Consider the following 60,948-nt stretch of genomic DNA (forward strand, 5'->3'; position numbering starts at 1 on the left):
CATCATGTTCCCAAATGAAAAAGCGTACTTATGCCGTTGTTAGCCATGTAGATAAATGGGAAGAATTTCACACGTTTTAAGTCCACAAGCAATAGCTGTAGGGAAGAGGGAATACAGCACACACAATTCTACAGAAATTTCCTTCAAATGAGCCTAAATTATATGTGTGTTGACTAAAGCATCGTTTATATAGTGCTTCCTGTGATCATTTATTCCACTGATTAATTATCTTCATCATTAGGAAGCCATGCATTATTTCTTGTTTGTGCTTGTCTGGCTTTCAGCTCTTAACTGCTGCTTCATACTGCATCTTTCTCTGGTATATTAAATAGCCTGTTAGTACCCAGCAAAAGTAACTCTGCAGGAAGGAGTTTATATACTACAATCAAGTTACCTTTTGAGCTCTATTTTGATACACTACAGAGAATGACGCACTAAAGCTCTTCTATTATTTTTTAGTGTGTTCTCAGCATATTTTCTTTGTTTTTAACTCTCTCTTCAACAAATTTTAATTTATACAAACTGTGAGGAAACTAGGTCAAGTATTCATGCACTTGCCTGTTTACAAAGATAACCTCTCTAATTCACTTAGCCACGTGTTCAAGGCAGTTTAGGGTGAAGATCGTTGGGTCAGGACAGTAGGAAGATACTTGACTTACTTCCATATACCCCAAAATGTTCTTTATCTTCTTGTCCCTTTTTGTTCCTCTTATGTTGGCCGCCTGATCACCTTGAAGTTTTGAGTGAAAACATCCAGATAAAGAGCATTATACATCCTAAAATGCAATTACACTAAATAGCCTTTGCAATATATTTATCAGTAAGCACATTCCCAACCCTGTCCTTTCTTTTTAAATTATGTGTCCAAAAATTTATTTTTCTTCTTGACATCCCTTGCTAGTTGCACCTCATTTCATCCTTTTGGTTATCTGATTTTGGCCAGCATGCCTGATCTATACATTTGTACTCATCTTCAGCAATCTGATTTCATTTCCATTTCTAGTACAGTCCCTTCTTGTATCAGAGGGCAACAAAAGGTACTCATTATACCCAGCTGATTTTTTATTACTCTGCCTTTCTTCCCCCTGGAACAGTATCATTTACACTTTTATTCTAAATACTGCATCTCCAAGGAGCTGCCAGATTTCTTCAGCTTTTTTTTTTTAGATCAGTATCCTAGAAGAGTTCACCTACAAAACCTCTGATTTATGAAGTCTGCTTTTTGAAGCCTACTATTTTTATTTTGAACTGCACCACCTTTTCAAGCCAAAGCTTCCCTGCAGCTGTATTTTCTCCAAACATGTCAAAAGTTTCAGACTATTTTTGCTTTTGTTAAATTACATGCAGATGCTATAAAGAAGCGATAACCATCGAATACATGTAATAGGCATGCTGGGAATAATTACTGCCTAAAGATGGCAGCTTCTTTGTCAAAGTATTTTGTGATATTTTGTATTTCACCTCATGAGGCAATAAACAGGAGAGGAAAACTTGCCCCAAAGGAAAAACTGTGTTTCGTTGCAGGAGAGTTGCAACATTTAGAAAATGCATGCAGTAGTACACATGGCTAAAACCACATGAACTGAACTAAATGAGAATCTTATGCTGAAAGAAACACAAATTCATTTGAAGTGAAACAACAATTTATGTTAAAAAATTTTGAAGAATAACCTGTCCCACCTAGTGACTTTTCATGATACATCCATGAAGAAAAGCTCTGAGAAAAGTCTAGTGTCTTGAGTTCTTTTACTAAAAATTACTCGGACTTTTGTCTTGTTTGATGATGATATGTCCTAGAACAGATTTGACCTGTAGCACTTGACAATGAAAGGGATTCCACAGAAACAGAAAGACCAGATACCTCATGTAATACCTTGAACATTCAATGTTTGACAATCTAGTCCCTCAGTATTTTATAAAAATTCTGATGTTGTAATACTTAGTTTCCATTTTCCAAGATTAATATTGATAAAAATACTCTAATTTCCCAATCTAAGTGTATTTGCCTTTAAGATGTTTCAGTAACAGGAAAGTATTTGTAAAGTTCCATACTTAGGGGATAAGGAACTATTTCCAAATTAAAGACAAAAAGAAATTACAAGTGTGAGCCAGACAGTAACATGGGACTGACTGGTGTCCAATACCAGTGCATTTCTACCACAACACCACAGTGTCTTAGGCTGTTTCCTTTCAAAGTAATAAGCTTCATTAGGCTGCAGGATGAGTGCACTGAAGTCAAGTCACATCCCCAGCTTCAGGATGGAGGTATTATTATTAGCAGCAAAGACAATGCTATAACAATTTGTAGTTTATAGAGGGCCATTTCCAAGTGCTGCCTGCATTCCTAGAATCAGATAATAGATTAGCTTATCAGTGCAACAGTTGCAGATATCTCAGAAAAGGATTGCTCTATCTGTGCTGGAAAATAGAATCATTAATTCCTACTGGTCAGCTGCTTAAGATGGGGAGAGGAAATTCATTAAAGCTTCATCCATATTCTTACTACTTTCAGATTTTTTTGTGTAGCCCAGTCCATGCAATAATATTTTAATCAGTCGTTATGACCACTGGAAAAGGAGACCGAAGGATTAAACTAAATGCAGGCTAAAATGTAGGGAAAAAAATAATGAACTTTTGTTCAGAACTTGATAAAATATTATGTATTTCACATTATTCTGAAAATTAACTTCACCATTTAATAATTTCTTACTTGTTTGCTAACCTCTTCTGTCCTAAAAAGAAATAAAATAAAGGAAGGAATTTATAGTAAAGGTCAGGTAGGAATAAATTAAGCATTACACAATAACTACTTAAAAATCTTCCCTCAGAAATCTGTTTTTTGACCAGTGAAAAAAAGTGTTATTCCCTCCTCCTAGTTGTGTCTATATTGTTCTGAATTACAACTGTTCTTGGGGTAGGTGTATTTGTAATCAGAGGCCAGTACGAAGCACATTCTACAGCCTTCTTAGCCATGGAAGAGGAATCTCTTGATATTCAGGAGATGGTCTCATGCTTCTTAAACATGCTGTAATAACCATATTTAAAGAAAAGTGTTCATCTGGATCAGCAGTTACTAATAAGAAACTGATCTGCAGTTTGCTGATGCAGGTAAAAGAAAAATGAGTAAAGTCAGTGCAAACTTACTGTGCTGCTTATCTCAACCAATTAACCACTGACCTGGTACCTAGATGACATGTGTACTGCACACAGAAAAAAAAGAGATGGTATTTGGGCAGCAGAGAGGAGCGCAGTGTATTGTCCTTGTATTTCCCAACATCCAGAACTGCTGAACAAGGTGTGCGGGGGCATAAAACCCTGCCTAGACCTTCTGGAGACAACTCATGGCTTTGACTTTACCTAAATCCCCTTGAACTGCCAACACTATCAGGCTCCACAGCAAGTTAAGTTCCTGCTGGATAAAGTATTTGGGCTGAAAGCAAATGCCCAGGCCCCTGAACAGGCTGTGCTAACAGACCAGAACGTGTGAAACTGTGGGATATGAGATGAGAAATTGCTAATTGTGAGAGATTACACTGTAAGAAGCTGCTTAAAGGTCACAGATAGCCCCCTGAGGGATGGCTGGATTGGGGATCTCCATGCCAAGACCAATCTCAAGCCTGATGTCACCTTTTCAGCACTTTCTGATGTAAAGAAATACCTCCTTCTCTCTGACATAGAGATGCTGGTCTCAACGCCTCTGGTACTGCAGAATTTGCAAGACAGTGGGATTTAAGTTTTACTCTATTATGCCTTAGGGCAACACCCTGATCAGTGAGTGCTTAGAGAAACGCATGAAAACATATGTGCTTTTTGTTCAGTGGTGTTTCATGAGGAAACAGTTTGATGTGAGGAAAAACTATTGCAAGAGAGATTCAGGGCAGCAAGCACTGGTCGCTCCAGTCCTGGGGCAAGATGGTCAGTAAGGTTCTTCATTCTCCTCAGCATTGAATGCCTTCTGCTTAGGGTTTTGGATTTATACTCTGTATTATTCTAATTCAATTATTTATGCTAAAACTATTTCAGCACACGGTTATTGATTCATCTTTTATAATTAAAATTCAAATGCTTTATATATTGATAGAGAAATACAAATCTGGAGGAAGCCAACTACTATCAAGGCATTTAAATGATGCCTGGATAAAGCATGCATAGATCAGAAATACAATAATTGTTGTTTCTTAGAATTCTACCCATTGGTTCCTATTTGTTTGTTTTAACATTTTTGGCAATTGCAAAAGCAAAAAAAAAAAGGAATAATAACTGTTAATCTGTATTTCCTCAGAGGCCTGAAAATAGAAGCTGATGAATAGAAATGTAGGTAATCAAAAAATGTACATGAAGTTGTACAAGATCAAAACCTGTAGAAATGTATCACGTCTTTTAAGCAAGCAATAAGGGCTGAAGCTAAAAAAGGTATCAGATTGTTGAAAACACATAGCATCTATGTAAGTGAAATTAATTGCTAATTTGCTGCTTCCAGGCCACTGGAGACACAGTTTGTTATCTTCAGGTTAAAGCACCTGCAAGTTTTATTTCACTTTACTTCAACAGGATCCAGAAACTAGGTATTCATCTGCCTGAGCCCTCTAAAACTTAATTTCAGAGCGCACACATACACCAAAATAGAGTCAGCCTCCATACAAAGCATAATGATGGCTCCTGCTGTTTCCTTTAACATAAGTGTGTGTCAGCACCAACCAGTACAGATCACATTGCTTCCTTTCATGTCATAGCCCAAAGTTTAAAGCTTTTGAGCAGGATGTGGAAGATTTCATTCAATTCTCTCATATCTTAGAGGAGCACACAAGGGATCAAGGGGAAGAGAATGAACTGTTTCTTTTACTGAAACTACATTCCTGAACAAAAAATAATCCCAGACTGAGCCAGAAAGGGAGCACAAGATATGGCATGCCACTACAATGTTAGTTATTCAAGCACTTGTCTGGGATTTTTGTCTTACTATCCCTACCAGAAGGGTATTTTCTAGAATCAACATGGAAACCATCCTGGGATAAAATACAAAAACAGGCTAAATGCATTGTTTAAAGTTATCTCACTATCAGTTAAGATTATTCTTCATATTGTTAATGGTATTAGAACAGTTAAGTTAATTAGAAAAAAATATCAGCAAGGGAAAAAAAGATTTTTATAGTATTAGTCAGACAAATACTTAGGGAAATACAAATATTTTTATTTGAAATGTTGATTTTGTTAAACTATCACTCTGTTTTGCAAACCTAGCAGTTTCAGCTATATTTCAAAATAAAATCAGAAAACCTACAAGAAAAAAACTGGAGGTTGTAACTTCCTATGGCTTAACCATGTGTTCTGTATGGTTACTTTGAAAATGTTTTCCCCACTTCTATCACTCCCAGTGCTTTAGAACTGTATGATTAATATTGAAATCAATTCCTCATTTTGGCTCAAGCTGCTCATAAAAATATTGATTTTTTTTCATGCACAATTTAGTTGGAGGAAAGGAAGAAAAGCTCACCTAAATAAAAAAAAAAAATCTCTGCTAATATAATCTCCTTCACCACAGGCTATCAGCTGTTCCCCAAACCAACATCTTTCCTAGTTCTGTCAAGCAATTTTCGTTTTACGCTTCTGAAAAGCTACAGTATTAGATGCAGATAAATGCTATACTTTCTTTGCTGATTGCATCGAGTGTGTATCTGTGTAAAAGAGCACATCTAAATAGCACCCCAAACAATGAACTCAAAGCCCCAGTGATTTTAGGTCCTGGATATTTACTAACATTAGGCGAATGTTATTTTACTGGTCACTTGTAATTATACAGTGATGACCTTGGGATTTCTGAATTTCACAGCTCATTTCTGCACTTTCTGTTCTGTTTTCTGTAGGCTGTTGCAGAAATACAAAATTAGAATTGTAAATTAAAGTGTTACATAAAAGCCACTGGACTGGAAATCGTACCTACTTCACAAAAGACAGATTCATTTTACAGAGTTTATTTTCTTCACAACAGTGCAATGACAAGCTGCAGGTATGGATAGTCCTACAAATAATCTCTCAAATGCATTCTTCATTTCAATGGTTCCTGCATTTGATAATATCTTCTCATATCATGTATTTGCCCTTTAATAAGCCCTGCTTCCTCATACTGTAACTCTCCTCCTCTTCTCTTCTGAGTTTTGGGGGTTTTGGTTTTAATCTTTTTTTTTTTTTTTTCACTTTAGCATGTGTTTATCCTATGTGTCTAATTGGCTGTTCCTTTTCTTGAATCTCAGTTAAATATTTCCTCAATTCAGTTTATACCTTGCAGGGAATCTTTTGGGTTCACATATAAAGGCATAGATGAATAAGCAAGCAGGAGGCTCTTGAAGTGCATTGAGAATAGTTGCTTAATCCAAGCGATAAACAGCCCAACTGTATAACCATTCCAGTACCACACATCTATTTCTCTCTGACTTTGAAGTTGGCTTTGATAATTCTCTAACACAAAGGTTCTCATAGCTGAGTTATCAAAACACCTTGCCTCCTCAAAACTTTATAAACTGCATCTTTTTAGAGTTCGTTCTATCAAAGTATGACTTAATTGTCAATGGTCATATTGTCTCGTGTTAAAATACGCAAATATATTACTAGTGAACATTTTATGAACTTCACGTCTTCCAATATTGTATATTCAGCTATTCATATTTGGGAAGTTTGTATTTTCTTCTAGAAGCTTAGGTGCTGTAAAACAAAAATTGTAATCCCCTAAATATAACAGAGATAATGTGGAAAAAGAGTCATACTGAAAAAGCGGGATGTCATACACGATTCCTATAAATTTCCAAATGGTATAGTAGCTTACAAAAGCCATTAACATCATGCCTACAATCATACACAATCACAGAAATACTGTTGCAATCTTTAATTAATCAAAAGATGGAAAAAGGCTGATTATGAAAAGATATCATTGGCAAAGCATATGTTTGGGTATTTTGAAAGAAATGTACTTTCTACATTCCAGTGGCAGCTTTGAATCAGGCACGCTGATGAGCTTTTACTTCATTTAGTCAAAACACCCAGCTGGAATAGACATCTGGAGAAAACTGGGGGAAAAGAGGGAGGCAGTGAGTAAGTTTGCTTTGACTGAGCATGTTCCTCCACACCAGCTATGGAAGGACAGCTGACCAGGGCCACCAAACCACCCAGCAGCAGAAAGCACCTTTTGTAGAAGAAAGGAAAGCATTTCAGTGAGCTCAGAGCTTGCTAGATACTGCTGCTTGTACACCATTGTCTACAGTCAAACTAGCATCCCATTACAAACAACCAAAGATGTGTTAGGGACAAATAGTCATCCCTGAATCCTTCCTCCTCTTCTGTCTGCCTTTCTCCTATGGAAAAGTGAAACTCATTATACGTGTTCCCCTCTGTAGCTATAGCCACAGATCTAGAGAGGGAGTTAGGATCGTTCTGCAGCTGGGAGCTGGCACTAGAGCCAAACTTGGTACAATTGCTTTAGCTTAAAATAAGGTTGACAGAACTGGCGTCTGTTTTGAGATACTTGGTGGATATACATATGTACTGAAAAAAAATATTCTGTAATAAAGCCCTTCAGGAGAGAACATCTAGCTCAGGTAGTTTCTCCAGCAGAGAAAAGTCTCTCCCCTTTTTCCAGAAGCAAATGCCAGTAATCCCAGCTCAGCTGCGGCTGTGCTGATAAAGAGAATCTGGAGAGGGGAGTGAGAAGTCAGGAGGCCCTACAGCAAAGGTCCCTGTGTACTTAGTGTGGCCTGTTAGGCCAAGTGTCCCTGGCTCTTCAGGATTTAGAAGGTAAATCCTATAAATCTCTGCCATGGTAGAGTGGGGAACAGTAATCATTATGAAAAGATAACACTTTCTTACAATACTGGTTGAGTCACAGCTGTCTGAGATAGATAAAGGTACTGCAGTCCAACGTAGTGTTTGGAAAGAGCTGCTGTAGTTGAGGTCTTATCTTTCTGTCCTTAGGTATTCTTGAACTTTTCTTAAAAGGTCCTTTATTTTGTTTTGCTGCAAACTCAGGTAATATGGATGTAGGTGTTAAATAAGAAATATGTCCTCCAAAGGTAACGGTTGCCCTGAAAATATAAATGTCTTGTTCTCAATTGCACTGTCTGCAAAGCATACCAATGGAGCTTTGAAAGCAATGCAAATTAAATTGAACATAATTAAGCCAATTATGTTCATTTGCACAGTTAAATCTTTTGGATTGTAGGATTGACACACATAATGGAGGATTTACATTTTAAGTGCCATGTTCTGAAGCCTTATCTGCACATTAATTATTCACGTTGCTATAATACAAACCCTAAAGTTTGTCCATCAAATGGCTGAGAAAGCAAGAGGTTCCCTTCTTGGGGTATCGTTTCTAAAGATGAACTATACAGTCTTCATGACTGCAAGTGGCAACGTGGGCCCTGTTTTACTTGAAGTGCTTCACTTTGCACTGCTTGTGTTTCACAAGGGCAGCAAAACAGATGACAATCTAGCCAGTATTTTCAGCTGAAATTTCACTTTTCTTAATAAGTAACTCTTAGTTATAAAGTCACTATTACCATACCTATTGTCTTGTGGGTCTTTGATTTGATACATTACATAAAGCATCCTTGAAACTATTCTTAACTAAACCAAGGAAAATTCCCACATTAGGAAAATGAGAACCGGACTAATTAGTACTTGGAGCAATATGGTAACAGGTAGAGTTTGTATGCATCTGCCTGCCCCATGTAGACTAAAACTTAGAGGTATCTTCGCTTCCACCTGTACTGAATCTGCTTGAAGCTCACCAGCTGTAACTCTGAGTAGAGTCAGAGTGTTGAGTCGGAGTTTGAGGTAAAATATTTGTTAACCTCCAAGGGAGACTGCAGCCTGTGGGTAAGTAAACGTTTTTCTTCAGGCTGAAAAGAAATTCTAACTTTCTTCTGCAATGATTTACAGCATAGTGTATTTTTAATGGTGACACTTACAATGGTGATGCATACAACTATGATTTGTTTACCTGCAGGAATTTCCTTCTGCCATAGCATCTAATGTGAATTACAGAAAAAAAAAGATTACAAAGTACTAGAACTTTGCTAGCAATGTTTGTCTGCAAGTGCCTCATAATTACCATTATTTAATTCTAAGCCCTGTATTTAATTTCCAACACTTTGTAGTAGAAACATGAGGTGACTCTTCTCAGTAAAATAATAGCCATAATTTTTTTGATTTAGTGAAACAGTTCATTAATGTCTTCTGGTAGTTTGTGGTGCTGACAGCGCAATGACCGTGCATGTTTGGGGGCAGGAGGGGTGTCCCCCACTGATCTGACAGATAGGTTCCTACACTTTAAAAACTGCCATTTTAGAACTCTTTAGATGGGCACCAGATATCTGTAAAGACAGAGGTCAAACTACCAGAATTTGTCAGTAACTAGTAAAGAAGTCAAATGACACCTTTTTTTATTCCAGTGAATTTGATTGAACCTGCTTATTTCTTGTAACCCAGAGGTAAACATCTGCGTCACAACCTGTGCTATAGTTTTCTGTGGTGTCTTTGGGGTTTCAGTCATAGAGTTGCTGTAAGTAGAAATACAAGCAGGTACTGACCATCCTAATGAAACTGAATGTCTTCTCAAAGTTGTTTCAAACAAAGATGTAATTCTGATATGTTATTTCTTTGTTCCATAAGGAAATAGCACATAAAGTCTATTGTTTCCTTGAAAAGAGAGTTCTAAAACACCAGAATGTTGTATCTTTTTACGTTTTAGGCAGGAGAGAAGTACTTATTACCTTTCTAATGTACAGAAGTGCTTCTTCAAAGAAGAAGTAAAAATGCTTCCAAGTAAGGTAAAACTATTTTTCAGAAGCTAGTAATGCCCTGTTTAATGGTTTACTCTAATAATGAGCTTGCCTCTCCTCCTTCTTCTGCTCTGCATTCCAGAGTTCAGCAATGTGCATGTTTGCAACTCTAACTTATTGGTTTAAATATAATTATACTGAGAGAATTGGCTGGAAAGTGCTGTTGCTTCATGTATACTTATTATGAATGTATAAGTAATTTACAAGAAGGAAGATCTCAGTGGATTTTCCATAGAACAAGTGTTCGCAGCAAAATTAACTTTAATGAGTATCCCTGCTAAAGGTCCTTGAAAAAGAGGAAGGCTGGAAATTGACAACTCCCATTGGGACAGAACTTCAAAAAATGTATGTGGGTGGTATGTACCACATTTTGAGGTTTTTCCTGTTTAACCTGAGCTAGAAAATCTTGATCTTTTGTAATGGGTCAGACTGGTTTTTGAAGAAACAACTTGCTTGATTTATTGTATTATCAGGTAAAAATAGTATATTCCAAAAATGCATATGGTTCCTAAACATCTCAAATGGAGGTGACAAAATCAGAAGCAGAAAGCCACAGAGGAAACTATACTAGAAAAGAACTTTCTCTAGAACATCAGTTCTGTTTCATCCAGCAGTAAAGAAGTAGAGCTTTTATTTTAATTTTCCTTGAAAGTGTATTTCTTTTATTCTTAACATTCTTAGTTCAGTTTCTTCCTCTTATTTTCTCACCTTGGAAGCCCTTTTCAGCTCAGGCATTAGCCCTAGAGTGTCTAGGTGTTAGATTAGCTCTTCGATAATGGTTTGAGGCAACTGTGGGTTTACTTGATATGCTCCAAAACTAGTCCTCACCTTATAAAATAAATCTTTTATAGGTTCCTAATCCATTTAATCAATTTTTGCCTGTGTATAGCGTAGTACTGGTGTTGGTATGGTAGATACCAACAGACTTTTTGGGGCTTCCATAGACAAGAACCTTTTGTTTTAACCCCCTCTTTATTTTGTATTCTTTTATATTGGACATCAAGAAACTTTGCTTTTGACTATGATATAGATTCTTCTCATTCTCTGAATTCACCATTTCATATATGTGTACATGCATGTACATATTTCCTTTGTCTCAGAGGCTTTCTTCTTAAGTACCTGATGTAGCTGCTGACACGTTACCAGTGCTCCCTGACCCGTGTCACCCTGGCAAGCTATTTAAAAAAATAATAATAAAAGAATCTGAATCTCTTTGAGGGCAGATGAAATTTAGCTCCTCATCTCTAGTTCATCTCAAGTGACCAACTCATTTTGAAATATATCTTGCTGTGCTTATGGTTGTTAGCCTTCACATCATAAAAAAATATTTTTAACTGTGTGACTGTATATGTGATCGAGTATACCATGATCTACTGGTAACAGTAAAGCTGAGGGCCAGAGAGGGATGCCTCAAAGTATCTAAATAAGGAGTGAATCTGTGAAAAATCTTATTCCCATAAAGTATATATTTCTGAACATCCCTCTCTGCTCTTTCAGATTGTTTTCTTTATCATTAGTCATGAAGAGTGGTTAATGTGTAAAAATTGTGACATGCTGTTATTGGAAATAAACTACATTGTGCATTTTTCTGTACTTCAGTGAGCAATTGGATTGCTACAACGGGACTGTTTATAAATTCCATTTCCCCTTACTTGAGAAACCACCAGTTTTTATCTAAACTATAGCAAATGTTTCATTTCAAACAGATTTGCCTAAATAAAACTGTACTTTTCAGGCCTCTTGCAGTATTGCAACTTAAGAAAAAAAAAAATAATTGGAATATTAGTGACAACTCTCTGGACCCAGCTGCATTTTGTGCAGCAGCAGCAGCAGATTTCTTTGGGGCAGACTCATGCCCACATCCACAGCCCAGCCTTTGCCTACTGCAGAGCAGACCCCGTCCTGTAAGGGAGAGCCTGAAGAGCCGGTGTGCTCCCGGAAATTTTTGTGTGTATATGTGCCAGAGAGAGGGGAGAGAGGGAAACCTAATGCAAAGGAGAGCAAGGGAGGAAGGCAGGGGAGAGAAGGAGCTTACTTCATGCTCTGCTGAAGGCTGTCAGAAGCAGACCATACGAGCAGCGTGCTGGCTGGTGTGCAGTTTAAGAGACAACATTCATTGAGTTTATTCATTGAACTGCTGAAGGACAGATATGACATCTGACTCTTACTTCTATGTGTTCTTGCTCATTGGTACCAAGGGTAAGTGTATCTGGCTTTTTTTCTTGTTTTGAGCATGCAAAGCAGATAGCTGATAAACTTCAGTAGTGGATTTTTTTGAAACCTATGATATCTCAGCGTTATTTTACAGTTCTTCGTGGTAATGATTCTTTGATAGAAATGAGGTACAATGCAGTCTCTCAAGGTTACTAGCTGCATGTAAACATTAAATATTTTTGTACTTATTGCTTTGAGAGTTACTATTAATAGTTATGAACTGAAATTAAAAAATAAGAAATGGTTTAAATGTTGCATAAATTCTTGCTGTAAATATTTAATGAAGGTACATATAGAACTGACTCATTTCAGATGCCATGAAATCCACATTTTAGGCTCGATTCAGTAGTTTGTAGTGGTACTGTGCAGTGCTGCTAGAATTGGTAGCTCTCAAAGTAGATTGTGTTCAGGTAACAGGAATTTTTACTGTCTGATTCAGCATGATAGGCAGCATAGCATGCAAGATGGAGACTCAGTTAAATTTAAGTTTTCCTGCAGATACAAATCTTTTCAATGTGGTGGGAGTTACACCTTACTTTCCGCTTACTTTAGTAATGTTTTCTTCATTTCATTCGAGTCCCTTGTTTGAAAGTGCTGCTTTCGACTTGGGTAAAGCTGTCCATGTGAAGCTGCTGATACTGATCTATATGTTGAATTTTCCTAATGATTATCATTTTCTTTAGTTGCAATTTGTATATTAAAAATTGCTTTTTGTTGCACTGTGTCAATACTAAAATAATGTTTTATTAATTGTGTAGTTGAAATAGGTACCTTTTGCAATACTAACAGTTTTGTTAAACTAATAGGAGCATAAGACTGAATTCTGAACAATAGACTGAATATTGAACAATAGCTTTCTCTCTCTCTTGCTCTTAAATTAAACCTTTTTGGGTTTACTTGTGTATACTATGCTGCTTAACGTAAGATTCACAAGGGTTATTGCCCACATTAGAAGTATGGAAAATAGAGCTCCACTTACAGTTATTTTTATGGTTGCAGAGCTTAGTTAAATCTGTGGAAAAACTCTAAGCAGTTTTATTATGTTTTGGAGGAATATATAATATGAGAGTTGCAAGCATGAAAAAAATGGTTGTGTTAATGTATTTGGAATTAAGTAGGCTATGATAATGAAATCTTATCGAGCCTGTGAGCAAAGTCTGGCTTCGTATGCATCCATGTTATCCATGAGCAATAATCCAATATTTAAAGGTAGTACTTCAAGGTATGCAGAATAAAATCTAAAAGATTTCAAACAAATTAAGCTTTTCACATTTCAGCTTTCTATATCAAAACAGTAAAATGTTGAAACATTCATGAAAGATGTGCAAATGATTATTGGCATAATTTCTGCTGTGTTAAATTAATCTCAGCTGTGGAATTTATAAAATGAATCAAAATATATTAAAGCATATCATGAAGTGAGAACTGTGAATGACTACAGGCCTTCTACTATTATAGTTATGATGGCCATTAACTTTTTAGGTGTTTATTGGCTCATCACATATAGCGTATTATACCACTTATAAGAAAACCACATGGCTCATCTAGATTTGTTAGAGAGAGAAGCGGTGCAGGCATAGATTACAACAGTTGCATGCCTGGAGTCTCTGCTGCCTGTTAGTGCTCTATTTTGCACCAAAATGAGTTCATGTTTAGTGCCACTTCTCCTAATCTCACTCAGTGCGTGGTTCGTAGCTTCACTGCCCTTCAAGAGTTTTATCCGACAATCTGAATTGTAACTACTTCTACAAGTTGGCTGATTTAATCCATGCAATAGATTTAAGCTTTGCTCAAGCCTTTAGGCTAGTTGAAGTATAGTTATGCTTAGAAATTGAGTTTGTGGTTTATGGACTGCTAGACATTCAGTTGTAGACTTTTGTTGGGGGGGGTGTTGGTTTTTTTTTAGTTGTTTGTTGGTTGGGTTTTTTTAGTTTGTACAACTCACAGATGCTCCTAATTCTTAAAAAGTAAAATGAGAAGTATCTATTGTACAAAATCTACTCTTGCCTGACCCATCCAGATCATTTCAATCTATATTTGCTTAGTTTTCTACTCAGCAGCCAAAGTTGCACACAAATAACTCCAATAGCTCTTTTATTTCACGTTCTTCCTTCAAGTTCTTCATTAAATCTTTTTATACAAAAACCTTTCCTTCCAAAATCCAAATAATCAAACTACATATCATTTTATGCACCAGCGACTCTTGACAACTGCCTGGCTACTTTCCTAGAATATACTATAGCAGGTGGAGGGTTTCTCTGAAAACAAAGAAGCACCTAAGCCATGGTTTTTGCCAGCGCAACAGCCTCAATTGTAACTCAAAGAAAAGTAAATTTCAGACTCCAGTTGTGGAACTGACAGCATTGAATGGGTAGCCAAGAGAAACATCCACTTGGGTCACTCGCCTCCCCCTCACAAAGCCAGCAGGTTCCTTAGGCATATGGCTAGCACTGCACTGTCTGTGGCCGCATCTTCCCTCTTAGTGAAATAATCAACTGTGATTGCAGTGATTGCTGCAACCATAGTGCACATTTGTGTCTTCAGAGTCACTTTGATTTGCTTTCTGGGGACAAAAACTATTTCATCCTCCCAGACTATGGCTAAGTGACAGACTCTCAAACAATTCATTTATCAATCGGTAAGACAAACAGAGTGACATTAGTATCTAAAACTATTCAAAGTGGATTCCAAAAGGGATTTGGCAAGCTCCTCCTGGAAAACAGTTACGACTGTTACTGTTTTAACCCTGTATGCTCTGTGCCCCTACTGGAAGTTTTCCAATCCTATTTCTGCTTGTACCAACAGTTCCCCTTTCCTCTCCTTGTGTATTTTTTTTTCCTTCCCTTACCCTCACTTGAAAATGCCAAGGAAAACTTTCTTAAAACCATCTGAAACTGGTTAGCCCTTCTGACGCTTCATGTACTTGACAGCTGTTTTCAAGGCCAAAATCTCTGATACCAAATGTTTTTTTTCAAATGTGGAAAGAGACCATCCCAAACTGTTTGGAGAAGTGCAAGTTTATGATTGTGCAGAATAGTGCTCTTGTTTACATAGTTTGTAACAAATTTTAAGATCCCTTCCAGAATTGTAAGTAGGAAAGTGAAATTACTTCAGCCTTTGCAGAAGCTCAAACAATCATTGTGTAATAATATATTTTTGGTAATTTCTCTTTGCTTTCACTTAACTTAAGCATTAGTATGACTGGCTTCCTTGTGGCCAGAATAATAATATACATTTTGTATGTCTGTATGTACAACAAACGTTAATATCTTTACAGAAAATCAGGGAAGATGACTAGATTTCCTGAGGTAAATTTCTTCTAATATCAGTTAAAGAGTAGTGAAAAGTCTACACAATGGAAAACCGAAGCTCTAAAAGTTAGATCTTTGTCATCTGCAGAGGCTGGTCTACCTGCAACCGCTGCATGGGCAAGGATGCTGTCACCTCTCCATTAACAGCACTAGGGGCTACCTATCTTGCTGTTTACAGCAACTCTACCAGACTTGAACCATTTGCTCTGAAATTTTATGTGCCATGTGGACTCTTTTTCACTTTGAGGAAGAAGACAAGCAAAACTTTATCAAAATCATTTCAATTTTTCAGAAAGTGCAAAACTGATACTTTGCCTATGTTGAAGGATTCTGGGAATCTTGTATTAAGTAATGTCTTTTCTTAAACGAATAAGGACTTTTGCAGTATTCCTCTACAAAATTACTGTGTCTGAGAGTCCACTGACAGGCCATCCTGCTAGAGCTAATGAGCCTGCTCAAGCCTAGTTGCAGTAGTGTAAAAATTAACCTTCTCTAATGGATGTTCCTGGATCCTAGAGACCAGTGTGAAACCCATCAGAGGAACTGTCACCAGTGATCTTGGCAAGGGTTTCCTGGTGGTGCCATGTGTCATACTTTGAAGCCACCAAATAAGACTTTGAAATGACTGGTTCAAGGTGGGGAGGTGCAGGAAGCTGAGAGGATCGGGAAGTCGTGTTGGTTGCGTCAGAAAGAGATAGAAGGTGAAAATGTATCAGGAAGGACTGAGTGAGGAGACTGAAAGCAGGGGCTAAAGAAAGAGGAAGGTGGGACAAGGAAGCAGAGAGGTGAGGAAAAAGGCTAATGCTACTTGGAAAGGGAGAATGGAACTTAGAAAAGCTGTTAGTCTGGGAGAGTAGAGACTGATGAAAGGGATGTGTGAGAGGGAACCAGCAGGGAACAGTGAATTAATTAAAGGAGAAAGGCAAGGAGCTCTGAAAGAGGGGAGTGTCTGAAGAACAAAGTTAGAGGATGGTGAGACCAGAACTAGGACTGTATGCGAACAGAAGGGGATGGGAGGATGGGAAGCAGGTAGTGATTAGGCAAGAAAGTAAGAAGTAAGTAGCCAGGGCAAGGAAAAAATGAAACTGAGCAGAAGAAGGAGCTGTGCTTGGTGGGGTGAGCACTGTGCTAAAAAGCCAGAAGGAAGCTCAAGATTGTCCTGTTGCTTTCTGTCTCCTTGCAAAATGTCTCCTCCTGTGTAATACCTCTGCTCAGAGGCTGGTAATTCATACTGTCGGATCACTTTACAGCCTCAAATGCTAAAAGTCTGGAGAGCTAAAGGATCTGAACTAGTGATGCAGTGTAGCGTCATGTTGTGAAATGCTGGAGGAAAGCTGATTTCCTCTTAATAGTCCAGGATGTTACCTATATCAAAGAATGTTATTAATTTTTCAAACTCAGTGCTTAGGAATTGAGATAAAGGATGCACTCTTAATTTATCCTATGTGCACATACTATGTTTTCTTCGTGTTATAGCTCCACAAAAACTTGTGCTTTCTGTACTGCATTCAAAGAATGAATCAGTAACATAGAGTGAATTATGCTGCCTGTGCGACCTCTTATTCATTTGCTGTAGAAAATAAAGACAAAATGTGAATGAGGCTGAGGATTACAAAATGATGGCCATGTAATGAAGGCAACTGAACTCTGCTGTGGAAAACTGCTTTCTGTTCCTGTTTCTTGCGCAGGCAGTGATACTCTAAATGTTTTGCAAATTATAATAATTATATGGCAGGTTTTCTAGGTTTTTTGGCTTGATCATCCTGATGTGGCAGTGTTCATGTCACAGCTGCCACTGATATCTGTAAAAGCTGTGCTTTAACTAATCTTAAAGACACAGATACCGGAAAGAATGACTGATGGGAAAACATGGGTTTGAATGAGTCTCTGGAGCCATCATCTGTGCCTTGTAAGGGAGAGCCGGCCCTGGGAGGGCAAGTTGCCCCTGTACACCTGAGGTCAAGGGAGGAGGGTGGTTGAGCAGTGGGGAGAAAAAGCCCAGCAGCTGCTACACTGGTCCTGAGGAAACTGTGCGTGCGAGATTACTTAGCAGATTTTATCCAGAAAGGATGTTAAATCATCCAGTCCTGTATATCGCAGGTCATTGTGTTCCACTCATATACTCTGTAGCAATGGCAAGGCTTTATTTGGTCAAAATAATTATTCTCTGTCAAGTAACTGTTTCCTGCAGAGGAGAGCAAGTGCCACTACTGCACTAAGAATGGCAGAGGCTGTGCGGTGACTGAGACTTGAAGATGTGTATAGGTCTGTCAAAGCGGGTGAACACTGCCTATTTCTCCTCAGTTCTGCAGAGAAAGTAAAAGCTTGACTGGGAGAACATAAAAACTGACTTGACCTAGGAGAAGAGTATCTTTCCCATCACAAACCTGATTGTAAGAGCTCTGCTGAATGTGGGGGGAAAGGCATAGGGCTTGGAAAAGTGCTGGAATTTTTTTTACTTCATAATATTTTTTCTGGGGTTTTTTTAACTGTGTTTTTCAGTTGCAATTAAAAAAATAAATGCAAAAATAGGTGCGATAGGAATAGATCAGGTCTTCTTTGGAATCCTTTGGAATCCTTTCATGAAACTTAAGTTCTGGCCACAATATACTTAGAGCCAAAGTTTGCACTGTATAGGGAAAAAAAAAAGGGACTACGTTAATGAATTTAAAAGCCACGTGACTGTAGGTTAGATGCCTTGATAAGTCTGCAGAAGTTAGTAGTAATACTGTCGACAAAGATAATCTGCATTTTTAGAGGTTTATTCAAGAAGGCCCATCTACCATGAAAATACACTCCCTAATGTAATTATCTGGTCTTCAATTCCATGTTAAAACATATGAATTAACTGCTGTGTTGTTTACTTAGGAACTATAGACAATGGTTTTCAGAAACGTTCATTCTTTTCTAGTATTCAGATAACACTGCAAACCTCTAGTTCTTTTGGTATTTCCTTTGTATTTAAAAAATTGTTGTATAATAACATTCGTTTCAAAGTGTTTCTCAACTAATTCCTTTCAGATTCCTTCTACGGCTGTTGTGAAAATATTTTCATTTAGAAATGCTAGTTTATCTTTGGTAAAGATTTTCAGCATCATGCAGAAAGAATACAACCACTTTCTTCTTTCCAAATATGTATCAGAAATGGGTATTGAATACATGGTTTTTGTACAGTCCTAAAACTTACATGTCATGTGAGGTTTTTCTTTTTCTTAATATGTTTAGAAAGAACAGTTATTTCTCAACAAGTACTGATTATTTTTCTAGCATGCCTACCTATACATTTTTAGGTTTTTATCACTATTTGATATTATTTTCATTTTTTATTTTTTAAATTTTTCATTTACATATTCTCTGCTTTCACATCATCTTTTAATCAGATTGTTTTCTCACTCTGGAGAATAGTTCTTGATTCTATGATTCTTATATTTATGGATGTGCAGCTTCAGAAAATCTAATAGATACTTTTAAATAATCAGTCACAGCAACAACTGGTTTAAGCCCTGGGATATGATCTTGTAAGTTACAAATATGTTATCCTAATATAATTGCCTTATTCAATCTGTTAAAAAAAAATCACAGAATCATAAAATAGTTTGGGTTGGAAGGGACCTTTAAAGGTCATCCAGTCCAACCCCTCTGCAAGGAGCAGGTACATCTTCAACTAGATCACTTTGCTCAAAGGCCTATCCAACCTGGCCTTGATGCAGCTGGGTTATGATGTCTGGTAACACCAAAAAAAAAGAATCTTTTTAGGAATTAACTCTTCATTGAAATAAGGTATAACAAAAATTCTCCATTTTAGTGTGAAGTTCTAAGATTTACTCTCTGGACTTGTGGAAAAACATCCTGTACATCTTAAATAGGAATGCTCTAGAAGCTCAGAGTATTTAATACATCTTCACTGGGTAGACTACAGATAATCATATAGGTCAAATAAATTAAGTATCTTAGAGTTAAAAAAAAAAGGTACGTTCTTTTATATGGTAGACAATAAAAATAAACAGACACATTGATTTTAGATCATAAATGTCCTTTCACATCCTGTTGTGTGTAATTTGAGATGTCTGTCAAAACATTTAGCTATGTAACCTTTAAAGCCTTGGCAAAAGCTATGTTCAATACTCTCTTTTCTCAGTCCCTTTTCTGCTGTCATGATACAGCTATCACAACAGCCTCTTGCAATCCCTACTGAGAGAGGGGCTGCATTTTTCTAGGCATTCTTCTGCATGCCTTGCCCCGAAAAGGCCACCATCTGAGTCAGCAAGTCAGATGTGGGCCGAATGGAGACTTGACGGAAAGGTGTCACAGGACCAGGGTGACACAGCAGATCACTGTTGGAGCAAACTTCTTTTCTTCCCAGCCCTATGTCCTGCCTCACGTGCCATGCTAGAGATGGATCATGATAGCACTACTCTAATTTAAGCTGTGTTTCACAGAGCATGCTTCCACTTCTGTTGACCACAAGAAAACATGTAGTGTCAGGAACGGATATCATCATGTGTTGGAGTCATTAGCTGGAGTGGGGTCGAAAGGAAGAAAAGGAGGAGCTATAGACTTTGTGGAGGCAAAGTCCACCAGTAATCCATGCAAATGTATTGTTCAGCCAAACTACAGCTAAGATGGAAACAAACTTCTGAATGTACTTTCTCGTTATCTTTTCTAATTTGGTTGGGAAAAAAATTAATATCCAGGTATCTTAAACCTATGTGCTGCTAATGCAACATTTCTTTATGTACATTAATAATTGTATAAAATCTAAAAGCTATAAGCTTAAAATCTATAAATCTTAATCTGCATGCACATTTTTGCATAACCCAGAAAAGAAGAAATAAGCCAAATGTCTCCGATCATGGTTCAACCAGCTAACATTATTTACTTTAAGAAAGTCAGAAATCTTATTAGCTTGAGACAATCTCTGTTTTATGGCACTTTAACTGGAGTGTCACAATTTATAGCAGTGAATTATGTTTACTCAGAGTAAAATATAGCAGAGATTGGAGAATTTGTGATTTTTAAATTGAACCAAATATTCATGAGTCAGAAACAAATAATAATGCATTTATTTAAGCACAATGTCTGCAAACTGATTTTTCACAAAATAGTCCTGTCTGCTCTTAGAGTAGAAATTCTCTAAAATACTTTCAAACTATTGTACTTCAAAACAGAACAACAAAAGATTCCATTTTTATAATACTTCAGGAGGGCAGAATCTCATAGATTTATAGGGCATGGCGACCTCCCATATCTGAACCTGTAGATCTATATTACATTTAAATTCTTAATAGTTATAAATGGTTCTTAGTAACAAAAGTATGTGAATAAATAAAATGTATCAGATAATCCTGTCTCAGGCTCACCAAGATTACAAAATTAATCTTAAGTATGCTTCAGAGCTTCATTTTAAGTTAAACTGGCTTAGTTCCATTGTAAGAGCTATCATTAAAATCCTTGTAACCTTTATTAAAAGCACAATTAATGAAAAAAACCAGATCGTGTTTCATATTTCAAATACTTTGTGTAGGGCTTCCAAAACATTTTTTCCATTTCTCTCTCCAGAGAAAAAGCTTACCTGAGAATGTTTTCCAAAGATTTATTTAAGACTGTGTTACCTGGGAGAAGAGGAAAAATATTATGCCTTCTGAAATTGTAGCTGATGTGCAGCTTGCTTAGTTCAAGTGACTCTGTAGCAAAACAAGAGACTGAAGAGCAAAAGAAGATGCAAAAAGAGAAAATAACATCTCCCACTGCCCCCCTTCAGGTTCTTTTCCTCAGCTTGTTGTCAGGCTGGTGTTGTCAAATCTGTTTTTCTGTAATCAACTTTGCAAGATATTCATTCTGCCAGTCTTTTTTTTTTTTTTTTTTTTTTTTTTTTCCCCCCCAATCATGAGAGTATACCAAAGTTACTATGAGAGAAGTTACAGCTAAGTCATGCAGTTTTTAGTTAGGGGGAAAAAAAAAAAAAGGAAGACAGTTTCTGACCTAAGAAAAGTTAGGCAAAATGTTAGACAATCTTTTAGATTGTTTTGTATTAAGAGGTGACGTTAATGATAGTCATGTAATTGTTTGCTCTTCTGCTCATTTAAATATTATATTCTCAGAACATCATATGATTGTAATATCAGCACGTAATTTCCCTGCTCATTGTCTTTTTAAGTGAATTCCCTTTTTTATGGCAGCTTTTTCTTAGGGCTTTGCTACAAGTACTTTCTGTCTCATCTGCCGGATTTCTTTTTACTTCCATGCATGAATGCACATGCACATAAACTCCTCTCCTGTATATGATATTGTGTCATGAAAGTCACCTAAATCTGCCTTTTCTTTATGGAAAGTTGAGAGACGTATTACAAATGTCTGTTGTTTGTTAATGTAAATAATTTAGTTACACTAATCAGTGTTTGACTTTTGCATTACATATGCCTGGGTTAACTTGTGCAAAGCAACAAGTTGGAAGTTAACTTCTTTACAGTAATCTCTAGATACCATCATTATATGTTTAAATTCATAATGCTAGTTATCCAGATGAGGTGAATGATTGTTGCTTGAGGGACACTAATCTGTTGATAACCAGCTGTCCTTGATCCTCTTGGTTAAAGTACATTTTAAATTATTTAATTGCTTAGATTTAAAAAAACATCTTTGTTAGCTTACTACTAAGCATGTTGTAGGATAGCAAAATAAATGTAAGATACATAGCAAATACACTATATAAGAAACTTTTTCCCCTGGGACTACAGAACATCAACAATGCCATTCCTGGTGTGAAGCTTCAGATATTTTTTCTTTCCTTTTATACCTGTCTTTAAATCATTAACTCACAAATGCAGTGTTTCGAAAGAGGGGGGAAATGATTATTTGAAGCAGAATTATTTTATCTTTGAGGCTCAAAGAGCCAGCCCAAGCGCACTCCTCAGTGGCTGTGAGACAGAATCAGCTCCTGCGAGGGGAGTTTTCCTTTGTTTTGATGGCTGACCACTGCCTTTCTGGGCCTTTCAGGTGGGATGGTACTGACTTGCACAGTGCCTTTACATTGGTGCCTTTGTTTTTCTTCTGTATCTAATGCCCCTCAAACAAAACCCTAGTGTTTCTTGTGTCCAGATTTAGACTTGATATTGCACCACTGGGGGGAAAAAAAAAAAAAAAAAAGAAAAAATTAGTGAAATCCAAGGAGTTACAGCAATGTAAAACACTAGGGCAGAGGAAAGCCTACCTTGACGTATTTTCTCTTGGAACTGATGTCAGAATATGGAGATATACTTTATTTCTAAACAGAAATAATAGTCAGAGATCATTTATATTTTGTGTATTTAAGGAGAGGAAGAAAAGGGGAAGGTCAGTGACATAAAGGCTTGCTCATTAATTTATGTCTTTGTTAGAAATTGTGCTGAACTCTCATCTCCTAGGAATGCCCTACAAAATTTTATTTTCCAGATAAAATTCATTATACTACATATTGGGGCTTTTTCAAATAATATTTTCTCTTTCAAGTCTTTCTCTGCATCAGAATCTTTTTATTCTAAGTTCTGTGTAAGCAGAACAAAAAGACAAATTAATGAAAGGTGTAAGAGCCAAATCCTCTGGCAGGGTGCCGGGTGACCAGTCTGAATTGTTCTACTGGCAGTTTCTGGCCCTGGGGTAGATTTATCTGGCAGTTATACAAAGGGCATCTTCCAGCACTGTAGCTGGATTAATTAGATTGAATTATCTGTGGCATAACTGATAACTAACTTCAGTAATGTTGTTATGAGATTGGAGTGTATATTTTCAAAAAGATAGTACAAATTTTCTACTTTGGAAAATGTTTCTGAAATGAAAGCAAGACATAAAGGTGCTATATGAGATTAAAATCCGAAATAATGACTAGATTGGCATGCAATATAGACAGTCATAATATATGCATCTTTTGTGTTAAAATCCTTTGCACTATGTTATGCTCAACGAAAGCAAACATTTTATATAGTCAGTCATAAAATTATGTGTGTAGTTCAAGCACTACATATTCTTGAATGACATCTAATATGATCCACTAAAGATAAACATTAAGGCAATAAAACTGAAAATGTGATTCTAGTTGTAAGAGCAACGGACGAAATATTAAAAATTGCTAGTGTCTTAGAAATGAAGCTGTTGCAACCATTTGGCATTCTGAATAAACACCACTGTGTCACTTGCATCCAATAAAATCTATAATTACAAACACAATGCATATGCTATACAGATATTTAGAAAATGCTATAGACATCAGGACTGAACAATTAGCAAAGGAGGAGAGGCACAAATTACAGAAAAAAAAAGCAATGTAGTGATAACAGTTTAATTATATTCCTGTGGGGATCCTGTACAGATGTTTAAATCTTTTAAGCCACTGATGCTTTGCCTTAAGGATTAATTCTAAAGTATCTCTCGCTACTAGAGCAAGGTCTGTTTTGGTCTACAAGTTTTGCTCATGAGATTACTCCGAGTGTCTACAGTAACAGCAATAACAGTTCAAGTGCATAAACTGTTTTTTATTCTTGTATGAGATTAGAATATATTTTCAATATATCACTTACGGACAGTTTTTAAATATTAATAAAAATATTTTTAGTACTATGGAATTCCCATTGCATATTCACAGAAATCACTAGAAAGTTTTCCTGAAAGAAGTATCAAGTTTAGAAGAGTCTTTATAAAATTAGATGCTGAAAAAAATGCACTCTCATTGATAAAGCTGTAATAAGTTAAATAAAAGCATGCAAAAGTTAACTTCATGTTTCTATCCTGAAGTACACTTGATAAACTTCATCCTAATTGTCTATCATAAATTGTTCCAAAATTCCGTTGTCTAGTGGGAAGAAGCTGAAAATTCAGAACAAAACTGAGAAAATTAATGTAAGACTGAACTAAATATCATTCACTTCTAGATATTATTGTAATGGACAAATTCAGACAACAAAGTATTTTTTTTTTAAATAATATATTTTCAAGATGTCATATCTTCTTTTTTTTTTCTGCCATTTTGTGATTCAAATGGTTCTGATCAACGTTGGTCAACCACTTGTCGTTACTATTCTTTGTCAATTGTTAATTAACCATCTTTTAAGTTAAAGGAATTCATAGTTATAAACTTGTTTTATAGCCTTGTTCTGATTATTTATCTTTGAAAATAAAGGTTACAGGCCTATGAGGTCTCCTCCTTTATATTACACTAACAGTTTTTCAAAGCCAGTTCACATGCCCTTCAGATATCTTTCAGCAGAAGAGGAATTTTTTTAATCAACTGTTATCTTGAAGTATTCAGGCTAGCACAAAAATGATGGGCAATATCGATTCAAACTTTAATGTTTTCTTTGTTGACTCTGTTTTAGTTGAAGAAAATACTCTGTTTCAAAACAAGTATTTCAAATGAGTATTCTGAAATATATACTTCTCTTGATCTAGTCCATTTCCCACTTTGTCTAAAAGCACAGTAACTAAAATAAGTTATGGTAGGGTGGGAAAAAATCCCACTACGTAATAAATTTCCATTAGTCTCTTTGAAAAACTTGGGCTTTTGTAGATAGAACAATTTTCCATCATAGTAAGAACAGGGTGGATTCTTCTTCAGTACCGTGATCATTCCATGGTCCTCGTCAACTAAGGAGTCCTTTTTAAAAACAGATGGATTTCCTCAGCCCTGGTGCTTTTAAACTGATAGCTTCCTCAAAGTTAAAAAAAATCATGTTAGCTTATTTGGCTGATGGAATTTTAGAGTCTTTTTAGACTCATGACAATGGATCTTCATGCAATTCAAATTTTTGAAAATACAAAAATATTTTCCTGATATTATGATATGCCTTTATTTGAACCTATGTGCAATACAGATGAGACTGGTGTGACTAGCAAGTACAAAGCAACGAGTAATACTGCTTTGATTAGTTTAATTGCTTGTGGCTCAGTCTAATCAACCCAGTATCGTTCACATTATGGAGTCATGGTCACATGTTTTATGGAAGCTACAAGCAAGTGTGTTAAGTTCCTACTGCACATGTCCCTTACTTGGTTTCTGAAACCCATTTGTGACCCAACCTCTATTTTCAAAATTTTGTGCAATTTTTCAAAGAATGCACAAAACAGTGAGCTTTGTGAATCAATTTAGTTGGAAAGAAAGCGATGTTCTCTTGGGAATATCTTGTTCTTGGCTTTCCCAAATGTGTTCTCTCTTTTGATTTCATTTTATGAGAGCTTAAAGAGGGGCTGCCATGATTCTTCTTCCATAAAACAGAGGAAAGAGACTTACCATCTTATAGTAGATGACAACCCAACTCTTGCTTATTCCTTTAAAAAAGGAAAGCAGTAGTAAATTAGTCTTATATTTTAAAGACTAGCAGGAAAAGAGTCATCCACTTTTTTCAAGCTAGAGGAAAGATCACAGATGTTTGCTTTAGCCATAAGTACCTCAAATCAGCAGGTTTGGACAAGCTTAAAAGTTGTATGACACGAATTCTTGTTTTCTTTATGAAAGTTTGAGAAGAATTGGAGAACAGAGAGGACCTTTAAGTCCATGATAGTCAGAAATATTTAATTTGCAGAATCATGAACGTGGACTACTGGGTAAAATATTCTGTATTGAGACAGCAAATGCCTTGTCGGGAAGATGCTGGTTTGTGGTTTTGCCACTTGTACTGATACAAGTTCAGGTATTTATTTTCTATTTGCACTAGAAACATTGCAAATATTTTAATACTTACTCTGTTCATTATGAGAAAAAAATAAATTGCTGGTACAGTATAGCTGAAATTTGTGAAATTATGTCACCAGAAGAGCAGGAGATAATTTCCTGTATGAGGTTTTTTTTTTCACTTGGAGTATCTGTAAAGGCAAATATTCTGACATAATCAAGCCTATCATAGATTTGTACTTTTCGTCTTCATAATCAAGATCTAAAAAAATCTGTCCTGAGTTCTACTTTTTCTCTAGTTTCTATGTTTGTAGACTAAATTCAATTATGTCGATTGCATAAGATAACAATACTGGCCCAAAGTCACTCATTGTAAAATACAAATACTTTATATTGATCGAGCCGTATTAGGGTTCAAGTTGATTGTTTATATGGTTTGGTACTTCATTTGTGTTATAGGGGTTCTTGTGCTTTTACAATGCTATTTTGGCAGTATGAAGCAAAGCTGAGATGTTCTGTCCTGGAAGACCTGTGAATGAGAACTTATAAAACAGTAGAGGTACCTTTTGAAACTTGATATACATATGGAACTGAGACATAACCTATGGATTAATAAAATAAGTACAAAATAGCGTTTTTATTTTTCTTGATTTAACACCAATGTGAAACAGCCAGTGACACAATGTGATTAAATAATCATTAATCAATAATTTTTAGAGCTATTCTGTCAGGAAATTTAGCTGCTAAAAAAAGTAGACAATAAAACAAGATGCTAGAAGAGCGGTTCAATTTTTTTCATAGTGGAAAATCAATAATAGGTAGAAAAGTTAACACCTTTAATACTGCATCACAAAGACAGCATGATAGATCATTATCTTGGCAAGATAGACTCCAGTGTCAGTAAAGTTTGTCTTTGTGAAATAAGAAGCATAGTTTTTTCCTGCTGTTGTTGTAGTGCTATCTTTATTCATTTTCCTCACATAAAAGGCACCATTCTAATTTCCTTAATCCAATAGATAATCATTTGAATATTATCTAGCATTTTACTGTCTTATCTCCTGTCAACCTTTGTCAGCTTTGCCAAATATTTCCTCAGAGAGTTAGGGGGTTTTCCATTCATAAATCTCCTGCAATCTGCAGGGTCCAAACTTCTGTCTTATTTTGCATAAACAAAGTGATGTTAACAAGTCAATGGACAAAGACCAGTGCTTTCAATGATTCAGCTAGGATGAAGTTGTTAAGTGTTGATGACTTGTTATCTTCTTTCCCAGGCAGATATTTACATACCAGGGTAATCCCACATAGCACAAAGTGAATAATGCAGAGATTCAGAATAGATATCATCAAGGTTATAAATTTCCAGAGAATTCAAGATGTTAAACATAGTGAGGGATTATGTACTCTTTCACAAAGAATTATTTCTAAACTGTGACATTAAATTCATTAATTAGTTCAGGGACTAATACTATTTGACTAATTAATAATAATTTCTGGAAAATGCTGTGAAAATCCATTGAATGGTACTGTGAGAAGATAAATGCCGTAACTTGAAATCTAAGCTGCATGGAGATCAACCCCTTTAAGTACAAAGTTCAGCTCAGTCTGAGTAGGTCTCAATGTGTAGGGTAAAAGGCTTGACAAAAGGTAAGGGGTTGTTTGATGGGTGGTTTTTCTTTTTTTCATGTATGTTTCATTTTTACACTTTGTCTTTTATGGAGTGTTTTGGTAGTTGCTCAGATTGTGACAGATAACTGCACTGAAGGGAGCCTCAGTTGTCTATGACTTCTATCTTTTTGTAGCAAGAAACTTTAGGCGCTATTACGCATATTCTGTTTGCTTAACACTATGCTTGCATAAGATTTTTTTTGCTACTTGTTTTTGGGTGGAACAGGTTAAACACAATGTTCTAAATACAAGCACACAACAGCAGAGAGGTTTATAAACAATATGCAAGTGTGAATTCACCCTAGGATTAGAGTATAGCCTTATTTTTGGCACCTATACATAAGAGAGATAAGGAACTAAGGCAAAAGTCTCTTACAGCAATTGCATATGTTATAGACTTGAGGATAAAAGCAAATAAACTTTTCAAAATCATATGGTGATAGTTAGCAGGAAAACATGACTTACTATGCAGGATGTTTCTGATAGCAAAGATAATTCTGTGCATATGGGAATAACAGAATATTTATCTCAATTTCCTCCAGGTACTGTTCCTACATTTCACTTTTCTGCAGTTGAAAACATTGTCAAGGGTTTAACATGCTAACGTTCTTCCAGGAGAGATTTCTTATGAATCTGAAGTACTTGATTCAATTTCAGGTGATTCCCTTAGTCCAGGAGGAAAATGGCAAGAATCAGATATGTTGTATAATAACATATCTTTGTTAATCTGAGAAGGTTGCATAAAATATTTATACTTTATCTTATGAAAATAGCCTGGAAAAATAGTTGCGTATTTCAGAATTGGCAATTTACTATCTGAACAAGCATCACATCACAGTTAATGAAGTTTGTATAGAGTATTTCAAGTGCTCTAAGACAGCAATGAAACTTAAAATATAATTTGCATTGGAATTTGTATCTGTTTTTTTTTTTTTTTTTGTGACAGCATCCACTAAGTCAAATGCTAGCTATAAAGAGGAAGTTATATTCCATTTTGAAAATACTTCAAAAATTAAATTAGCGGGCCCTTGCAGAATGATACTTCACCAGGTAGGCTTACTGAAGCTTTGGGAGTGCAAAGAGCACTAGGTAACCTTCCGTGCTGATGATGCTTTTCTTTGTTTCTGATATCTTGGAGACTGAACAAATTAGGTTCTAGAGTAATTTAAACTTCTCTCCATTGTGTGCTCCTGGGAAGAAGTTGATCTTGTTTGACAAGAAATCTGAGTTGGCACCCTGCAATCAATTACAAAAGCAGTTGCGCTTACCCTCCAAAAAGCAGTGGTGGCAAAACTTGTCCCTCGGTTGAGCTGGTGGGAATGGTAAGGCATGATGCATCTGCAAATATAGGTAACTGGAGCTGCTGCAGTATGGAGAACCGAGGAACAGAGGACAGGTAGAGTCCTTCGGCTGCCCTGGCTGTCCATCATCAGCATCCTTCTACCTTTTCCCTCAGCACTACTTGAATGAAGTCCCTGTACTCTGTGAAATTACTTCCTACAAAACATGGGCTTAGCAGAACAGAATCTGTGTATCTAAACTTCAGGCTGATAGATTCTGAACAATATCTCCACATTTGTTGGACCAGGCTGACAACTCTTACAAAGGATTCATAATGGCAACTTTATGTCATCTTAGTTATTCTTCAGCAAAACCACATCACAGATTTGATCTTACTTTCCTTGTTCTTTGATCCTTGATCAGTTTACATCTAGCAATTGCTTTAAAATTAGAATCCATTTAAAAATATATAATTCTGACTTTGTATAAAGAGGACTTATCTATCCGGGTTTAAAATTTCAGCACAAATTAATCCATTTCTGCATAGCTTATCTGGCATACTGCTATAATAAATTAATTTGTAGTGCAAAATGAAACAGTCCTTTTAAATAGTGGCCTTAGGTCATTTCTCTTGTATGATTAGCATTTCTGTCTTATTCTTAGGATGTGTGGGGAGTAATTAACCTGGTTGCTTTGTATCAAAGCAAATTTTGATAAGCTGAAGAGATAAATATTTCTTGCCAAGTTAACAAGTACTTAATATACTATTGTAATTGCATGTCCAATGAACTAGTAGGTATTTATTGCTTAATATTCACATTCAAAAGCAATTGAGTATTTATAAAAGCATAATCTCAGTGATCTTTAAATATCAAGAGCATATCTTAAAGTAAGCGTATTATTTTTGTTTCTATTTAGTCATCCGTGACTCTTTGGAAGATCACATTCATGGAGTTGGGATCAGGTGTCCCCTGGGCTACTTTCCGTGTGGCAATATCACAAAGTGTTTGCCCCAACAGCTTCACTGTAATGGTGAGGATGACTGCGGGAATCGGGCCGATGAAGAAAACTGTGGTATGTGGCTGAGACTTTTTTTTATGCCTAGCACCTGAAACCCATGCGCTGCTCACTCTAGCTGCTGAGTGTTAGGAATAGGAAAGTTAAATGTTTTGCAGACAATATAGCAGGTATTTGGTTTAGCTAATGAAGCCACCCAAAAAACTATTTGCTAGGAAGGAAGGATGCTGGTCTTGTTTGTGTATGATATCAATTTATTTAATTTTATCCCTGTATTGAACTTGTTTGCATGTGTCATTTTGATAGGTACAAATGGATGTATGTGATCTAGCAAAGATCTCTGCTGAGGAAAGGTAGACATATGAGACGACAGAGTTTATATTAAGCTTAATATGACTTTTAAAGCTGGTTGGAAAATGTAATTTAGAAACATTTTCAAGATTTTTCTGAAATATTTTGTGTTCTGACTCGGGGAAAACCATGACTGTATGAGTAGCCATGTACAAGCTGTACTGCTACCAGGCTTCGGAATTTGGAAATGGCAAAGTCTGAGGGAATACACACTGTCAGGCCACTGCTGCCTGCTGTTGTTATCCTTGTCACTCCTGGCCCTGCCAGATGGTAGCCATGAACTTGGCTTGGTTCATAGGCTTTACCCAGCTTGCAAACTGAGTAGCGTGCGGACGTGGGCTTTGCACTGGCACTTACCTGTCCGTGCTGCTTATTTTTGAGCAAGGCCCCAGCGCAACTTTAGTCTGTGCTGCTGGACACAGCTCAGAGGGTGGCATAGACCTGGGATAGTTTGGGAAAGGCCTCCCCATATTTTGTGAGAAGAGAGCTTAGCCATTTGGTTGTAAGCTATGACCGCAGGGAGAGAAAAATCAGCCCTAGCATATTTTATTTACTGGTATTATTAGCTTACTAACAGCCTGGATAGTTTCAGAGCTACCCTCTAGAGCTGCTGATCCATAGTAGATGGGGAAACTAGACTTCCTATTCCTTAGTAACTTGCCTGTAGCCATGGAGGACAGCCAGATGTATGGCACGCTGCCTCCAACTTCCCCAGTGCCAAGCAGGTGAATGGTCTGCCTGTCCCAGCCAGGCATGCTGCCATCAGAGCTGGAGGAGGGGCAAAACAAAACAAAACAAAAAAAAACCCCAACCAACCAAACAAAAGAAATGAAATGAAACTTCCAAGCTATATATACCAAAATAAATTTTCTGAAAGAAATTTCAAACAAAACATGGTAAAGATGTTTTTCACAAGTGTTCTCAGCAAAGTCAATGAGGTTTTGAAAATAGTTGTTCTCATTGTATACATGTGAAGCTGATTTTTGTACATGTGCAATGTCTTATTCTTATGCCTATCAAGTTCCAGCATCTTACTCCATATGAAAGTCAATCTTAATTCTAATCTCATCTAAGAGACCTGCAACTTCTTCCAGTTTTATGTCATTTGCTGATGCCATAAACATACTTTCCATTGCCAGTAATAAAAATCCTGAAAAAATTTACCCTTCCTGTATTATTCTTCTGTAATTATCTTGCCCTATAGTGGCAGAAATTGCTGACGGTGGTGCCCTCTTGTGTTTAAGAAGTCCAAGCACCATAAACAGTTGGTTTATCCATGTTTCATTTCTGTATAGTACCAGAAAGTCTATCGTACAAGGACTTCCTGAAAGTGCACAACTTGATCAAATGGCAATTAGGATACAGGCATTCATAATGGGATGTAGTGACAGTATAGCCTGTAAGATAGTTCAGCTGCAGTATCGAATCCTCTTCTGGATATAGTAATTCAAGAAAGTATTAGCCTCAATTTCTGAAAGCCTGAATTACAAAAGATGAAGAGTTGTTGTATTGACTTACTGGGAAAACTATGCTGTTAGCGTTTTTCTCATATCTTGACCTTATATCCCCATTTAGAAATGCATGCCATGAATAACACATTAAGGTCATATTCAGCAGTAATGTTGTCCCAAAAACTGGTATTGCAGTCAAACTTCTTTGTCCAAATAAAGGAAGAGTCACTTCCTTGCCTGGAAATATGGAATGTCCTGATGAGATTTTCTTCAATGCTCCTAAACTGGGTATCTTTGTGGGATAGTTCTGTTTTGTGACCGTTCGTCTTACTTAAAATCCAAGAAAAGAAGCCTCATTGATTAGCTTCCAAGACAAAGAAACTACCTGGTTATTTTTTCTGCTGCAGTTCCCAGGTCTGCTTTAGTATGTCTACCTTATGCCAGCAGTTCTATCTGGTTCCTTCTACCCATTTTTTAAATTTACAACTAGTTTTCAGTTGAAGTCCTGGTTACAGAAAAGCAATTCCAAATGAAATTATTCCAGTGTAGTGATTGTTTCATGCAGTACCATTTGAAATTTTAATCTTATCCAGAAGGTACTCTAATTAAGTAGCTCAGCGTTTAAAGTCTTGCAGACTTTCATCTTGCATAAATTTGACTAAGAGCTTTGAGGTGGCCAGTCTACAACATTCAACCCAAGAAGTGTATGGAGGGAACAAAAATCAATGTAGAAGGGAATTCAGAAACACTTTTTTTTTTTCAATGCATACACTTTATTCAGTAAACAATTTCATTCAGTAATGATAAAGCACTATCTTAAGCCTACAGAAAAAAAAATGTTATGGTGAAGACTTGCATATATTTAACACAAAACAGTACTATAACTTAAGGAAACACAAAGCAAAATCTGTCATGGAGAGTAGTTCTTTCTGTGATGGAAAGGGCAATACTGATGAATCGCCATTCACATCCGACCCAGGCACATAAAGATTGGCTTCATGGTGCGCTCTTCAAATCTACGTCCTCTTTCAGTGCCACCATGCTCTCCACATCCAAACAGTAAACATGAAACAAAGGTCCAGAGAAGTGAAATGACCTGACCTGAGATAGGTGTGGACATCCTGTTGCAGCTCAGCTTCAGCATTTCTTCCACTTCTGGAAAGGGGTGAATTGCAGCTGATATGTGACAGCAGAGTGAAGCCATTCATCTTTGAAAACTCACATGCTTTTGTCACCTAGTTGGGTTTCCAAAACCACCAAAATACTGCGTGTGATGTCCTGATGGGGAAGGGCTTGAGTAGTAAACTGAATAAGAAGTATTATTGAATGTAGTAAACTGCAATAAGAAGAGGAGGCTAACAATCTATCATGGCCAAGGTGATGGTAGGCTTTTTTTGAACTATCAATAGATCACCTTACATGTGCATGGAAAAAATACCATCTTACCTTTTGAACTTGAAAACATAGTCCATCAAGTAGAAGTGGGTGCCTCTGTAAATTTTTCATGAGTATGATACTTTTAAATAAAAATAATTTATTTAAAGTTTCATAACTTGTCATAAAAGCTTGTGGTTCTGAGGACTCTCCTTTTCTAGGCTTGAGTATGGCAGTAGACTTTTCTCTGCTGTTCTGCCCCGTACTCATCCTTTCTGAAGCACCGAGTTCTTGAAAAAGACAGAGTGCATTGTTAAACAGTTTAACCTGTATCACATGTTTCACTTTGAGTTATTTTTGTATCTGTTAGCAAAACTCAAAATGTGTGGAAAAAATGCAGCAATTCCAGCATCCTTCTGTGCCCAAGCTTGATTAAAGCTTAAGCTGGCAAAGCAGAGAGAGTTTGATAGCGGTTTGTCCTACTGAGGCTACATTTGATTACTTTTTAGGCCTCAGCCTGATTTTCCAGGGAAGAGCTTCTCCTGTTTATTTACAGCTGTAAGATTTGATTCTGTAGCTACTTGATGTTTATAGATGGGAGGTTAAAACATTTGTTTACTTCATTGCTTTTTTTAAAGGTGAACAGGAAGGGTAAATATCAGGCATAATCACAAATTCTGCTCACCTAATGCTGTGGCACTGTTGACATGGGACTTATTCCTAAAACAAGTAAAGAGTATTTCCTACATTGAGAGCATTACTGCTGCAATGTTATTATTAATGTACTCTAAACAATCTCTCAGCAAATCCTTTGAAGTCCAATGGCATAGTAAAAGGGCCAAATATGTATTCCCAGGTACATATTCACAGAAAGAAGCATATTAGAATCTCTGCTTTGACAGTGATGCTTAATTATAAACAAAACAAAATTTAAAAATAACAACAGTAGACAAAAACAACAGTTGATTAATGCAAAATGAAAATAACAGAACAACAGTATTTCTGTTGTACCTTTTCACTGAGTTCACATGTGGCTTATTATATTAAAGTGCATGTTTGTTTAGATTAACAAATTCTGACATACAACTAATTGCAAAAACATGTGAAAAGCTAAATCATAACATAAATGTACTCTACAAATTTGGACAGAAGACAAGTAACTTTGCCAGTAATTATCTATGGATATTTTTACCAACTCTCTGAGTAGCTTTAGACACAAAAAGAAAATCTTTAATCTGCTCTCTAATTAAGTATTCAAGTTTTAAAACTTACACATAAGCACTTTTTAAAAGTTCTCTGATATGCCATCTACTCAGAGGGCTGAATGAGCAAACATTTTGTCCTAGATAAGAGTCAGCTTTCTCTGAATAAAATTTTCCTACTATTACATGCAGTGATAAAAGCGTAATGTTATCAGTCTAACAACTTTTGTGTAATTACCTCTTCTAAATACATCACTGGGTCAGTTATCATTTTGTAGTCATATCATGCTAATGACAAAGTGCTGCAAAAATTCTCAATGCAGTTAAATTTTAAATCATTGAGAGACTGAATATTTGTTTTTCCTGTGTGATCTTCTAAGATCTTTGTTGCAATTGATCCTAATATTCCAGCCATTTTGATGGATAGTCAGCATAATTTGTTCACCATAACTGTATATTAGCTGTGATGGTAATATGATGATAGTTCTTGGGGGGAGAAGCCTCCCAGTTAATTGTGGTGTAGCTTACCTCAAGTTTCTTGTTCCAAAACCACGCATCAGTTCTTGAATTTAGTTTGGTACAAAGTCGTAAATGGAGAAATATAAAAACATAATCAGATCTCAAAAGGGGCTTTTCTTTTGTCAGGGGTAACTCTGGACTTTACATCCTATCTGGACAATTTGAACGCATATTTAATGATATGTCTTGAAGTCTAAGATTAAACCCTGCTGCTTGTCTCTGATACGTTTAGCACTATGTGTCAGCATCCTGTAGTTACAGGTTCTGAAAATCCCTTGGACGTAAAGTACAGGTGCACTCATTTCTTTATAAATAGTTCTGCTTTCAAATTTAGAAGATTTTCTTAACTTCCATTAGGGTTTGATAGATATGCAGTCAAAAATCTGTGTAGTTATTGGATTTATGATGTTCTGTTCTAAATTAAAATGCAGACAATAAGACTGATATGAAATTTTCAGTCACACCACCTGGGCTTTTGACCACAACATGTCTTATCAAGCAAGGCTGAGCCTGGTGAGAACTGGACTGGACTGATTCCGCTAAAATCAATGGAAAGGCTCCCACTGACTTTTATGAGCAACGAATCATAACTTGCCTAAATGAGGAAACTAATGAAAAGCTCAGATGTTTCAAAAAAACGTTCGCAACTCATGCGCTAATCTTCCTAAATATTAGCACTGTCCTAGCAGTGATTTTTTTTTTTCTTTAAATGAGATGAAGAAATCTAGGTTGCAGTCTCCTGTAACTTGTCACAGAAACGAGAAATATAAAATACATTATGTTTCCATGTGTTCTGTGATACAAATAAAATACCATGTATAATAAATACCTTATTGTTCTGTTCTTAAACTTCACTGGGAATTGAATAGTTATGGTTTATGTCTTCTTTAAAATTAGGGTTACTGTCATTTCACGCAGCTGAGTAGCTCTTATGCTGCATCTCAGGAAATGGATATGTGCAAACAGCACAGGTTTAAGTCATATTTAAAATAAAAAGTATTTCAACATAAGAATTGTTAAAAATGCAAACACCAGAATTCTTATTCATTTCAAAACCAAAATCATGTGCATTGTGCCCAATCCCTTGCACTTCTGCAGACCAGATTGTTTCACTGTGAATGGCCAGTAAAATACCAGCAACTACTGCTACGTATTTGACTACCACTCTACTTACTAGCAATAATAAAAGGGGAATGGAAGGAACACCATGTTAGGGTGTTTCATTTTATCTTTTTCACAAGCAGAGTCTTTAATTATATAGAGTAGTTAATGGAACAAAGTAGACAGAGCTATTTTGAGAGCACAATTTTCCTCAGTGTTTAGAAATTTGGCTTCTGGACAATTTTGCTGATAGTTCTGCAAAACTGTTTTTTTGGCAGTTAGGCAATGGTTGTAGTGTGTCTGCATTTGTTTTTTAATTACAGTGTCATAGTCACATTTTTCCAGTCCAGTGAAGCAGGAACGGGCATGCAGATTTAATTTAAGATGTTTCTGACTCTCCAGAGGAGTTCTTTGCTGGCTGAATGTATTTACCATTGTGTTGCTCACAGGCCTAAGAGACCTCCAAAAAAAAGGCAGCGTTCAGCTCCCCAGTTGTAAAGTTTACTTATAGATGTTCATTAAGATCTGTCTAGCTCATAGGCTGGGAATCATAGAGTTTTCCAAAAGAACTGGGGCGGGAAGGGTCTGTTGTAGTCTTGCACCTATTTTACCTCTAAAAGCACAGGCCTCATCTGTTACTGTGTGCCATACAGTCATTGGATGACTGGCCTGCTTTATTAAGTTGTAACATACCACCTCTTTTTTAAAAGGGTCTATAAAATTCAACAGGGTGAAATTAATGATAATCTATATAGATGTGATACTGTTTTCATATGTGGTTTTTTAAAGGTCTGTAAACTTCCAGAGAATTATTGCAGTTCTGTAGATTCATTAAATCATCTTCTAGAGTTCCATAGCAGAAATCTGAATTTCTATAGGATGTTTCAAAACGTTTGTACAAAAGATATATGTTTTAATATTACAAGATTGCTCATAAGGGATGAGAAATTTCAGAGGGTCTGATTCTCCAATTTTTGTCTCAACACATTGCAGAAGAGCTTAACAACTTTATATTTCAAATTAATACTAATAATGAATAATGTCATAGTCTCATCTTTTCTTGGCATGGCATTTTTTTCCATCGTACCTAAAATATGAGTTTTAAAATTAAGAGATACCATTCAGTTTTGAGCCCTAGATAGTAAATTCTGTTTATGAAGCAAAAAGAAAACACTTGGAAGTCGGTAGCATGCTCAAAATGTAGCAAATACTTGGCAAAAGATCATATTCTCAAGCTTCAAGTGGAATTTTTTGTATATGGCCAAATTTTATTCTCACTGTCATTGCCATTTATCCACAGTACATGGCAATGAAATAATCAGGTTTACACTGATGTGTGAATATCAGCAAATGGAATAGCTTTGCTGAAATTCTGGAGGCTTTTAATCAAGTTCATTATTGAGAACTTTAAATGTTGTTGATAACTAAGAGGAACTTTTACATTTCACTAGACTTATGTCTCTTCTGGTCTCCACTGTAGCGGCTTACTGCTAAAGGAGCTTGCAAGCAGCTCAAAGTTTTATGGATGTATTCATGCTATTATTTTAATTTATTCTGTCAGATTTATTTGAAAAATTGTAAAGATTTTGAGAAAAACAGAATAGAAAATCAGATTAATCTATATAGATTAAAAGTATTGTTATATAAACTGGAAAACTCCCCTATGTAAGTATTTCACAGGAGTAAAGATACAGTTTTAAGAAGACATTTGTCTTTTGGAAGTTTAGACCTGCCTATTTTCTTGAAAGTTGCACTGGATTAATTAAGTTGTTTTAAAATCAAGAATAAACTTAAGTAAGCATGTAATCTAGCTCCTCCAAAGAATTGTAAACCTTATTTTAATTAATTCCTGTCTGTTTTTCTGTGATTGCATTGTCACATACATGTAAGCAAGCTACATTTCATGTAATCAGCAGGTACAGAACACAGTCCATGTGCAGTGACACATAGTTTGATGCGGGGTAAATTGCCTTTGGTAGGTGTCCAGTTTGTAGGTTCTTCATTTTTTCCACTTGGGTATCTAAACTGGGGCTGTGAAATTCACTCCTAGAGCTGAATACTCCAGGCACTGCAACCCTCCACCTTGTAAAATCTCAGTGTGGTTGTAAAATCTCAGTGTGGTTTTGGTCTTGCTGTAAGTTATTAGGCTGTATCAGCATGTCCCAACACTGTGGAAAAGGGCAATTATATTTCTTTGCCTGTGAACATTTTAAAAGGAAGGATACAGATTTATCTTCTTGTACGAGAAGATATCTTTGTGAAAATCCTGAAGTAATTTCTTGCAGTAAGAGAAAGTATATTTGAACAACTGTCAGAAAGAAATACATCCATGGGTTACGACCACCAACAGCAAAGGCGAAATCAGAGGGTGACACAGCGTCTCTTTAGAGCGCTTATGCATTTAACTGATAGCATTGCTTTGCATAATAAGCCAGGAAGACATGGCCAAGAGAAGGGGAAAGATGTACAGAAAATATCATTTTTGTAGGTTCCATACTAAGTAAGAGATGTGTCTTTAATTGAGCAAAGCTGATATTTTCTTGAATCTGTCATTGAAAGGATTATTCAAATCTGTAGTCTGTCAGGATTAACATACTTTTCCTCATTCCTTTCCCATCAGAAATGTTAACTGACAACTTTAAGCAAGGAACAGTGTATTAATCCGTAGTCAAATAAGTATAGTTTACAATTAGTTATTTCACTTATTCCATGTAGGGGAAGATTTGCTGATGCCTTGTTTTCTCAGATCTTGTTTTTTTTTTTACAGAAGTGCAGCCAACATAATTATTTTAGAACTGGACTGAGAAAAAGCAATTTCTCATCTGAGCTGTACTCCCCCAAATGATAGATTTGGGATTTCAAGACCAGTACTATTACTAGTCATTTCTTAAAGTGTTTGGAGAACCTCGTCTCAGTAGAGGCAAGCAGGTCAAAAACCTACCATATAAACTCCAAACGAACACAAAGTGATTTACAGTTCTGGCACTAACTGCTTCACCAAATGGCTGTACTAAATGTAGTTATTTGCACAATACATTCTTCTGGGGTTTGAAAAGGCAGCTTGTATAAAATAAAGACTGTCCCAGGCTTGGGCACAAAACTTGGCCCAAAGCAAGCATTTGTCAAGGTTAGAAAACTTTCAATAACTTGTTTTGTTACATTCAGATATGCCTTTGTATTTCTAATAGAAGGCAGGAAAATCAATGCCGTGAGAAAAACCCATTATTTCAAATGAACTGACTAGAAACTCCAGACAACTGGAATGCTTCCAGTACAAAATAATCCATCTTCTCCCTTCTCTATGCTTTTTTTTCTCCTTTCTCTTTTATGGCCACCCAAAAATACACAGCTGCCTCTCAACTTCCTTGAAAACGCTGGTGAACTTCCCCTTCGTAGTGAACTGCTCCTTCATTCCCATTCATGTAGGAGGCACTGCTCATTTTTTTTCTCTGCAGATGTGAACTGCAATCCCTGCAGTTCACCTCTTGTACAAGATCACCAAGATCACCTCTTGTACATGCTTTGTCACACAGCAAAGCATTTTAAAAATACTAAAAGGTGGAATAAAATCTAATCTATTCTCTCTTTAGTGTCAGAAGCAGAGAAATGCAGAAAAAAAAATGATACTTTATATGTTCATTGGCTTACAGGAAGATTAGAATTTATAGCTTTTAACTATATATTCAGAATCTGCAGATAAGTGGTTAGTTGTCCAAAACTTTCTATGAATGTAATTATGAGTTAGAAAGTCCAAAAATGACTGTATTCCTGACTGCAAAATATTTGTTTAGTATGATTATACTCCAAAAATAATCTCATTTTTAATATATGTTTACAAATTTTTGTTTAAAATCCTCAATTAAAGACTCATTTCTTCTTAAATCTCACCTCCTCTGCATATATTGTATTCCTACTAGTTTCTTCATGTCCCAGTTGCTAAATCCAGTCTTGCAAATGAAAGTCAGTGGATGTGCTCCAGTTAAATATTCAGAAGTATCAACAGAGGAAACCTCATTACAGCCCTAACTTCAGGGCAGTACTTTGTATGGCCCTTGCTGCTTGGCAAAGGATCTTCTTCATCTCTTATGGATTCCATGTTGCAGGTAGTCCTAAAACTGGACTTCTGCTAAGCACTTAAAACAGAGCAATATATCTGCAAGTTTGCAAACTCCTTTCATTTCATCCAAAATATATCAGACTCCTTCTGAATATGAGATCTTCCTAATGATCTAACCTGGCAAAATCGTTAAAGGATCAAGGGGTATCAGGTGCTCTCGAGGAAGTTAGTTAAAGGTGCTAAATGCCATTTCTGGGCGGGAAGTTGGCATTCTTGCACGGCATACATTACTTCGCACTAATTTTTTAATGAAGAAGGCATTTTTCAAGTCTGTTTTTTCTCTTTGTGAGGCAATTCCTGAAGATAAGAGATTTTGTTTTGCTTTGAATCTTCCATCTTTTCGATAGCTAGATAGAAGACAGTTTGCCTGAAGTTACTTAATTTATCATAATACCTATTAATCAGAATTTAAGATACCTCTTTTCAGCTTAGGCAGCGAAGAGGCAGGCAGCTCTCAGAACAGCTCCATCTGCTGACACTCACTCCCTGGGCAGGCTTAGGAGATGGCCAGATAATTTCCCCGCCAAGCTGAGAAAGCAACTGAGTTGTAATGTGCTGTGAAAAAAAAAAAAGAGATGCCATTCCAGAACGGGAACCGTTGCAAAGAAGTAAACATACTTTATTTCTCCCTACCTATTTTGAAACCAATAGATATAGTAGCGATGCCCACTTGAGTATAAAGACATAGAGAAATGTCCATGAAGAATGGTATTTAGCTAAACTATTACTATGTGAAGCGGGGTGGGAGGGAGGACTGTTGCTAGCATAACATAAAAGTGAAACAAAGGCTGTAATGAGTAGTGAAGCAGAGCCATCATCAAGAGTTCTCATATAAATGTTGTTTGATAGTATGTATCGTTACAAAGTAATGCTTTCAGTTATCACTGATACTTTGACTCACCAGCTAGTGAGTGCCATCCTAAGGAGTGTTTCTGCTACTGGTACACGTTCAGTACTTGAGATGCTTTAAACGAAAAGAGTGTGGGCACTGTCAAAGCTAAAGTGATATCACAGTCATATCAATAAAACTAAAATCAGTCTACAGCTTTTAAAGGCAAGTTCACTTAATTCTTTTCCTTTTTTTTTTTTTTTGGTGGTGCATATTCCTGCCTTGTTTTGGAGGTCATTACCTGATCAGTTATTTACAGATGTCAGATACACAATAGACTTCCAAGAAATAGATCTGTAGTTATTTCTAACACCACTGCATCTGGAAATCTCCATTTGTGGGAAGAAACTGAAAGACCTGCTTATTGTTTTTTCACCGTTATGATGTTGTTTAGGATGCAAGGAAATGGAATGAAACTGCCTCAGGGGAAGTTCAGGTTGGACATTAGGAAAACGTGCTTCACCAGGAGGGTGATCGGTCTCTGAAACAGGCTCCCCAGGAAAGTGGTCACAGCACCAACCCTGTCAGAGTTCAAGGAGCATCTGCACAACACTGTTAGTCACATGGTTTAGGTTTAGGTAGTCCTACAAGGAGTTGGATTCAGTGATCCTTATGCATCCCTTCCAACTTGACATGTTCCTATGATCTGTGACCAAACTGGTAACATGGAGTAACGCTTTGTTTAAGAAGATGCATATTAAGTTTAACTAAAACATACTGACTTGAATATGTTACACCATGTCCCCCATACTCTTGGAAAGCCATGTTCATTTGGCCTTCAACAAGATTTTCAAGAAAGAAATTACAGTGTGAGATAGCCCTCTGAAAGAAGTGGTCAAAGTCATAGTAATCATTTGAGCTTTCCTGGACAAAGAAAGAGACAAACCCATATGTTTCAGGCAGAGGAAAATAGGATTGCCTCTCCTTTTTAGACTCCTATGTAGACAGAGAGTTTTGAAGTGGAAGATTATAGTTTTTAGGTGCAACTGTCACAGAAAATCTTTTTGCTGTTGAAAGTGTAGTAAGCTGTTCCTTCTATGCAGCTCATACTGGTGATTAGACAACCGTAAAAAGATAAGGTCGTATAATAGTCTGGAAATACCATGTTATTGAGATAAAAAATGAGGTAAAAAAACTTGATGCAACTACATTACTAAATTTCTATTATAACGTGTCTTCTATTTGTTATTTTTTTATTAGAAGACAACAATGGATGGTCTGTGCAGTTTGATAAACATTATACAAAGGACAAATACAATAAACTGAAGTCTCTGTATGCATTTCAGACAAAGACACCTGAGTGCTGTAAGTAATTATAGATACTATTTGTGTGATTGTTACTGATGATTCCTAGAAAGAAATGCATAGCAAATATGCTTATCAGAAGGAGAAACATAGTGCAATTTCATTTATAGTAGAACAGAATTAACGTTTCAGATGAACAAATTCATTGAAGCTAATTTCCATTCCATTAAAAGTTATTAATTTTCTGTAAGAGAAGTGTCAAACATATGCCAATTAGGAGGGCAATATCAATGTATATCTGTATATATTAATACAGCTGGAAAGACCACAAAACACACATCTTTCAGAGTAAAATGAAGGCAACATTCCTCCAAATCACTTTGTACATCAAGTGATTCTTGCAAACTCCCTCCACTTCCGTGGGCATTTGTCCCTTCGTACGGATTTTCTAACTCTACTGTCGACTATGAGCGCTAACTTAAAGCACAGACATGGGGGAAAGGGAGCAAAGACTTCCCAACCCATTTTCATCCCATTTTCATCTGGACAGAATTATGCTTATTCTAGTAAATATAAGAGGACTGAATGATCTAAATAAAAGCCACAAAAAAAACCCCCTGGTATCATGCCAGATTCCTGTATATCAAGCCTAAAGCTCAAAAGCTTTACAAGCTCTTTCACAGAGGTCAGGAGGTAACATAATTTTTGGGGTCCTTTTATATTTAATGTTGGGGTCTTCCCAGGTCCAAATCAATTACATAAAAATGCGTGCCTTAATTTCTGCTTAACACAGCCTGGTATGTCTGTCTTTGTGCTCACTGTTTTTTTACACTGGATTTCTTTTCTCCCCGTCCCGTTACACCACCCATCCCACCTTTTGCCACAACCGTGTTCTTGTTCTCACACAGTGGCTGGTGCTGTCCCAGCAGAGTGTACCTGCCAAGGGCTGGAGATCTTCTGCGATGCTGCCAAATTGCGTACTGTCCCATCACTGTCTTCAAACATAACTATAATGTAAGTAGAGCAGAAAAGAGGTCTCTTGCTCTGTTCAGGCTTGACTATCAATCCTACAATCTTTTCACAACTACAGCCTTCTAATTATGACCGGTTGGCTCAGCTGGTGCCTGTGAAAGCATAGTGTCTCTCTGTTGACAATTCCTTTAATGTTTTAAGTATAGATTTTCCCTGCATAAAAGGAAAGAAATGGAACTAAAAAACTCTATGTGAAGCCATCATTTCATATTTGTAACAGTGACTTGAGCTAGCAACTGTTTCAGGAAATCTAAAGAAATCTTCAAAAGAAATGTTTCCTTTTAAGACACAATGCTTAGGACCTTTTTATTATTCTATGATCCTGCCAGTATTCCTAGTTTATATTCCTGCCAATAAAGTCTATAACCTTGAACACAGTGGAAATACCTGCTTGAGCAAATCTTTTTAGATCTCATTTGATGTTTCTGAATATGCAGTTATTTAAAAGGAATTAATCTAGGGTGGGTCATTGTACAGATACGTAGATGTAAGCCAAACTTTTTTTAAGAGATCAGGGAACTATCAATATTGCTTTTAGTTTGCACATCACTGTCTGAGAGGCTGTTTTCTGTGTGATGAATGTAGGGCAGCATCACGTGTCCTTACCTGAGGATCTTCACTGTACAGCAGGGGTACAGAACTCTATGTTTGGTACCAGTTTGTGCTCATGTGTGGTTGAGGTTCTCCTTATTGGGTCTGTGTTTGAATGCCACAATACGTCATAATAAAGATCTATGTGGAATGTGAAATAGATACTTAAACTAGCTGTTGGGTCAATGAAGACTTCAAAAATAATGGCCAAGTTCTAGCTTTAGAAGAAGGAGTGAGTCAGTTCAGCTGGCTTGCAGGATGGACTCTCTTCTAATTCAATCACGCCTTGAATGATTTTTGCTCTTGGCAGGACACTTGAGTCGGTGCCCAACAGAGATGGAGACATAGGGACACACGCACTGGGAAATAAGTTCTATATGCATTTGGGATTTGAAATAAAGATGTGGTTTAGTTTATATTCAAATCTTTTTAACTTTTATATTTAACTATTATTTTGTCAGTTGCTGTAGGGACATGGAAGAATATTTTTTGATTATAAAGTATTTGGCTTACTGCTTAAATAGATACAAATATCCAGACAAACAGAAGCAGCATATTCACACGGTTTCATGTTGCTTTTATTATTTAGCAGTGTGAAACCTGCTCTTTTTGAACAACAAAAGTGGCAACACTGTAGGAAGCTGGGAGAGTAGTTTTACAGTGTGCATTCATTCCTACAGGTCTCTTCAGAGGAATCTGCTAAGGAAACTTTCTGCTGACATTTTCAAGAAATACCAAGACCTCAAAAATCTGTAAGGGAGTTCTTTAACTTAAAACATCTACTTAGTGCCTTAAATATTCACCTTCTTCCTCTCACATACACACAGAGCTTAACATCTAAGTGATAACTCTCAGTTTATACTCAAAATTCTGTTTTGTCTTACCCTGCAGTACCTCATCTAATTGTGTAACCTGTTTGGCTCAAATAGATTGATTTAACATCTCTCTTTTTGCAAAACCATAATTTCTGTATATTTAATTGCATTATATTGAATACTTTATACCAGAAAAATGCTAAGCTTTCATTGTGTCTGAGGGAAGTTACATTTTTAATGAACAGTAATATGCCAAAAAAAAAAAATTAAAGTAATTTAATCAATTTATTCTGCAAAACAAAACTTTGGAAACTCAAACTTCCCATTGTCATGGGAAGCTCATATACATGGCACTTGGCTTTCCTCCTATTTATATCTGGTACCAATTCGATAATGTCCCTACCAGTCAAATTGTTATGGCAACACAATACTGTGTGATGTTTTATGATGTGTAACATATACGTTGTTCAAAAATCGTAGCCTTTAAGAAGTTTGCTTCATATAAAATTACTCAAATTAAGAATTAAATGCAATAGTCTGGAGCAGGGCTCCAATGTCACCAGTTCAAGGCTCTTAGGATTCACCGGAGTGTAACTTTTATGAAAACTGTCCTGTATTGCAGCACCATCTTGTGTTCACAGAGTTAAGTGCCATCATGACCTTAAAGTCTTAAAAGATAATGTTTTCATTACAATAAATACATCCATATCTATCTGTACAAAACATTTGTTCTAATTTAATTTCACATCTTTCTGATCAATAACTGTACATTTTCATAAAGCTCTTGCGGAGTGTTTGACACAAACCCATTTTGTAAAAGCCAGTGACAGATTTCTTATTGCTTTTTAACAGCAATGCATCTGGATGCTTTATTAACTGTAATTTAATTAAAAGAATTTAAATTTAAATATTACTCAGAAAATAACACTATAATGCTTTAAAATTATTTGAAAAGGATTTAATGTTTGAAGTTGGTAATATTTTTAACTCATCATTTCATCAAAATAGATAAAGAAAAACAGAAGGAAAAAAATAGTATTCTCTAGTTTACAGAAGATTAGTAAGATTCAGCTTACACCTTTATTATATTATGTTAAAAATGCAGCATTTTGAAAATTCTGATACTATAAACAGAAAATTTAAAAACACATTTTAAATTTACATTTGCCATGCAAAGTTTTGCTTGTAGCAGAGCTCTGGATGAACATAAAGATCAGGTCACAGAGGTGAGAACTGCAGGGTTGGGACGTAAAACAGGAGGTTGCAAACAACCACTTCATTGTTCATCTTAGGCAAATCAAGCACCCCTTTGAATGAATTTTGTAATTCTGCTGGGTGGGGGGAAGCAACTATTTCTTTTAAAACACCTTTGAGTCTTTGCAACTATAGCCATGAAAAGGTTATTGTCAAATTTAAGGTGTGACAAGTTTGACAGCTTATTTTCAAGTATCATACATGCATTCAGTTTAGTTGATAGATTTTTTATTGGTTATTTCTGCTTGCTTTGACTTTGCATGCTTACAGAATTAGTTGGTTTTGGTTTTGTATCTTCTTAGGTACCTTCAGAATAATAAAATCAGAGTTGTATCTGAACGTGCTTTCAAAGGTTTATACAACTTGACAAAACTGTAAGTACTGCTTTTCAAGTGTTGAAGTAAAAAGCAGCAGGAAGAGCTCTGAGAGTCACTACGGACATCCCTCTCTTATTTGATTCAATGTTAGGAAGTTGGAAAATGGTTCAAATCTTTAACTCAATGATCAGATTGAGAAAGCAAAGATAGATTAAGAGCTACCTGTGCAAGTTTATCCGACAGGACAATACACTGAAAATACAGGTGGGCTCCATACTTCACTCCTATTCCCCAAATCCTCAGAATGGAAGAAGGAGACAAGGCGGTAGTTACTCTGCAGAAAGTCAGAGAGAATGAAAAAGGAGAAAACAAAAGCAAGAGCTTGTGATGGATGAAAACTCTTTAACATTGTATTTTGGTTTACAGAAGCAAACCAAAGTAACCAGTATTGGTAATGAAAAGAATACTTTTTTCCTTATTTTGCAGGACCTTTTTGAAAAGTGCTTGTAACTTTTGAGGAAAAAGCTTAGTGAAAGAGATGACACATACATTGCATAGCTCAGTTCAGTTTTTTGTTTCTGCAGTGTTTTTAAAAGGAAAATATTAAAATGTTGTGCCTCTTATTTTTCTGTCACATGAGTGTGGTTGATTATCTTTTATTACAGCTGCTGTTATTACCTTCCCAGACCATTTATAGTACCCCGCCCCCTTCATTTCTCAGCCTTTCTTTTTCCATGATTCTGGCATCTACATTTATGACTAATGTCCTTTGCAAAGCCTGAACGGGATCGTGGGAACATTCATGGAACAAATCACTCCACAGAAGGAAACTGAGATGGGCCTAAAATATAACACAATGGAAATATTTAGCTTGCTGTGTTTTTTTTATAGATAATATAAAATGTTCTCCATGATTATTCTGCAAATCCTCACTAGAGAGAGTCCTGCCTTCCTCTCAAAACAGGTCATTAAAATTACCATAATAAAAAATCATAATTATGAAAAATTTTAGCAGTATTCTGATAAATTATCAAGGAAAAAAAATCTTAAAACTTGTTTTCTTGCATCTGATGCTAATTAATCATTCCATACATTTAGTTTTGTTTGATCTTGGTTTAGATACCTGAGTAACAACAAGATAACCAGTTTGAAGCCTGGTGTCTTTGAAGATCTCCACAGACTTGAATGGCTGTATGTAATTTTCTTATTTGTATGTTTATTTTCTCAAGGAATAGTTAAAGCAAGGCAATGAAATATTTCATTTTTGTGCATAGCAATATTTATACTAGATAATAACTAAGAAACTCCTGTTACACCGTGCAAGGTAAAAATCCAGTTGAATTTAGTGAGAGCAGAAATTAGTTCTTGGGCCTTAATGGCTTCAATGACTGATGACTTTTACAATACTAAATAATGTTTATTAGTAATTGCTTGTTACAAATTAATACATTAAATAACTCAGATTCTATAAAACAGTAGAAAGACAATTTTTGGGGGCAGGTTTTCCCTGTAAATAGTGCTTGAAATGTCCCACACAAAATGACTGTCATAATCTGAAATACTAGTTTATTACTGCTTTTCAGACAGATGAAAATGAAATAGTGTTTTAACTTAGTAAAGTTATTAAAAATAAACAAATAATAACATGCCTAACATTTTTCCTGTGCGTTTGGAACTGTTGGACTGCCATGGAACACTGTTACGTGGTGCTGCTTTATTTTCACAGAGAATGCATTCAAATGCTACATTTTATTTAAATAGCGGGGAAGTGAATTATCTGTCTTGATCAAAGGATTTTAAAAATTTGCAAGAAAATACTTTTTTCTAAGTTGAAAGTAATTGCTTTCTCTACGTTGTTTTTTTATTATAAAATTCTTCTGAAGGGAAATTAATTCAATGAATACCCTGACCTGCTAAGGAGTATTGCGTGAATTTTTTAAGTAGTATGAATGGACATTTGAAGAAATCAACTTCAAAGTATGTTACTTTTTATCATCTGTTCAATTTAAGACTGCAGTTAATTATCATTCTAATACATGTTCTGCTGTAATTTATAGGATAATTGAAAATAATAGGATAAATCGGATCTCTCCATCAACATTTTATGGACTCAAATCACTTATTCTCCTGTAAGTATGGAATAAGAACCAAAAGTGTTATTTAAAACAACAGAACAGAAAGGGCAGATACATATAAAAACCTTTTTATAATGACTGTGCTTGCTCACCATGGAGTGCTGGCAGTACACCTGCTGCTTTTTCTTACCCCCAGGCAAAATGTGCCGGAGCAGGAGGATTTTGGCAGCAGTGGACATGCAGTGCCAGGAAAAGTATAGGGAGGTGGGTGGGAAAAATGGTAAAAAGACAATGTCACTGAGAGGGCAAGGATGAGGCAGCTGCAGCAATAGGTACCAGTTGTTTTCCAGAGGCACAGTGCAGGAGGTGGGGGTCCCATAGCTCCTGCTGCCTGGCCTCCCTCCCCGAAACCCTCTCTGTCACCTGCTGCTGCTGTCTCTAGCCCCAAAGGGGAGGGACCCTCTTTCCCTGCAAATCAGAGGGAAACCTCCCTCCATATCCCCCTTCCTCCGACACCCGTAGAGGTTACGTGTTATGACCAAATAGTCAAAATACTTGTATTGAGTTGCTACATTTTATTTAAATAGCGGGGAAGTGAATTATCTTTCCTTTTCCTGGCAATTAACAAGTTAAGGATAGAATACTGCTCTGCAGAATGCCACAGGGAAAATACATGGAAGTTGGTGAAAATAATACCGCCTTCAAGACTATGAAAAACTAATCAAGTTTTGACTGTCTTTTTTAAAAGTGCAAACATAAGAGACATTATTTTTTTCTATAATGTAATTTTCGGCAAATATAGCCAGCTATACTATTTCTCTTTTTTTTGCAGAGAGATGATGAATAATTCTATTGCTCGTTTGCCTGATAAACCTCTGTGCCAATATATGCCAAGACTAAACTGGCTGTAAGTCTACCTTATTTGACTAGAAAAATATTATTTTGTTGTCTTTGTATGGCACTTCCACTCCACTTTTTCTAATGGGGCGCTGCGTCTTACAGAGTGCCTGCTGGGTCACTGCGGGGTTGATGACCTGAAGTCATCAATTAAACGTGCAGAAACATTATATGTCTGGTTCCCACTCTCTTCTGTACAGTCATGAAGTTCTGGTAGTATTTTTCTTAATTACCTTATAATAACTGCCTGAATTTATTTTCAGTGATTTATGTTTTATTTTTATATTCCAGAGACCTTGAAGGCAACCATATCCATCATGTAAGAAATGTCACTTTCATCTCCTGCAACACTCTAACTGTACTGTAAGTAATAGGATATGCTAGCTAGCCAGAGTGAGAGGTGCTTGTGCTGAACAGTCAAGAGATTCATTATAGCTAATATAAAAAGTTTCCTGAGTATCATAGTTATTTAGATCTCTAGGAGATTAAATTAAAATTGGTTTTAAATGAGCGCTTTATAGAATAACCACTGTTTACATGTTGAGCAAAGTTCAGCATTGATATAAGCAACTAAACTTCACTGAAGGGATTTTGGCTGATATTAAGATCTAGAAATTTTCATTTTAAATTTTTGCTTGGAAAAAGAGGCAAAAATCTCATAATAAAAAGAAGCAAATATACAAAATGTGTAGCTTGTTTCTTCATGTTAAATAGTTTGATTGCCTGGTGGGTTGGCTGGCTCATGAATTTTAGAATTTTCTGCAAAGTTTCTTCAGTGATGATGTGATCATCTTCAGAAAATCCGTTCCACTTTTTGATAGATTAGTAGGCTCCACAGTACTTATCACTTTCAGGTTTTAACTCTTGTGTGGTACCCTTATTCTTGCTTTCTCTTTGCTTTTAAAATCTAAGTTGTTAATTTAAGGAGCAAGTTCAGTGACAGCTGAAATACAGGTGAAGAAGTTGAATGGCCATGTGCCTGTGTCTGAGATGCGGTTAGGTCATGAGCCTTCCAGCCCACTTAATCTTCTTCCAGCCCTCAACCAATTTATACTGGCCTCCTATGCATGTATATATATATATTTATATATATATATATATACATAAATAGGTGTGTGTATAGGCAACAGAAGTTATTTATCAAATGGTAAAATTGTAAGCTTCTAGATCTGATTAGCTTGTTAACTGAATTCGGCAAATATTTGAAGATGCAGAGAAGAAAGAATTTTGAAAGTTTATAAAAAGTTTTCTGCAAAACCAAACAGATTTCAAGAAGCAGCAACATGAGTTTGTTTTATTCTTTCAGGGTGATGAGACAAAATAAAATCAGCTCTTTAAATGAAAACAGCTTTTCTTCTCTTCAGATGTTAGATGAATTGTGAGTTGATTTCTTCTCTTACTTGTACAACACATCACAATATATATTGCAAACATCAGTTAGGATAAATTTCATACAGCATGCTCTGGAGATAGCACCCATCCTCCGGGTTGCTTTCTGTGTATTTAACAGGGAAGAAATAGCCAATAAAATACATACTCAGCAAGTACCAATAATACCAGGTTTTTGCTCATGAGATCATTATGTTCCCTGAATAGAATTATACTAATTAATCTTAGATCACTACAGTGTCTTTTAGACTGGTTTGCCAGTTTCAGTCAGACTGAGACCTTTACTCCTCCATCTACAGTTATTAAGATCTATGTTTAGAGAAAGTAAGCAGTCAGGTAGAGTGAAAATCTAAGAGAGAGATGTAGCACTGGCTAGCCGTGCAAGAAAATTCTGATCATGAAACAATAACTTAATTTCCTGGTAATCTATATAATAATAATAAACTGTGTTTCTTGAAATTGCAAAACTCTGGTAAAATCACTGAGCCTAGTAAGAACTTATTGTATCCTACCTGTGGCTGTTTCTGCAGAGATTTGGCTAGCAACAAGATTGAATCACTTCCTCCATATATATTTAAGGATCTAAAGGAGCTTTCACAACTGTAAGGATTCTTGATTATTATTGTGTATAACTGTATGTTACTCATTTGGCATGATGCTTTCAGTTATGAATGCTGGGAAAGAAAAGAGCACCTTTGTTTTTATGCATCGCTTAAGCTGTGCCTAAAAAAACACTTATCCCAGAAGTAATTCTATGTAACATCTTGCCCAGAATGGTTTTGTAAATTGTATGTATTTTTATGTCCCAAAAGACAGCAAGTTCAAATTCTACCTTTTTTAGACCTTGTTAGTATATACAAAATGAGCTATGCTAGCTACATCATGAGAAATTAATAGTTTGATGGAAATGTTTAATGTGATATCAGGATTTGGCTCTAAAAACATATCATAAACATGTAAGAGCATCATACAGATGCTTTGTTTGCAACTGTTTTTTTCCTGTGAAAGAATCCCAAAAAAAAAAGCATAAGGTATTATAAAACCAGAAAAACATTCTCTCTTTTTCCCCGTAATGCATATACAGGCAAATTCTCAAATGCTGCTGCTGGGAAGTCTCAGTCTTCCTCACGTGAAATAGGCACTCATAACAAAATTGAAGACCTCTCCAGAGGAGAGGAGATAGTAGGTGGAATAAGTTATTTTTGTGCTTTTCCAGCATCCTTGGGATCTATCACAATACGCTGGAGCAATCAAGTGTGTACAGCTGCATTTATTGGGTTTGTGCATTTTAGTTACAATATCAAAATGAAAACATAAAGAAAAGTTATAAGGAGAAGAAAAAGAAACTCTTGCACAGAGTGATAGCACCTAATGCTAATGTCTATTTTTACATTCCACTGCCTCTGTCTCTTCTTGAACTCACACAAATGATTACAAAAACCTCAGATTTTAGAAACTAGCAAAATAAATTGTAATTTATTTCTAAATGTGCAGTTCAACTAGGTTCTTTTACTGGAAAGACAAGTCTGGGAAGTTTAATAACTAAATATTTCTATAGCCAAAACCTTTAAACATCAGGTTGGGGGAGGCAGCCGTGCTTGTACGTGTGCGTACATGGCGATAGCATGTCTGAGAAGCATTTGACTGTTCTTTCCACTGGCTTAGCAAGCTGAATAACACTAAATGAATGTTATCATTTGCAGTTGTAACTGCCAGTTCTATGAGTCCTTCCTGCAGGAGAGGAAAAGCAAATGGGTTATGTAGTTTGACTTTATTTTTAAAACAAGCTGAAAGGAAGCTGTACAAAATTACTTATGATTATGTTGTATTTACAGGAACCTTTCCTACAACCCAATCAAGAAAATACAAATAGACCAGTTTGATTTTCTAATTAAACTCAAATCCCTGTAAGTATCAAGTTTTTATATTTTAGCTTTTTTTTTTTGTGATTATACACATCTCCTCCGAAGAACATGATCCAGAACATGTTTTACAAGAAACTGCTTTTGAAATAGTTTATAGTTATGTTGATGTTCCTCAACAATTTAAGCCTGGAAAATAATTACTATTAATACTCAAATTTTCCTTCCTGAAAACAGTAGTTTCATAATGGAATTTTTTCCAACAAAAAGAGATCATAAATTCAGCTTAGGGAAGAACATTGTCTTTTCTGCTATTGCAGAAGATTAATGCAACCCTAGTTTGACCTTGCACAATTTTTTCACATAAGGGTCATGTAAGGTCCAGTTGGGGCTATTAATGCCATGGGCAGGTACTTCTGGAATATGTAAAGGTAGGTATGTGAAAGGAATTTGGTGTATGTAGAAGTTTGGGGACATATTTCTGTTCTTACAGAATCTACTACTAACACCATGAAAAGAACAATGTAAACCAAGTACCATTCAGCTGCCGTGTCAGGGGGGGACGACTTTTACAAACATTTCTGAAGAGTTTAGGGTGAGTTTTTGTGGGTGCACTAACACAGCAGCTCTAACTTGAATTTTGCCAGCAGAGTTCTTCCTAAAACTGTGTGACAGTGCAGTGACAATCTTACAAAGCTGAAACTATCCTGCATTAAATTTAAGTACATCTTTGCAGGCCACTGCACATCTGCAATAACCAGCGTGGTAGAGCACAGCATTGGTTCTTGTCAGTCATCATTTCAAAATGGTTATAGAGATTAAAAAATAGATGTCTCCTTGTGTAGAAGCATAATAGGAGTTTATGATTTGACCCCTGCACAGTAGTTGGCAGTGCACATGGCTTTGTTGATCAGTACTGCTTCTTTACAGTGATTTGGAATCCAGTGTCCAGATCCAATTCAATTTGGTAAATGGCTAATGATCTAAAAATACTAAATCTGCACAAGTTTCATCAGATTAAGCAGCTAAGCACAGAAAAGAATAATTAATTACCTCTCTAACAGTCAGGCTACAATGTATATTTTATCTATTATTTAATACCAAAGTATTCATGACTGACCACAACCTTCCATATTTTTAAGTTGAGAAAGTTGTTAAATCTTGAGATAGATCTATAGGAAACTGTATGTTACAGCAGTCAGTTTGTAGACCGCGACTTGCCTCTTTCCTAGTTTGAAATAGTAAGAATAGTTGTGGAAAGCACACCCCAGGACACATTGCAGTGCTTAAATAAGACTAATAAGTTTCCATATTTGGGGCTTTATTCTTGTCTCCGAGCAAAACTGCCCACCAGCCCAAAGCAACTAACCAGTAAGACTTTTCTCTCCTTTTGCCTAAATATGCTCAGAACTCACGGAAATATTGCTCTCAAAGCATCGAACAGTGAGTTCAAACAAGGCTCCCCACAAGAAGAACCAAAGATCTCTGACTGGTGGCAATTTAGAACACACATTGCACATCCAACCAGTGAATGGGATGGACTAGAAGAATGCAGAAACTGAAGTTCTAAAAGAACAACTTACACAGTTACACTTTACTGATCTAGCACTCCAGAGGAAATAGTAGTACTATTTTCAATATGTTTTAAAAAGTGAAAATAAGAAATCCCATCTATGTCTTACAAGAAAGCCAGCACTTTCCCTTACATGCCATGTTCTGTGTCCCAGCTTCCTCCTGCTCTTGACACTATGAAGACTGAATTTCTGCAGTGTTGTTTTTTTTTTTTGTCTAGTAAAGCACTCCCTAGGATAAAAAAAAAACAGAAGAGACATGTAAAATATTACTATTGGAGCAATTTATTATTTTCCCAGAGATAAGGAAAGAACATTAATAGAACAATAGTTTGGAAGGGCGACATAATAACCAGAGATTGCACTGCTGAGAGCAGTAAAAGAGCCACCTTCGTGATTTTGGAACAACAGCAAGTTTATTAGAATTAACTGCAATAAATTTTATTCCATTTTAACTTTCATGCAGACTTTCTGTTCAAGTTTCAAAGTGATGACAGATTAGATGCAATTAAAGTTCATCTTTAGTTACATATAATCATAGAAACACAATTAAATGCTCATAAAGTTTTTTCTTTTACTACTGAGTTTCTATTGCCTTTCATTGAGAGTGTACTGTTTACAGCAGCTTGGAGGGCATTGAAATTGCAAACATCCAGAGAAGAATGTTCAGATCCCTTAGAAACCTTTCCCACATGTAAGTAGATTATTTCAGTTTCCTTTCTTTGGTCTGAATTTTACAATTTACAGAATACTGAATAATTAAAAACAAAAGTGTATGAAAAGCAGCATGTCAGCGGTTGTAAAATTTGACAGTTTGTAATTAATTTTTCTTCTTTCAGAATATGTTTTCTGAGTAGCTACTAGAGAGTTGTCACAGTTTAACCCCAGTCAGCAACTAAGTACCACACAGCCGCTTGGTCACACCCACCCCCAAACTCAGTGGGATGGGGGAGAGAATTGGAAGGCTAAAAGTAAGAAAATTTGTGGCTTGAGATAAAAACAGTTTCATTGAAATAAAATAAAAATTAAAGTAATAATTTGTAATTAAAAGGAAAACAACAAAAAGAGAAACAAAACCCAAGAAAAACAAGCCATGCAACCTCTCCCCACCCACTGACCAATGCCCAGCCTGACCCTGAGCAGCAGTTGCCGCCTCCTGGCCAGCTCCCCCCAGTTTATATGCTGAGCATGATGTCATATGGTATGGAATATCCCTTTGGGGGATGGGAATATCCCTTTGGGGGATATGGAATATCCCAGTTTGGGTCACCTGTCCTGGCTGTGCCTCCTCCCAGCTTCTTGTGTACCTCCAGCCTTCTCGCTGACAGGACATGCGAAGATGAAAAATGCGACTTATTGTAAGCACTGCTCAGCAACAACTAAAACATGAGTGTTATCAACATTAATCTCATCCTAAATCCAAAACACAGCACTATACCAGCTACTAGGAAGAAAATTAACTCTATCTCAGCTGAAACCAGGACACGAATTTTGATATTCTGGTAACCAAGCTAGAATTATCTGTTTTTCTTTCTTACAACCAGATATTTTAAGAAATTCCAGTACTGTGGATATGCCCCTCATGTGCGCAGCTGTAAGCCCAATACTGATGGGATTTCATCCCTTGAGAATCTTTTGGCTAGCATCATACAGAGAGTGTTCGTCTGGGTTGTGTCTGCCATCACCTGCTTTGGAAATATTTTTGTTATCTGCATGAGGCCTTACATCAGATCAGAGAATAAGCTCCACGCCATCTCAATAATGTCTCTCTGCTGTGAGTAACCCATGCATAAAAGCAAAAGAATATTGGTTTAGTCTACTCATAGCATGTATGATATTTGTTATTATAATGTAGTGACATATTTCCAGCACTAGATTAACTGAACTTTCATGTTGTTGTGAATGATGATATAAATGCTGTGTACCTTATGCATCAGGAGATCTCATTAGATGCTGGTTTTGTTCTGTATCAACTACCAACAGGTAGTTGATAAATTCTGAAAGGTTTCATCTTTGATTTTAATGCTGTGGGTACTGTCTCAAATTCACACCTTCTTCACCAAGGAGAAATAATTCCAATTTTTTCAAGGCCCATTGACTTAAATGTCAATGATTTTGAAAGTTTGTTGTTTAACCATGGGAAAAAAATCTGAATACCATGCAAAACTTCCAGCCAAAACACCTGAGAAGCCTTCAGCTCTATATTGACAGCTCCTCTTTCCTTATTAGTCTTAGAAGATTACGTACATTAATTTTGAACTAGCATAAGATGGACAAACCAAAACTAAACTTTGAATCCAGCAGAGATGCCCTACTCAAAGCAAATTATCTTAAGCCAAATGTCAATATCATAAGGAATAAGACCTAACAAAAAAAAAGGTTACAGGAATATTTCTGTAAATGAAGCCATATATTTTTCTACTTACAAACCAATTTTATCTGAGCTTCAAAAAATCAGATTGGAAACAATATGAAACATAGACTGCCAGTCCAAATGAAAATTAAAAAAATAAATAAATAAATAAAAGGAGGAACAGAACGGAATTGTTTTGCCTTAACTGTAATGCACAATAGCATTCCAGCTATAATATTGATTTTATATCTATTTATTGGCTGACTTATAAATATGTACTCATATATACATGTGTATGTCTGTTTTACAATATACATACACAGAGAGAATGGGAAATTCAGGTATGTAAATAATGATGCTAAGCACTGTGCCCACAGGTGCTGACTGTCTGATGGGAATATATTTATTTGTGATTGGAGCTTTTGATCTTAAATATCGCGGAGAATACAACAAGCACGCTCAGTTGTGGATGGACAGTATTCATTGTCAATTGGTGGGATCGCTGGCTATCCTGTCTACGGAGGTGTCAGTCTTACTGTTGACTTACCTGACTTTGGAGAAATACATCTGCATAGTTTATCCTTTTAGGTGTTTGAAGCCCAGAAAATGCAGGACAATTTCCATTTTGGTTCTTATCTGGATAATTGGGTTTGCTGTTGCTTTTATCCCACTGAGCAATAAGGAATTTTTCAGGAACTACTACGGCACCAACGGCGTCTGTTTTCCTCTTCACTCAGAACAATCAGAAAGTTCAGGAAGTCAGATTTATTCTGTTGTCATTTTTTTAGGTAAGTTGCATTTCTTCTTTGTATATGATTTGAACAGCAAATGAACTTAATTTTCAAACAAATAAGATAGTTTTACTGTGATGTTCACACCTCATATTCACATACTCCAGTAAGCACTTAAAGATTTTTTCCAGCCTGAATATTTTACTATATTAGATACTCACATATCTTAAAATGCAAGAAAGGCTGAGAAAGTAGAAAGAAATTAATGACCATTAAGCTTCTGAATGAATAGACTTTGTCAGGGAAGTAGATCAATGATAACAGCAGAGGAGAACTACGCAGTTTGGATCAGATGGCAGCCATTTATCAAGTGACAATGAATGAAACAAATACCTGAGCAGAGGCAAAAATGTTCAGGTGAGGATAGACTCAGATCTTCTGGCCGCTTAATCCTATGGGACCAGCAGTTTAGATTAAACATATTTCTTTACCACAGCCTGCAAATAGGTGATTTGGAATTGCCATTATGCTGTTAAATTATAACTAATTTTAACTTCATAAACAGGTGTAAACTTGGCAGCTTTTATCATCATTGTGTTTTCCTACGGGAGTATGTTCTACAGTGTTCACCAAACAGCTATTACAGCTACTGAAATTCGGAATCATATTAAAAAAGAGATGATCCTTGCCAAACGTTTCTTCTTCATTGTGTTTACTGATGCACTATGTTGGATACCCATTTTTATTTTGAAACTCCTTTCATTACTTCAAGTAGAAATACCAGGTACGTTCTTCCTTTTGTAAGGCTGTTTCAACTGTATCTGTATGAAGAGTGCTGTTCCTACTTCAGAAGAAAAAGAACTTAATATATTGAACTATACTATTATAATAAACTTTGTTATATGTATATATATATTTACATACAATACAATGAACTATATAGTATTACTACTGCATTGAACTATATTACTATAATCACCAAAGATAGTCACCTTCAAGTCAGCCAAAAAAAACCCCAAATTGAAATCATTCAAGTCTGTGTCCATCAAATATCTATAAAATGTACAAAACATATTTGAAAACCGAGGCTGAATTGCCTTGGCTTTTCTCATCTTGTGGCTTTTGCTGGTTTCATAGCCTACATATGGCTCAGGACAACACAGTGTTTCCTATCTTGTTTTAATAATATAATTGTTATCCTGAAATAACTTTCTTTCACAAACTGGTACTTGTATAAAGCTCTGCTTACCTTCTTTACGCAATGAATATATTCCCATGTAAAAATAGCATAACCTAAAAGGTTACAAATTTTTTTTTTGCCTTCTCTTTGCAATACCAGTACACGCCAGAAAAATAGCCTCTTTATGTAGGGCTTGTAAACTTTTTGAGAAAGAACATGTGAACATGAACAGTACCTTCGGGAACAGCAGATTCAGACTCAACATACAGATATACATCATGACACTGTGTTGGCGAGAAAACATTTTCCCTTGGAGGATTTTGTCTTAAGCGCTGACTAGGTGTGCTGGGAGTCACCGTTTCAACGTTTTGACTTACTTTTCAAATATCTGAAAGTTACATTGATTATGTCAAATATTTTCAGTTATTTTAAATCTTCTAAAATGCTTCTTTGTGAAGTTATCAAACCACCTAAGAAATTTTCAAGAAAATATTGTGAAAAGCTGAAGCAGATGTTTTCTAAGTCACGAAACTTTGAAGAAATTGGGGTGAACTTGGGTTCAGCAAATGACTATTCTGCATTGGATAAACCAGATTAAACAGTGATTACTGATTTCAAAAAAGTAAAGACATCACAGATAGTTGTCTAAGGTCACTGAAGTTTTAAACCCCGTTTGATAGCATTTCTATCTGCGTGTTTCCAAAACTGTAGCCAATGTGATGAGCATCAACAGGAATATATTGATATTGCAACAAAGTCGTAAAGCCAGAAGTGGGGCCGAGGCGGAGGGAGAGTAAATAAAACTTTTTGTGCAGCTTGGAACAGTTCTATATCTTTTTTATCAACCAAACAATGCAACGAGGGGCACCCGCTAACACCTTCCAGCACTTTAATCCTCTCCCTTCTCCACCTGCCTCTCAGGTAACTTATCTTCCAAAGAGTAAGGATGAGAAGAGGATGCTGTGAAAATGCACACAGACTCTGATATAGGCATTAAAGGAGCAAAGCTTCAGAAAGGAAGACAGTGTGAACACAGAAACTCTTACCAACAGGGCAAGAAGGAAATAGGGAGGATGTACACAATGCCCTCTGCAAAAAGGGAAGAATGGAGAAGTTCTGGTGCAGAGGAGAAAACCAGCCTCTCCAGGGATACAGGGAATGGAAGAGGTTGCTTTGCAGGAGGAGAGGACATCAGGGGCATCCTTAGGATTAGATGTCACTCCTGATGCGAAGAGGATGGGGAATAGAGATCACAGGAAGAGATAAGGAGCAAAGCAGAGACAAAAAGTTTCGGGGCAAGAAAATGGGGCTCAGCCAGAACAAGAAGTGTGCCATGGCAAAAAAGGGAGCTATGGTAGAGAAAAGTAAAAGAGAGAAAGAACTACTGGGAGAGTAAAATATGTGAGGTTTTGCAGGGAGTCCTGGAAACAGAGGGAGGTAAGAGGGCAGTGCAAGCATAACAGTGAAAAGAAAAGTACCTGTTGTGACATGAACTCAGCCTAGGAGCGTGTGACCACACCTCTCGCAGGAAGCCGTGCTGCACAGGTGTCAAGCACTTGCATTAATTAACAGGTAGAAATGCTGGAATGCATATTACAGCTTTCTCTCTTTTTCCCTCCCTAAGGTACCATAACTTCTTGGGTGGTGATTTTTATACTGCCAATAAATAGTGCTTTGAATCCTCTTCTCTACACTTTGACTACACGACCTTTCAAAGAAATGATTCATCAGGTTTGGTATAATTACAGACAAAGAAGATCCAAAAGAGGTAAAGGCAGTCAGAAAACGTACGGTCCATCATTCATCTGGGTAGAGATGTGGCCGATGCATGAAAGCACGCCAAAGCTAACGAAGCCTGTGCTTTGTACAGACTCCTCTGAAGCTTCGGTGACCACACAGTCAACAAGACTAAATTCATACACGTAAATACGTTTTGGATCTTCACGGTGACATCTGCACTGTTAGCTTCACATCTGTGGGCTTACTGCTTTTCAGCAATGGGGAGAAAATGAGAGAGGTATCACACCTGGGCTCATGTGAACCAAAGCAGGAAGAAGAGGGAGCAATGTGTCTGTGTGCAGGTAGAACTGACACAACAACAATTTTACCATCTCACAATGGTACCTGACATTTTGACAGCTCATCTTAGATCAGAATGAGAAGTCAGTTGTTTGGGGTTTTCCTCCCAGAAGCCAGGAGTGTGGAAAAAATTTGAATTGTCATTTAAAACATCTCACCCTGAAAGCAGAATGTTTCAACATCATCTGTCTCTGGGGGAAAAAAAAAAAAAAGGTTATTTTCATGAAACTTTTCTTTAAAAAAAAATTCCTCATTTCAACAGCTGAATTTTTTAAGAGTTGATTGGCTTCCTCATTAAGAGTTCTTTTTCTCTTCAAAATTTGATTCACTGTATTCACGCTACATCAGCTCTTAAAAGCTTTAGGGTGGCAACAGTACTAAGAAAAATATTTGAATTCCATAATTAGACCAGTTTATTGTATTTGTCAAAGCCAAACAAGTGAAAATTTTATTCCTTTTAAAAATCTACCAACTATTTAACTCCTTTAAAAACAATCTTGAAATTGTAATGATTGTTCAAATTCAGGCAGATCCGGAGCTGTGGGAAAGAAAATAAGTAAATAAATTTTTCTCAACTGAGTGTCCCCCAGGTA

General features: G+C 36.3%; 1 protein-coding gene across 1 annotated transcript; it reads left to right on the top strand.

Moving 5' to 3' along the window:
* The first annotated feature begins 11,933 nt into the window (after nt 1–11,933).
* RXFP1 (relaxin family peptide receptor 1) lies at nt 11,934–60,202 on the top strand. Its single transcript, XM_086746777.1, has 18 exons — nt 11,934–12,032; nt 29,862–30,017; nt 42,165–42,269; nt 43,118–43,223; nt 44,513–44,584; nt 46,204–46,275; nt 47,338–47,409; nt 48,276–48,347; nt 49,126–49,200; nt 49,482–49,553; nt 50,497–50,568; nt 51,110–51,181; nt 52,415–52,486; nt 54,635–54,706; nt 55,557–55,786; nt 56,743–57,153; nt 57,662–57,880; nt 59,901–60,202. The coding sequence occupies exons 1-18, from the start codon at nt 11,984–11,986 to the stop codon at nt 60,200–60,202; spliced, it is 2,301 nt and encodes a 766-aa protein (XP_086602903.1). The 5' UTR covers nt 11,934–11,983.
* Nucleotides 60,203–60,948: the final 746 nt, after the last annotated feature.

Source organism: Chlamydotis macqueenii, chromosome 4 (genome assembly GCF_036417535.1).
Source record: "Chlamydotis macqueenii isolate bChlMac1 chromosome 4, bChlMac1.mat, whole genome shotgun sequence".
NCBI lineage: Eukaryota > Metazoa > Chordata > Aves > Otidiformes > Otididae > Chlamydotis > Chlamydotis macqueenii.

Excerpts from the sequence above, each read along its gene's own strand:
- RXFP1 (XM_086746777.1), top strand. The coding sequence starts at position 11,984 with ATGACATCTGACTCTTACTTCTATGTGTTCTTGCTCATTGGTACCAAG. Across the intron at positions 57,154-57,661 it reads TTCTGTTGTCATTTTTTTAG|GTGTAAACTTGGCAGCTTTT; the intron begins GTAAGTTGCATT and ends CTTCATAAACAG. Across the intron at positions 57,881-59,900 it reads ACTTCAAGTAGAAATACCAG|GTACCATAACTTCTTGGGTG; the intron begins GTACGTTCTTCC and ends TCCCTCCCTAAG.